At 39.5% G+C, this 66,102-nt stretch overlaps 1 protein-coding gene and 1 pseudogene across 4 annotated transcripts in view; one reads left to right on the top strand and one right to left on the bottom strand.

Moving 5' to 3' along the window:
* Positions 1 to 21,341: 21,341 nt before the first annotated feature.
* On the top strand, positions 21,342 to 49,285 carry LOC136838860 (isopentenyl-diphosphate Delta-isomerase 1-like; annotated as a pseudogene).
* A 10,392-nt stretch (positions 49,286 to 59,677) lies between these two features.
* LOC136838859 (galactosylceramide sulfotransferase-like) overlaps positions 59,678 to 66,102 on the bottom strand; it is a 237,676-nt gene continuing 231,251 nt past the window's right edge. For all 4 annotated transcript variants that reach the window (XM_067104519.1, XM_067104517.1, XM_067104520.1 and 1 more), the window contains exon 6: positions 59,678 to 61,432. In XM_067104519.1, coding sequence (XP_066960620.1) covers positions 60,821 to 61,432 — 612 coding nt within the window. In that variant the 3' untranslated portion in view covers positions 59,678 to 60,820. The remainder of the gene's footprint in view (positions 61,433 to 66,102) is intronic.

Genomic DNA, 66,102 nt, shown 5'->3' with positions numbered 1-66,102 from the left:
CCGTCGCCAATCCTGGTCATCCTTTGTTTCTTTAGTAAATCACGAGTTTTCTAGCTGTAAGGGGTGAATCAAGTGCACCAATATTACCTGTCGAAGCTAGTGTAAAGTTACCTAAATTAGACCGCAAACATTTCGATGGTGATGTATCGAATGGAATTCATTTGGGAACTTTATGAAGTATCGCCAACGTACTAATTTTGAGAAAATACAAAAGTTTTCTTATTTGAAGGGCCTATTGGAAGGTGAGGCTCTGGGTCTGATATCTGGTTTTAAATTATGTGATAAATATTTACAAGCAATGAACTTGTTAAAAGAGACCGATGGCAGAAAAGACGAAATCAAGTTGTGTTTAGTTAACGCAACTCTTCCAAACTGAGACTTCAAGGCAGAGGCAGAATCGCTACAAGGTTTTAGAACGCAATTGAATGCTGCATTAGATAACTGGTGAGTGAACAGCTAGAATTAAGTGAATTGTATACCGTCTTGTTGTACACCAAACTACCTAGCAGTGTAAGTGAAATAATAAAACGAAGGCGTGGAGAAGATTGGCTTAAATTTGACACCTTTAAAAATATCTTGAAGAAGAAATACACAATATGAGGGCTTTTCCACAGACAGAACCAGTCAAAGCTAACACATTAACAAAGGTATCTGCCTTTCTCAGTGGAACAAGTGAGACAAAAAAAAAAATCGGTAAGGTCTAAAGAAAAGACGAACAAAGCCAAGGTAAACCAGGTTAAAGGATGTGCACTTTGCGGAGGCAGTCATATGTGGACACATTGTAAATCCTATGTAATCAGGCATCATAGTGCTATATGCAGTCGAAATCAACCAAATAAATCTAAGGTAAGTAAATACAAGTTGGAACACTCTTTGACGAATACCGGACAGGAAATAAGACTACTAGGAAGTATGTATATGTATATGTATATATATATATATATATAATCATGAAACTACAAAATAAGCTTAATATCGAAATCCACGCTACCTCGGTATATCTCCGTTGGAGAATTGTCGCCGAAGGGGTGATAAATGGTGGAATCGTGGGACACGAACCCGCGACGAAAGCCTATTCAGCGACTCCAGTTGACGTAAACCATTGAGCCATCTTGATGGCTCAATGGTTTACGTCAACTGGAGTCGCTGAATAGGCTTTCGTCGCGGGTTCGTGTCCCACGATTCCCATTCATTTATCACTTATATAAATTCCCCTTCGGCGACAATTCTCCAACGGAGATATACTGAGGTAGCGTGGATTTCGATATTAAGCGACATTTGTAGCTTCATGATTGTATAAAAATCACAGTGTGATAAAAATTTCATATATATATATATATATATATATATATATATATATATATATATATATATACATATACATACTTCCTAGTAGTCTTGAAAGAGAGGGTTGTTGGATACCTGTGCCGTGAGATCATTTATAAAGAAGTCTGCTCTTGAGGGACTCCACTATGAAAGCAAGGGAGTTGCAAATATATCATTGAGAGGTTACTTAACTTCTACACCAGTTAAAGAATATGAAATGGTGAACATCGCTGTACCTCACCGGGGTAGATTAATAAATATGGATTGTATAGTGGTAGACGATCTACCAGAATATACAAAGAAATTCGACATTAAGAAGAACTTAAGATCGTTGTGTAGAACGAAAATCAGCTTGGCTGATAAAGATTTTGATCTACCCGTAGAGAAACAATCACCTATAGAATAATAGGGGTTGACAATGCGTACATCTAACATCCAGGGTATAGGAAATTTGAAAAGTTAGTATTGCTAACAACCATATTTGGTTATGTGGTAACCGGAACGTGTAGTTCTCCTCCCGCCAAGGAGACTCATGTTTCCATTTTAAAACTGGCAGTGGAAACCGACAACATTACTACAACTGAAGGGGCTACTCATTTAAAGGATCCAAGGGAAGATCTTGAAACTCTTGAAACTATGGAGTTTAGATCATTTAGGTATTGACTGCATTGGTGAAATAACGGAACTGGAACAGAAAATACTGGCGAACTTTGAGAGTAGTATAACTTATTCTGAAATTGACAAACAGTATGTTGTGGCATTGCCTTGGAAAGGCAATAAAAGGAGATTAACTTCCAACGTTGGGTTGGCTTTGAATAGATTAAAACAACAGTGTGTCAAGTTGCAGAAGGACACTCAGCATCTAGAACACTACCAGAATATCCTGAAGGATCAGGAGGATAGGAGATTCATATAGAGAGAGGGAATATTTTAAAACAGAGGAAGACTGTCATTTCCTGGGACATCATGGTGTTAAAAAGGACAGTGCAACAACCCCTATGAGGATAGTATTTGACTGTTCGGTCAGACAGGGGAAAAGTGGGAAGTTTGAACGACTGTTTATGGACGGGACCACATATAACAGCTAACCTGCTCAAAGTTCTGCTGCAGTATTAAGGCAAGGGTATAACTGCAGAATCTGTGGAAGCAACAACTGGATTAGGGTGAACAACTCCCAGATCCATTACAGAACTAATGGGCTGAGTTATCCGAAGACTTGGAAAAATGTCTTGATATTTCCTTTCCTAGGAATACTAGTCTAGGAAAGGGGACTCGTACAGTTATTCTGCGATGCCAGTGAGTTAGCATATGGTTGTGTAGCCTATAGAGTCAAGAACGAAAACTTATTTAACGATGGCAAAGGCAAGAATAGCGCCCATTAAAGAATTAACTGTTCCAAAACTTGAGTTAATGGTATTGTTGCTAGCAGCAAGAATGGCCAAATTTATTAAAGAATCCTTTGAGAAGGATGAGTTTGTAGAACTGTTCGTTTGGTTGGACAGTAAAAGTCGCCCTATGTTGGCTAGTATCGAAAAGTGTTCTCCCCGTATTTTGTGAAAAAATAGAGTACAGGAAATAAACTATTTAAACTTGAACAGATAAGGCAATTAACTAAGAGTATATTATATCATTGTGTTATATGCAGGAGAACGCAGGAGAGGCCGTATAGGCCCAATATAGTTCCTCCATTGCCTGAGTTAAGGGTGCAATGTAAGCAACCTTCTAATACCACAGGCGCGGACTACACCGGCGCATTATGGGTTAAGGGGAAAAGGACAGACCCCTTAGAAGGCTTGTATTATCTTATTTACGTGCCCGATAACCAGAGGCATACATGTAGAGCTAGTTGATAACCAGTCCTGCGGGCTCGTTCCTCATGAGCTTTAGAAAGTTCTGCAGCAGAAGAGGTTTCCCAGCACTTGTGATGAGTGTCGACGCCACCACGTTTGTAGCGGCATTAGAATATCTTTAAGACCATGTCGGAGCGACCCAACGAGTAGGAACGATGCATAGCTCTTGGCCCAGGATGGGGGAAGTAGTCCTCATTCATAACGAGGGGCCAAGGAGCAAGTGGAAGTTGGGCCAAGTGATCGAGTTACACATGGGGCGAGACAAGGTCCCAAGAGTGGCTACTCTAAGAACGGCCCATGGCCAGCTCATGAGACCTGTAATTTATGCCCCTTAGAGCTGTGGCAGGAGATAAGGGAAATTAATCCTGCGACAGAACACGTTCAGTCAAGCACCCGCCTGTGCAGAAGGACTGATCAAATTGCTGCAGAAGCCAGAAAGGCATTGATAAGAACAGGACTATTGTAAATAATGTAGGCATAATTTTTTCTTGCGAGTGAGTATGTCGAAACTTCAAGAGAGGTTGTAATTTTCCGCAAGTTGTGGTAGGCTATAGTTTTATGTGTTCGTTCTAAATTTACAAAAAGTGGAAATGCGTATTATGTAGAAGGAGGATATTATGTTTTGTAGTGTTTGTACTTAGTAATGAAAAACGTTGTTTTGGCTGTTTCGTGTATTTAATTGTAAGTATACATGTAATAGCTTAACTATCAGCATCAGTTGTTTGTCCGGTGGTTAGTCTAATGTTTAGTGTTGGCCAAAGACGGCCATGAAACCAGACTCATCACAACCTTGGTGCAGTGTAGTTCCGATTGGTAGGGACGCAAGAAAAGGGAATGCAGCCATAGTTGTCGGCGCCTTCAAATCCACTTAAGTATTCCTTTTCATCTTAGAGTTCATTTGGGGAAATTCCTCTAGGAGATATGCATATCTAAATGTAAGGAGAATTTCTTAGGTGTGCATTGGATGAGGGTTAGGAAGTAGAGATTGTGCTCATGCCACTCACATTCTAATTTAAGCTGGAAATATTGAATGCGTCTTTTTAACTAACAGTAAGTTTATATCGTTCATGTCTTAGTTTAATATACACAACATGATGCATTGTTTTAAGTGCAATTTGGAATGGCATACGAGTGAAGTAACCTGGGTGTTGTAGTATAAGATTTAGGGTACGATTAAGTTAGTACGATTCAAGTCGTTTATGCTATACGATAACAATTACGATTTGAAATGCTCTACTTATTCTGAATGAGTCGGAATAGCATTATAGTAAAACCAAAAACGAGTGGCAGGGTAGATCAATACATTTGTGTTAAATCTAGAAAATTCATAGTTTATAAATTGTGCTGAATAGGGATTTTGAAAGAATTCTTATAGAGATGTGCCGCAGATTTCTTATATTTTTCAACTAAATAGTTGTCCATTCCATTTCCATTACCACAAGATAACAAAAAACTTGCACATGTCGCAAATGTGGCATAGTTTTTAAAAAGCGTTACCAAAATAATGTACAATATAGTGAAGAAGTCTAATCTCATTCAACGACCTTAACCCAACCCTACAAGACAATGGAGTGAACATTTAAAGCATATTTAAGTGCCCCAGCAAAGGAAGTCGCGCACAATGAACCAACTGACATTGTTTGATGAATTAGGAAAGCGTGTCTTACTTTAAGCTGTATTTAACCTTTATGGAAAAAATTAATGCGAAAAATTCGATTTGTCTATCTAATGAACAACCAAACCGATGGATAGTGTATATAAATTGAGGGTAGATCTAAGTAATAGATGCACGGCGGGTATATGCGAGAAATGGCAGTCTTTTACAGTATTTTGGTGGCTTATTTACAATTTAACGTTATTTTTTGGCGGTCGGCTGTAATTAACCTGTAATTAACACCAGAAGTCCATCCAACAAGGGGTTTCCATACGCGATCATCACAAGACAGAGCACGGCTACGTCTGTTTCGAACGGTTCATATCCCGTCCGGCAAGTGCAATAACTTGTTAACGTATGGGTACCGCCCTCCCCCCTCCCCGGGCCAGTACTAAACACGGCGAAGGGACATTCCACTCGGCCGACAACAAACAAATGCACCGCCAGTGTCAGAAGCCCTAAAGTGTAGAAAAAACCAGTTTCCAAGGTATTGCACTTGCCGGACGGGATATGAACCGTTCGAAACAGACGTAGCCGTCCTCTGTCTTGCGAAGATCGCGTATGGAAACCCCTTGTTGGATGGACTTCAGGGGTTAATTACATGTTAATTACAGCCGACCCCCAAAAATAACGTTAAATTGTAAATAAGCAACCAAAATACTATAAGAAACTGCCATTTCTCGCTAAATACCCGCCGTGTATCTATTACTTAGAAATACCAAATTGAGACTCAAACAGGAAAGTATCATAAAAGTGAAAGTCATAGACTTAGGACTTATTTTTAAGGGTTAAGATCATCCTAGAGCAGCCTCAAGGAATATCCTCCTAAATGAAATCTGTATTAATCTGTTTTAGCTCCACCCTGCCGCTGAATTTGGTCCTACAATAGCTGTTAGTGGCCTTGTAGTGGCAGGCTCTGATATAGATTCTAGTCTGTTAATTACCAGGGTTTATGCAAAAAAACCATATGAGGTTAAACTAGAATTTTACATTACATCATTAACCGGTTGATAGTATTGCAATGTAGATTATATAGAGTTTACCCTAAAACAATGATTAAAAAATGTTGAGCATGCAGTAAGACTACTGTATGGCACCGAATGGCATTAGCACTTACCCAACCAGACATACCGTGAAGTACTGTATATGTAGTCTGTTATTGGCTTCTTAATAGAGGTAAGGCATGGCTGTGCTGAATCTATTAATTGCTAGGGTGTTTATGCAAAAACCATTCTGGTCTCCTGGTCACTCCAAGACTCCACCCGTGTAAGGAAAGGGATACCCTACACAGAATGCTGTTTATAAAGCTGGTGTTAAGCCAGCACGAGCTCTCGCTCACAGACCATCTCATAAGGAGTCTGGAACTACACTGGAACCAGGCATGTGGACGGAAATGGGGTGAGTGATGTGTAAGTCATATAACAGCAGGTCGCATGGTTAATGGCTGGTGAATCTGTCGGCCAAACCAGAATTTGGCCGTTAAGCTTTGATGCTTTACAACACCTTGAATGGGTCAGATGAACAGTTCTCCCCCCAACTCTCGATCAATTCACGCAACCTTTAACCTGCATGCATTAAACTACTACAGCTAGTCTGACCTCCTGGGTTGAGTTAATTATTGCACTCTTTTCATAGAAGTAGTTAGTAATATTTTAATCCTCTTGAATCAGTTTAGTAGTCATCCTTTTATATCTTTCATATTTATCTGGGAAACACTCACACACACGAAAGTAATCATCCCTTCCTGGCGAACCTGTAGATTTTTATCTGCATGTTCTATACAGTTTGATTAAATCAGCAACATGCTTTATAGTTGAAGTAATCATGAGTCAGTACGTTGTATGTCTATAATTCATTTTTAAGCCCCTAAGACATCCTAGCTTTCACTTTACCTTGAACCTAATCATCTTAGTAAAATCATGATTTTTTTTTAAATAAATAGTTATGAAAAAATTTGGTACTTGGAAATCGTATAGCTAACGTTTAGCGAGTTGTCACCGAGACATTTCTCAGTCCAACAGAGAATCATTGTTTTCTTAACAGTGGCAAATTGTTCCATTTACTAAAGTTGAAGCGTGGGTGTCAGAGCAATTTTCATACTTAGGTTTACACTTTACATTAAGCTAGATTACTTATTGATGAGGTTCTAGGGTGGTTCTTGTGAGTCACCTTGCTTTGGTAACATCTCGTCCTCAAAGTCTAAACCCCAAACTCGTTCCCATTCGGTCCACACCACTCTTGTGGTATTAACCTTGCTTCGAGTAATACAGCCAACGCATAGAGTCAACACAAGAATAGCCTCGGATGGAATGCAGTTATTCGAGCCAAGATGCAATCTAAATGTAGGCTTTAGACTGAGTTTAGAACTTGCAAATTGCAATACACCACATCAAGATTACCTTATACAAGCTCCCACTCGATATCAGGACTACTGAAAATATCAAGTCGTGCAAGAAAAGATGAAAGACTTTTCTATTCCTCGTGCTATATAATGTAGATTTGACTATTAATATGGAGTACGCCGTACATAATAAACGAAAAAATCTCAGAATGAGTTCTCATTATTGTGAATGTGGTTAACCGAGTTTCGAAATCCCAAGAAAAAAATTCAGTAAACAGTAACCACCCCTTGAACTTAATCTCCCATTTTCGATCTTTTGGGTGAAGGGTATGATATATTCACGTGTTCCCCTTTTTTGAGATTTTATTCTTAATTTTAGAAGACCTAACAAATTCAACACTCATCTTTTAACATTTTCAGTTTGTGTGACTTGAACAGAGTTCAAGCAGTCTCTTTCCCGGGTTGTTTTCCAACATTCTGTCGCTTGCTCTCATCTGCTGAAACCTTTACACACATCCAGTATTCTTGAGATTTCCAGGGAATTCTTTGGTAATTAAACAGACGTGTTTGACAAAATGTATTTGAGGTATCTATTCTTTGGCTCCTTATGGGGATCCCACAGCCTTCCACGAGGGTATCTGCCTACTATTTATCCAGTGCTAATTTTCACTTTTTACCAAAATTGTCTCCAATCGGAATTTGAATATTTCTTATAATTCCTTAACTGGATAATTTTAGTGACAAGTTTCCTCATAAATCTTATGTGTCTGGCTGTCTTGTTGCCATTTTTAATTCTTTGCCTTTTAACTAGGAATTAGCAATTGTAAGATTGTCAACTAGTCTTGAAAGTTTACCTGGGACATTACACACAGTACACAGCCAAGAGGACTTCTATCGCCATTCTGACTCTGTCCCTTAAAGTCTTTTATTAAACAAACTTCCCTTATAGAGCAATATTTTTGAGTTATTTTTTCTAAATGGGAGAAGATCTCCCATGAATTTAATCCTCGCTAACAAACGCCAATTGACAATGTGTGAACATAACTGAAGCATCAGCGGATAAATTGCAAGGAGGACACTGTGACAACTACTATGCTTAAATGCTTTTTGTACCTTTGGGTTTATTTTCAGTTTCCGGAGGAAGTAGGCCAACGATAATCGCTGAACAAGTTCACTTGTATCCGTGACATGTGGGCTGCTGAAAAGCAAGAGCCCGTGTCAGCACAAGGTGAAATTTAAGGGACTTGATCCCTTAGGGGGATAGTGCCGTCAGTGCACCTCATACGGTGCACTGTAGGCATTACTTAAGCTCTTAGCAGCGTCCCTTCGGCCCCTAGCTGCAACCCCTTTCATTCCTTTTACTGTATCTCTGTTAATGTTCTCTTCTTCCATCTTACTTTCCATCCTATCCTACTAATTGTTTCATAATGCAACTGCGAGGTTTTCCTCCTGTTACACCTTTAAATCCTTTCGATTATCAATTTCCCTTTCAGAGCTGAATGACCTCATAGTTCCCAGTGCTTGGTCTTGGGCCAAAATTCTATATTCCAATTTAAGGGACTTGACTATCCCTCTCGACTAGTCGCCTCATGTAATAACAACTTTCTTACCACTTAAAAAGTTTGCTATTCACTTTGCTTTCCGTAGGGGATTAATGCTGTCAGTGCACCTCACGCAGTGCACTGTAGGCATTACTTAAGGGTCTTTGCAGCGTCCCTTCAGCCCCTAGCAGCAGCCTTTTTCTTTCCATTTAATGTACCTCCGTTCATATTCTCCTCCATCTGACTTTCCACCCTCTTCTAACAACTGTTTCACAGTGCAACTTTGAGGTTTGCCCCCTGTTACACCTTTCAAACCTTCTTATTGTTAATTTCCCTTTCAGCGTTGAACGACCTTAAAGGTCGCTGCTCTTGGCGTTCGGCCTAAATTCTATATTCTGTTCCATTCACTGTGCTAACTTCTATAAGCGATAGATTAGCTCGAAACAATGACATTTCTCAAGTTATATATTTAAATTAATATTTACCATAATCGTGATGCACGAAGGTATAAACATAATTTGTCCTCACACAACCGGTAATTTTATGGACGTGGCTATTTTGCCGGCTCCGGCAAAATAGCCTCCTAAGGGCTATTTTGCCGGCTCCGGCAAAATAGCGATTCATATGGCATTTAGCTATTTTGCCGGTTCTAATTACGAGTTTTCATAATTTGGGTGTAACTAGATAAATGATATACATGTAATAAAAAATACTTATACAGATAAATATATTAATATAGTTAAATTTCAAGCAATTTTTAACAAGGGGTTCAAAACAATTGTTTACTGATTTGTACAAACTGAAACTTCGACTGAACCTTTATACACGTACTTATGTAATCTTTGCCTTTGGCCATGGTTGGTCGTCGCAGTTAAACTTACACCGGGAACCTACGAACCTGGATGAACATTGTTCCAAAAATGGAGGAACAAAGTTTCACAACAAACAAACTTGAATTAAACCGTAATTGGACTGCCCAAGAAGCGCGCTCGCAAATCAAAATGTGTTCCGTTCGTCCAAAAACCATCAAAGAAGCGGACATGATAATATTGGAATGGTTTGTGGGGAAAGAAATTGCTAAGTCTGCAGTTTTTTACAATCTCATGGTAGAGGAGCAACATGTAGAAACTTGCCCGGAGATGGTTTCAAGCTCATGTTTAGATAAACTAGTAAACATAAAGTTATATACTGTACAGAGGATGCTTGGAAGTCTATTGAAAACATCTGCACCGTCAAACTTCAAAATACCGTCTATTTATGCATTATTTGTAACGGTGATGCAGACATCTCTAATAGTGATGAAGATGGCAATCAATCACAGAGCATTATGTGCAGTTCGTGTCTGCAGTGGTTGCATCTATCGTGTGCTAGACTTAAAACTTCACCGAAAGCAAAGCACTGGTTTTGTAACACTTGTAAATTGGGTTGAACTTGTTTGTTTTGTTTCTTTAAATCACTTTTAATGGTAATTTTATTTTGATAGTATTAATAATTTCATGACAAGTACGCTTTAATGTTCTTCAGTCTTAAAAGTTATTTTAATAACTGACCATGATTTTTAGTAGCTTTTATGTTTTATCTGTATGTATTTCTAATAAATTGTATAATTGTTTATCTAGTTTATGAACTAAACCAAAATAATGAAAAATCGTAGTTAGAACCGGCAAAATAGCTAAATGCCATATGAATCGCTATTTTGCCGGCTCCGGCAAAATAGCCCCTAGGAGGCTATTTTTGTTACGAAGTGCATTTTCATAATTTCCTCACAAAGAGAACAGAGGAGTTATTAGTGCCCCTGCCAAATTTAGAAGAGGATTGTGTATATATATATATAGTATAATTTTCTGCGCAGCTCAAGTACTCAAAAGGCCATTCAAACGAAGTCGACAAACAACAGTTATTGTTTACGTCGCTATTTCCGTCATATGGTTAACTGAACGTAGCTCTATGGAAATTTCTCACAAGTCACAACACGTCGCTCGATTAACTTTTATTCTGTAACAAAAATATTTTGCTGATTTAGTGTGAAAGTTGAAGGCTGGCAAGGACTTCCAGTTGTCGTAAATATTATTAAAATATTATATTTTGAAAATTGAAGTAAAATGCATATTTAATAATGGTTGTTTGCTGTGGAACTAAACCGAAACCGTGTGAAATAAGTGAGTTGTTAAAGAGCGACTCGCTTCTTCGCCTGTGGTTTGGAAATTTCTCCCTCGTTTTTGTTAAATAAATGCGTCGGTCAGTAATGGTACAGCTGTAACCTGTGTTAGGAGAGAGAGAGAGAGAGATACAGGTAGGCAAATGTTCTTGTAACTGTAATTCATACTTTAGACTGCTATTGCATTCGTTCTACCTTTGGTTACATTTCGTTAGGCCAGTACTTGATAAGACTATCAGTTGTTTAGGTGTTTTAATGTTTCTCTTGTAATTTTCTGTGTAGGTTGTTACTAAGCGGGGTGTACCCGAATTTATGAAATAAAATCTCCAGTATGCATCCTCGCCTAGGCTATGTGTAGCTTAATAGGCAGGAGCCCGTAAACGTAGAACCAAGCTCCAAGCCATAGGTTAGGTCAGGGGTAACCCTGACGAACAATGGTTTTTTGGTCTTTATTCATGTTTTGGTATTTGTAAGTAATAGCTCTGCATGGACTGTATGAAACGGTTCCGTGAATAAGAAAGTCATTAGGGAGCCATATGTTCAAGAAGGGATTCGCTAAGGAAATCTATTATGAAAGGAACCATACTAACCTAATGTACCCTAACCTAACCTAACCTAGTAGACCGTGTTAGACCCCCCATCCCCGGCAAAGGAAGCCACTTGGTAATTCTAAGCCGTAGTTCTGCAATGAGCTAGACTATGGCATTTAACATTTCATATGGTAAAATTGCAGTAAAAGGCAACACGGCCAAATGGCAAGGAAATACACTTTTCTGCGTCATTTTGATGTGTTTTGCACAAATTTCTCATTAAAATTCGGCGGAAATTGATAGTTTCTTAGAAATACCTGGATTATTTTCTCCCATTTAACAGTTTTAGGGGTTCTGATACTGGCGGTGCATGTGTTTTGATGTTGGCCAAATGGAATGTCCCTTCGCTGTGGTTAGTACTGGCCCGGGGGGCGTTGGGTACCCATACATTAACAAATTATTGCACTTGCCAGACGGGATATGAACCTTATTTTTTCATCCTTTGGTCATGCATAAGTAGTCGAGTGACAAGTTTGGGGTTAGGGGCTGTGACCTGGGTACTTCTGTGAGAGGTTAGGTTTGGTTGTGTGGGTTTCACTGATAAGGAAATATGTTATTCTGATTGAATTTGATGTGTAAAAAACAAATTTCACCTTGAATTTCGTCGGAAATTGATGGTTTTTGGTCCACTTATTTACATGGAATTGGCTCCAAAACTGTTAATTTCTGACGAAATTGATGGTGAAATTCGTACTAAACACATCAAAATCAGTCAGAAAAACATATTTCTTTGTCATTATAGCGTGTTGCCTCTTATTGCAATAATACCGTTATTTTACCTGCTCTACAAAAATTTAAAGTGGTGAGCCCCGTCCATAGCTAATACAGCAAAATTGTAACCAGTAAACACCCGTAAAAGTACCTACGTAATGTACCCTGTGGGTGTTTATTGGTTACAATTTTGCCGTATTATCTATGGAGGGGAGTGGGGGACTCGCTGCGGAATGCCGGGTTAGATCTACCCCGTCGTGTAGTCTTCAAAGGTCAATTACAGTTTAGTTACAGCCGGCCAACAAAATATTACTTTAAATTCTTGTAAAGCAAGTAAGATAACATAGGAAAATGTCAATTGCCATAGTCTAGCTCACTGCGGAACTACGGCTTAGAATTACCACATAATCAGTTCTGAGGTTAATTATAGGTTAATTACAGTTGACTGAAAAAAATTAACAATGAATTCTTGATAAACAACCAAAATACTATAGGAAAAGTCAATTTTGAAGGAAATACCAGACAGAGCCAATGCTTAGTTCTACCCATGTATTTTTTGATATGATATCTGTATTGGTGATTGGATTTAAATTCATAGGCATAAATTTTGAATGCTGCAGTGACAAGAATTGCTTGAAACTGCAATGAAAGAGTAGTTTTGCTTTCACATTGTGCACTGCCAGTTTTCACTCCTTGGGGGGGTTTCCCTTCAGGGGGTTAGTGCCATCAGTGTATATCTCGCAGTGCACTGTAGGCATTACATGAGGTTCTTTGCAGCGTCCTTTCGGGCCCTAGCTGTAACCCTGCTCATTCGATGTACTGTTCCTCCATTCATGTTCGCTTTCCTCCATCTTACTTTCTACTCTCTTCCAACAATTCTTTTATGATTTTTTCAGTGCTAAATGACCCCATAGGTCCCAGTGCTTGGCCTTTGGCGTAAATTTTATATTCCACTGGGGGTCCTGGGTGAAGGTTAGGTTAGGATGTATCCCTCTTGAAATATGTCTGATCTGTTTTAAACAGGACCCGCAGAAGTTGGCCTAATGTGCACAGCTCTTGGTAAATGTAAAGGAAATGGCAGCTCAAAGATATTTTTAAGTCACCTATAATTTTTTTGACTCGCCAATAAAGGAAAGGGTTTGTAAAATGCAATACAAGTGAGATAATCTTAGAAATTTGCCAAGCTAATGAGAAATTTGCTGTCTGCTGTTTATACTATAACATCCATCCCTGAGGGCTATACTAAATATAGCAGAAGTTCCATAGGGCACCGCATATGGCACAGCCCCTCAAGGATGAAAGTAAAGATACAAATCAGAGACGGTAAATATCTCACTATCTCTGAAATTTCTCAAATGATCTCAACTGTACTGAATTATAAGCTATGCACCCTTTTGCTGTATTCTTTGGTAAAAATATTCCAGCAGTAAACAACATAGGCTATTCATGCAGCCGTGTCCTTTACATTTACCCAACTCTTCTGCATGTACGGACAAAATTTTACCCTACTTTTTTTTTTTTTTCCCCCCATCTAGCGCACACCAGGCTAGCAAAGTCTTACGTCTAGATCATACTACATATTAAGTCTGTGCAAAATTTTTTTTAGTGTTTGGTATAAGCTTGTATTCTTGTCCAGGTAATTGTATACTGTTTGGGGGCTAAGCTTGGCTTCTGTAGTGTAGGCTGTGTTTAGGCTAGTGGGAGTCCTGGTTCCTGTAACCTAGGCCTATTCTAGTAGTGGCAGGTTAGTCGGGGAGAAAAGTTTGTCTTAATCTTGTATTATTGAGTGAGGAATGATAAGTATGTTGGCTGCAAAGGTAAAGGTAGGATATTATTGAGCTTTTGGTAATGCATTACATTGCTACTTCATAATTATTCTACAAATTGGTAAATTTTTACTTGAAACTATTATTGTAGTCCTGAGTTGAAAATTAGATAGGGGGTGGATAGAGCTGGCGCCTGGCACGCCGTTGGCCCAGCGTTCGACTCTCCTATCTGGCTAGTGAAGAATTAGAGGAATTTATTTCTGGTGATAGAAATTCATTTCTCATCATAATGTGGTTCGGATCCCACAATAAGCTGTAGGTCCCGTTGCTAGGTAACCAGTTGGTTCTTAGCCAGGTAAAATAAATCAAATCCTTCGGGCCAGCCCTAGGAGAGCTGTGAATCAGCTCAATGGTCTGGTTAAACTAAGATATATTTGACTTTTTTTCTATGTTTTCATGAACATTTCTGTTCATTTCATTAGCAATTGAGTAGTTTTAAGATGATAAACCCCCTTATATCCTGCAATTTGGGGAACCACAGTGGGAAAGCCCCTTTAAAGGGGTAGTGCCATCAGGTCACCTCATATGATGCACTGTAGGCATTACTGTACTTGAGGTTCTTTGCAGTGTCCCTATGGGCCCTATCTGCAACCGTTATTCCTTTACTGGACCTTTGTCCATATTCTCATTTCTTCCATCTTACTTTCCACCCTCTCCTAACAATTGTTTAATAGCACTACTGTGAGGTTTTCCTTCTGTTTCACATTTAAAAATTCTCTACCCTTAATTTCCATTTCAGCACTGAATGACTGTGAGAAAGCAGGATTTTGGGTGGGAGAAAACAAAAAACGAGTGAAATACAAGGATGGATATAATCTAACCTGACCTGTAAGGCAGCCTTACCTAACAAGAGGGCTTTGCTTCCCGGACCTCCCATCTAACCTAACCTAGGATGCCATAGCCTCACCCAGCGAAGACATTTGCTTTCCCCCCCCCCACTACTGGACTCCCTACCTAATCTAATTTAGGGGGCCAGGTCCATACCCAGCCGGGGGGCTTTGTCACCCTGAACCTTAACCTAGCTTGTGGGCAACTAACATAATCGAGGTTACCAGGTCCTTATTTCCTTAGTGCAAATATCACTTTAAAAAGGTGTAGTAAACCTTATTTCAGTCTCAATCAAGTATGATGGACATTAAGGTTCTGTCCTCATATTTCTAATCTTAAAATTCCTGGTGTCTTGGCTATGGCCCGCATGACTGTAGGATATAAGAGGGTGCTAGTATCTGTAAACCTAGCCTATTGTAATAATTTTCAACTACAGTAATTAGGTTTCAACATTTCCAATGTACTGTACCCACACTTCTCAGTGTAAATAATAGAAGATATTCCAGGTGTGTAAGCCAGTGTCCACAATACAAATAAAATCCAATCAAGGGATCCACTCCTTTGACAGTGTTAATATAAACAAACAATAGAAAATATCTGAGTACCGTAGGTAACAACATTCATTTGCAAATAACTTGGTAGCAGTACCTTTGTGATATATGTGAGCATGAATTTTATATTAAGCATGTTAAGGACTTAAGATGACAGCATAAGAACTCCAGCATCGAGTATTGGGTTAAAGTAAAGTATAATACCTATAAAAAGTTAAGTATACCTTAGTTTAACCAGACCACTGAGCTGATTAACAGTTCTCCTAGGGCTGGCCCAAAGGATTAGTTATTTTACGTGGCTAAGAACCAATTGGTTACCTAGCAATGGGACCTACTGCTTGTTGTGGAATCCAAACCACATTATACCGAGAAATGAATTTCTGTTACCAGAAGTAAATTCCTCTAATTCTTCATTGGCCGGCCGGAGATTCGAACGAAAATAACACCTATGAACCATATATTTATTAAAGTCTGTATTGTGTTTTATATCTTTCTAACATTTATTATTGGTGGAAATATCTTTTTCCCAAGTGGTACACTGAAGTTTTAAAAAGGCTAAAGCCAAAGCTATTGAATTGCACCAACAGGAATGGTCTAAAATGCATAATTAATTATTTTCGTTCCACTAGCAGCAACCTGGATCAGGACTCCAGATTCTTTTATTGTAAATGAAGTGGTCATACAGTTTGCCGCCACTTCATTCACAATAAAAGAATCTGGGAGTCCTGATCCAGGCTAGTGAACGAAAATAAATGGTGGTGTGATTTTTCCAGCATAGCAGGCAAGATTCCATTTCTGCTCTTCCTATGCCCCACTCCTGCTCATGCTATGTCTTCTTCTTCGTTTAGCGTGCTTTTTCCCATTTTTCTGCGCCTGTACAATTCTGCATATGCTTGTTTATTTTCCTTTACTTGCCTTGTAGGGGCATTACTTATGCCATTACACTGCACTCACAGTGTCATGAATGTACACGTGCACTATTGTGCCCACACAGTGTGCAAATTGATGCAACGTCTGTACTTGTGCTTAGCTGCTGCTTGTGCTTGTCCTTGGGTGTTACCTGTGCAGACATGCACTGTCTGTGCTTGCATGCTGTGAGTGCTATAAAAGTTTCTGTGCTTGTGCCCTATGCTTGCAGGTTCAGGTACTGTGCATGTTCATGGCAGATTGGCTTGATTTATGGGCATTTCCTTGTGTTACCTTAACCTTTATACCACATGTTTTTGTGCATGGTAGGTGCCTCTCCATCATAGAGTACCAGGAACAGCAGTCTGGCTTGGCCACTGAAGTGTGCATACAGGACTGTTTTGGGGGAATGGTTCAGATCATGATTTGTTGAACATCATGTATCTTGGCTCAGTGTATTGCACATTAGGTTTGAGCAATAAGTGTCTGCAATCATGAGATCAGTCGGAATGTCAGCTTCTGTTCCATGAAGGAGTAATGTTCTCACTTGTAGCTTTTGGCTTGGACCTAAGGATCTCTACATTTTTAATCTACCAGCTCTTGTGACTGTATGTGCTCACTATGTTCCATTACAGAATCAGCCAGCATTTTGAGTACCGGGTAGTTTTTGATTAGCTGACAGCACACAAGCAGTAGCTCTATTTATTTTAGGACATGCTTGACCATTTAACGATCCCATTGCAGAGTAAGGCTGCCTCAGACTTGTTCCTATATAAGTGTGTGTTTTTGGATGTGCATAGGTTATTAATTCCTATGGTAAGGTCCTATATAAGGGTGTGTTTTTGGATGTGCATAGGTTATTAATTCCTATGGTAAGGAATCATGGTCTGAGGACTTTTGGATATACCGTGAATGGGCTAGACAAGTATCTCCATAGTAATATCTACACATTTATGTCTCTCTGTGCAAGCTAGAGTGGTTGTTAACTGGTGGTTATGGGGATGACAAGGAATACCCCTCCCTCACATTACAGTTTAGTCACCTTTTCTTCAGCCACCATGAAGAGTGGACATCTTGCTGTGCTCTCCCTTCCTATTATCATCCAGTGCTGATATGTAGTTTGATTAATTTCCTTTACTTTTATTTTGGTATCATTTTTCCTTCGTTGTAGAGAAAAATCATGAACTTTTCCTTTGCCATGGGGATAAACATGAATGCAGCAGTAATATCTTTTTGAGGGGAGTGGGTGTACTTGTGGGCGCTTCATATCTCCTGTAACAGTTCACCCCCAAAGCTACTGTTCGTTATGTAGGGGGAAGGCATGCACCTTGCTTCCCCTACAAGGCATGTGTTGGCTGGGTTTGTCCTGGTATGAAGAGGAAGAAGGACAAAAGTGTTTGTTGGCCTTACCAGGGGAGCTCACCCTGCCTACACTGATGAATCCTTCTAGCTCCTTCTCTACATATTTGCATAGTGGAAAGGTTGTTTGAACTGTCGAATTCTCCAGTACCAGATGCCATTGATGGAAGATGCTCTCCAATACCCGTGGACAATCTGGACATCTACGTCTTCCCATCTTTCAGTTTGATCTGCGTTGTGATCAACTGTGTTCATTACGCCTGGTCTCAGGATGATCCTGGTGGTTCTGCTTTGGCTCAGACCGAGTTGCATCAGATCTGCTGACTCCTAGTTACAGCACTGAGAGTGATTTCCTCATAACCCACTCTCCTGCATCAATCCCATGTTCAAAGGCAGTACACTTCCCTTAGCTTCATGTGTGAAGGTTATCCAGAATATCCATGAACAAGTACCCAAGAAAGTGGGCCTTCATCTGTGGTTGGTGTTGAGACGGGCTCTCTCTTTGGTCGGAGTGTCTGTTCAGCAGTTGGAGATTTCCTCATCCACCTTTGTCAAGACAAACTCCTGTCAGTCTGGCAGTGGAAGAGTGTTGCAAAGCCTTGTCCCAGTTATCCATCTTAGGAGCTGCACCCTCTGGAATGGGATGTATTTCTTGCCACCCATAGCATAACCAAGACTCCGTTCAAATCCCTAGCACAGGCTTCTGGTCGAGGTAATACCTTCAATACTGTTGTTCTCTTAGTCTTGGCCTCTGCAAAAAGGGTGGAGGAGTAACATGGCCTGTCTCATCTTCTCCAGCACTCGAGGGTTGGGTATCCCTGCTGTTCTCTTCCATACCTGAGTTTGTGGTGAAAACTCAGAATCTGTTTGGTCCTGACAAGAGATTCTAGTTTCTCAGTTACTCTCTCTGAGACTTTGTTGGCAGTGACTCAGACAAGGTGCCTTTATACTAATGCAAGCTGTTAGATACTATTTGCAAAGGATCTGCTTTCTGAGACCAGAGAGTCAAGACATTTTTGTTAGTGCAGGCAAATGCAAGAGAGGTGTACAGGAACACCTTTTCTTTCTGGCTCTGTGAGGTGATCAAATGTGTTTAAATTTTTGGAGCAAGGAGTCTTTTTGGCTGCCTCTGCTCAGATTATCAAACCACACACTGTATGCTTTCAACAGGAATCAAGACCCTTAACTTGTAGGATTTGTGGTTAAATCCCTGAGCCTTCGTCTTGCCTTTCAATCTTTGGCTTGGAAAATGGGGGGGGAAGAAGGGAACCTGATGGAGAGAAGGTAACAGAATAGATAGAGCAGGGTGGAGTCCTTATCCAAACCTACTCTTTCCAATATTGATGTTCTCTTGTTTAACCCTGATCTTTTAATGAGGAATTTTGGCCTTTAAATAATTGTGCCTTCATGCTCTACTGATTTTCTTAATCTGAGTGAGATCTAAACTTGATATTGACCTAAAAGAGTAATCTAGGTATGGAGTCCAGAAATGTGCATTTGTGAGCTATTCTTTTAAGACTCCATCACCATACACCTCATTCCCACTTTAAGGGAAACAACCTAGATTGTCAAGAGGCAACTGCAGAGCCACAGCACTGCCATTACTTCTTGCCAACTTGAAGAGTTCTTGTTCCTGCTACCCAGGGGAAGGAAGCTTTCACATGCTTACCAGCTATTCTTATCATAGCCTTACTCTTATTGAAGGTTGCTGGGAACTAGGTTTTCAAGAGGTAGTTATGGGTAATGGTTTCACTTTGGAAAGGAAAGCTTCAGGTTTCTCTCCTCTGCATGAGACTATGAGAAGGTCTATAATTCTCTGCTGAAGAATGGCTATGGTCACTTAACTGGGAATATTTTCTGAATTTTTGTACTGAAAGACAAATAATTGATAAGAATATTGAATGGGCATAGGTGGAAAAGAAGGCTACGATTCATTTATATTGGTGGTGGAAGAAGCATTGTTTGGGATATTGAGCAGTTTTTACCTTAATGATTTGATGTCACTGAGTACTTTATAAGTCATGAAGGGTCAGGGATTGGTGGTGTGTATATTCACTTATGATTCAGTATATATAGTCCATGATAAGGTCATTGTAGTCTTGGCATAACTCTTAAACATTGTGGCAGAAAAGACAAGGTTTAGATTTGAATGTGGATTAGGGGATTATGTTCTTCTATGTTGAATTACAGTGCTACTGTATTATACTGTACCTGAAAAAGGCATCTAGGAAACTTAATTTAGGGAAATGTCTTTTACAGGCTATGCTGTCACAAAAAAGTGTATATTTTTATTATGAATCTTGGTGAGGAGGATTGCAGTGTAGAGGGGTTTGCATTGCTTGGTAAATATCATTTACTATAAGGGAATATTTAGTTACCTCAAGCTACTGACAAATACTTCAAAATAAACATGGCCAAAAACAAAACCTCTTAGTTGTAGGTAGCAATTAAAATATTTTAATTAAGTTTAGGGTGACTATTGCCTTCTGAATAAAATCTGAGTTTGGCTCATGTGTCTTGAACAATTAGTCATGACTCACCTGTTTGCTCAGTAGGCTGCATGTTAATCATTGGCATGTACAGTGAACCCCCCGTATTCGTGGGCGATGCATACCACACCCCCCGCGAATAGCTAAAATCCGCGAATACTTAAAACCCCTCTAAAAACACTTTATTTATGAATGGAAATAGCCAGTACAGATTGTCTTTAGTTGGAATATATTGAAAGGCTGAAAAGAATGCCAACCAGACTATGGGCATGTCAAATAAGATTTGGAAATCAAGTGGATTGAAATTTGATATGAAAGTAAGATTAAACATACTGGTATGCCAAGTGTGATGTGTTACTGTACAAGCATGAATCTTGATACAGTAAGAAAGTGAAAATATTATTAATATTATTCAAAAGATGAACCCTGTGCATATGGAACAAACCCAGAGGGTCCATTGACCTGAAATTCAAGCTTCCAAAGAATATGGTGTTTGTTAGGTAGAAGTAAGAGGTGGTGAAGGGAAAGGAAATACAGAAAGTGGAGATCTCACATACAGTACTAAAAAGAAAAATTTAAATGAATAAATTGATAAAAATATATTAAAATACAAGGAGAATAGTATTATGGTAGTAATACATTGCATCTTTATCTTTTGCTTGAACTTTTGAAGTTCCAATTGCACAACATCCTTAGGGCGACTTTTCCACAGTCCAACGGCGTGGGGGATAGAAGACCTCTGGAACTTAAAGTTCTAAAGTGAGGCATATTTACTGCCTATTGGTGGTGCTGTTCAGCAATCTGGTTGCTCTCGGCAGAAAAAGGATCAGGAATCGATTGTGAATGTGAAAGATCTCTGTTAAAATGCAACTTATGAAAAATTGACAAATGAGACCATCTGTCGATGGCCCAAGTCATAACGGCTAATATCGGGAAACGGAGACCTGCCACCATGAACCACTTTATCTAAGAGATAAAAATCTTTGGCAGAAGCAGACATCTATACCAGGTAGCATTATTCTAGTAAAACAGGTTGCATTGATTTTATCGCTGTTATTTACATATGAGGCCTTTTGTACAATACCTAATTTTCATGCATCATTTGCTAACACTTTCATTATATAGATGTTTCTCAAAAGCAAGAAGTGAGGCAAAAGTTACTCATAGAATAATTAAAGGTTCAGACTCATTCAGCAGTGTCCCATCCACAGGAATGGCTGGCCCTCCTGCATTTCTGCAAGCGTATCAGGTGAGCTTTTGTTGGGTACCTGCTTATGTGGGTGTAGAGGGGAATGAGAGAGCCAATAGGGCAGCTAAAGAATTGATAAGGTTACATAATCAGGCACTCGTAAACCTCCCACACTGATTTTAAGCAAATCGTTCATGTTTATATAAGTAGGAAGTGGCAAATTAGTTGGAATAACATAATTGGGAAGGCCATTGGACCTTCAGTTAGGAGATGGCAGTCGTCAGATCATCCAGATTGGAGGACTAGTATTATTTTAACAAGGCTGCGTATTGGAGACACACATGCAATCATAGATACCTAAAGCAAAGATGAGAAGGAGACAGGCCCCATTCTGCAGTTCCTGTCAAGAAGTTTAACAGAACTAAAGCATTTTTTTAACTGATTGCCCAGTTTTTATATAAGAGAGGAGAGCTACCTCACTAGATGGCAGGTCCATGGATGAGGTACTCGATAATAATTGCAATATCAATAAACTACTGTAATGTTTTTGAAGAAAATTAACTTTTATTTCAGAATTTAATTTTTGTATCAGTTTTTACAGATATTTAATATTAAAGATTATTTATATATTTTTAAACGTTTATAATCTTAGTTTATAGATTTGGGTGAATTTAGCTAAAATTATATTACATTCTAAGCGCTGAATGGCCCTAGTTGCCCCAGTGCTTGGCATATATGCCTAAAATCTTTAAATCAATCAACCATCCACTTGGAGGGAGGATGAGGTGAAAAATCTGTACAAGATCTACTAATCAAGTGTTTCCATTTTACTACATCAGTCAGATGAGAGAATTGTTAGGAATGATATAAAGGAAGTCAAGAATGTTCCAATGATGTAGATTAGGTAATGATGAAAGGGAGGTGGAAATGGCTTGGACATCTCGTTCACACAACCTCTAGTTGAATGGTATGTTTAGTGTCAACTGGGCTCCTGTGGACACCAGAAGAGCTGAAGACCCAGACCTACTTGAATGAGAATTATGAGAAGGGAAACTGAAGATGAGTGGAGATTTAGGGAAGATGAAGCACAGGAAAGACAAAGCTTACCAGAATTTCAGACATGAATTGTGGATGATGAGCAATAGTGCAGTTATGTTCATGAATAGTATATAACATAGCCTAATATACTTATGGGTACTAGGTCCAGTGTGTGTGTTTTTTTTTTTTTTATACTGATGTCAGCATTACATGGATGGAACTAATGCTGAGGCTGCTGAGTAGCAATGCTAGCTTCTTGAAGTACTAATGGACAAGAAATTCTGTGAAGTACTGAAGTAGATGGGGATACTACTGTATAATCATTACATTCCATAGTTTTGTAATGAGAATAAAGGGGAAAATTGTAGTAGAATAAATTTTCATATACAGTTCAATAATGCTGATATGAGGGCAAGTTTTATAAAAGTAATTTTTTTGTTTGACAGAGTTCCAGAACAGTTCCAAAATGAGTTTGCCCAAAGGAATACTACAGTCTGTAAAGAAATTCCCTTATCACAAGCAATCATTACGATGGACAAGTAAAGTAAGTAGCTTGTTTATAGTTCCTGGCTTTGTGTAGATTATGTGTAAAGAATGTATTTATTTAGAAATAAGAACCATTGCTTCACAATATGGTTTTTTTTGCTTATCTTAGTGAGCAAACTACAGTACTGTATATGTATTACTAGATTTCAAGGTTTGTTCATCCAATCACTTATGTGCCACTTCAGCATCATAAGGTTTTGTGAGGTTTTCTTTTTGACATGTTTAGAATATCTGATGAGTTCTCTTCGTTTATGTCAGTCGTTTGCCTCTTTAGGGGGTCAAGTCCCCTCTGTGTGTTGCACATTGTGCACTGTATGCATTACTCAGTGGTGTTTTCAGTGTTCCTTCAAGCCCTAGCTGCACCCACTTTTTAGCCTTTAACTTTACTTCCATTCTTGCTTCTTTTCTTCTTACTGCCCTACTTCTCCTATTAATACTTCTTAGTGCAACTGGTATTTTCTCCTAGTTTCATTTTGAGATCCTTGTACTTGATCACATTTTTTAGATCTCTTTAGCATGCTGTCCAACCAATCGGCTCCTTTCAGTGTCTCAAGTGCTGAAGGGCTTAAAATGCCCAGTGCTTGGCTTTATTGTCTAAACTTCATAATGCACTCATTCATCCATAACTCTTTGATCATTTTCCTTGAATATTCGCCTGGCTTGAGTCCTCATATGTCCCCTCCATCATCTTGTAGGCCTTCCCCTTGTTTCACATCCTGACACTTCATGTGTACTGCTCAAAAGGCTTGAACCTCTCACCTTCTCATTACATGCCTCAACTAAATCAACCTGAAATTGTAGATGGCTTATAGAAACAAAACATAAGGTAGCCTTGATACAGAATATGAAAGGTGTTGATCAAGGTCTTAGCAGGACAGGTATAAGAACCACCATGCTGGTAGGATTGACCATCGCAAGCAAACAGCAATTAGAGAAGTGATGATTTCATTGAAGTCACTGAGAAAAATTATATGTACCTCCCTGCAATGATCTATTTTTTAGTAGGGTGTTGAATATAGTGTAAGTGATTCTGTTATTTAACAGATTTAGTTTCTTGTGTGAGGGCATCTGCATGTCAAGTGGAGGTGGCATTGTATTGAAATGTTCTCATGCTTAGTTGAACCCCATGAGGACTACCAGAAAGCTATCGAAGAACCAGACCTTGATCCTCTTGTTTATGTAACATTTTCACCATACTTTCCCCTTCTCAAAGAATATAATTCTGAAAATATTAAGTGATCATCAAAGAATGCACTTTAATTCTGAAGGAGAATTTCAGCTGTACTAAGTTGTCTGTGATGCAAGAACACAGCTCTTATTTTTCTGTGATACAATTAGGATTAGAATTGAGAATGGAGAAGTCTTGTATGGGAATTGATGTACTGTACTTACTTAATTTTCCGTTACCATGTACCTGGTACCTGAGTGATAGTACCCATAAGCTTCTTGATTTTGCAGTACTAGTAATACTGCATATAGTGAATTATGAAATCTTGTGATAGGGTATGTACACTTCAGTGCAGATAATGAACTTTCATTGTCGTTGGACATTTGTGTTGGAGGCATCTGAGGCAAAATTGGGAAATTGGCAAAAGCTGATAAAACACCATGCTCATTAGATGTACTGGATAGTGACCAGTACACTCTATGCATTGTTATCTTAGATAATTTTTATTGATATCATGATATAAAAAGAAATACAGTGTTCATTAGAATCATAGTGACTAAAGCTTAAAAGTGTGATGTTTGTTGCTTATGTAGTTAAATTATAGAAAGCCCTTGTGGGTAGACATTAATATGAAGAAAAGAATTTGGTTTGTATTGTTACTTTAGGTAATAGTGACCGTTATCAAGAACAGTACTGTAGCTAATAATATCAAAGTTGATTGTATTTATTTTTTATATCTAATTAATAGGAAATTGAACATTCCAAATTGCAAAGTATTGTATTTCAATGCATGTCTGTTACAGCTGTTGAGACTTTTTTTTGTTATAAAAAGACCACAGTAGTTTTTGTCTGGGAGGGGGTTTGTTACTCAGTCACTGAAACCAGTTAAACTTGTATACTTGACCTTCACCTTAGAGATGCATCATTAATTTCTGTGACTTTATTTTCTAGAAAATATCTTTTATGTTGAGAGATAGGATAAGTTATGTAATTGACTTAAAGATCATAAGGTTTTTAATGGAATTTTGCATCCTTTTATTGTCAGTGACCCTTGAAAGAATAGTTAATGTGCAGTGAATATAGAGGTAGTTCACAAATTGGAAACCATGTTAATACTGAAATAAATTTGTTCTAATTGTGAAGATGGAAAAAAAATTGACCCTTCCCAAAAATTTCATTACTGTTCTCAATCTGTGTTGAATTAAGAAAAAAAAAGAAAATATTTTAGTGAGGAGTAAATCATTAGGAAGCTATTGTTTAAGTTTTTATCAATCATTTTATCATTTTTTCTTACAGGCATGGATAGGCATAAGTCACTTAGAGCATAAGTCTGTTACAATTTATTTATCTGATAAAAAAAAAATAACTTTCAGACCATGATTAAGTAGTATACCTTGTAGTTATAATTTGTTTGTTGTTTGTTCATTAAAACAACCACATTTTTTTTTCAGGCTATTAAAGCAGAGAACATAGATCCTCAGCAGTATGCACTTCTAAGTGAGCCATGTATCCTAGTGGATGAAAATGACAATAATATTGGTTCCTCATCAAAACGAGATTGTCATTTGATGCATAATGGATCAAGTTTATTACATCGGGCATTTAGTGTTTTTCTTTTTAATAGTTCAGGGGAATTATTAGTACATCGACGTTCAGAAGCAAAGGTAATGTATACTTCATGTGTTTGAAATTTCCAGATTTTTTGTTTTGGCACAAGTATATGTTGAGAAAAGGAGTGGACATTGTTTACAGTATTATATTAAGGAATTTTATATACGAAAATGTTGAGATATTTAATTGGAACATTTTATATTAGGAGGTTGTTCCCTGAACAAATATGATATAAAGTTTTGAATAGTGCTGAAAAGCTTTCTTATTCCAGTACTTGGCTCATAAGACATGAATTTAGTAATTCAGTCTAGTCCAAGGATGTTAGTGGGAAGGATCACATTCTTGTAATTTTCCCCTAAGGGCATTACTGCATACAGTGTGGCTTGTGCAGCATACTGTGTAGCTATTACAAAAGGATCTTTGACATTCCCCTTTGACCACCAACTTAATTTATTTGTTTCTCTTTTCTCAGGGCTGTCCTTTCTTCAGTTTTTGCTTCCTCTTTTATGATAAATCCTTTGGACAACCCATGGTCTAGAAATGTGATTGTAATGTTTGCATTCCATTTAGGGAAAACTTCACTTCAGTCAGTGAATGTAGAAGATTGGTCAAGGGTTTTGATCAGACAGACCTTGAATATCATTTCGTCAAGTGTTTGATTGTCGTTTGGTCAAGTGTTTGATTGTCATTTGTCAAGTCTTTTGATTAAATGGACCTTGGTTGTCCTGTTGATTCTTCTATCCTTCTCCAAGAATACTTTAGTCTTGTACCTAGTTCGTCTTGATCCTCTATCTAAATAGCGGCAGTCATCCAGCCACTCTTTTAGGTCATCCTCAGAAAAAGTTTTCACTTCCCTTAGTGAGCTGGGCACAAAAGTCGTCAACTTCAAAACCAGAAGCTGATCAGCCTTCTACCTCCTTCAGAATACAGTTCCATGCATCCTTCTGGACATATACAAAGCTGTTAGATGGCAGACTAAAGTAAATACTGTGGAATATTCTCCTGAGTCTGCCTCCAGTGTATCAAGCCTTGCTCTTTCTCCACCTCTTCATCCTCGAACACCACCATCCATCACTTTTTCTGGGAACTTCCAGTATAACTATTTTGTTGTATCATTAATGCCTTGGTCTGTCAGCTATGTGAATGCAGCTGTATTAGGAGGCAAAAACATGACGCTAATGTGACCATCATCAGCCATGTGGGTTGTGTTATGATGTGCAGGTACATTGTCAATGAGAAGCAAAGCCTTCACTTGATGGCGGTGCCAAGGTCCTGTGCATGCTGATGAAAATCTTCTTACAAAAGTGATTATGAAACTAACCAGAGATAATTTTGGCAGTGAACCAAGCCTTTACCAAATGGTACCAAATCACTTAGAGACATCCATCAAGCCATGGAGGGTACTGAGCTACTTTCCATATCCAACTACAACTGGTTTGCGATGATGGCTCCCGGAAGCATTTGCACATAACAAAGTGAACAAGTTTCTTTGAAAGCTTCCGACCAAGTAAATTCTTTTCCTTATCAGCCAAGGTGTTAGTTGACAAGGAGCATTGGAATTAAAACAAGGATTCCTTTTCTTTTAAGTCCTTCAGCATCTGCTGAAATTTCTCTCTCCCAGCCTCAAAAGTATCACTAATCTCCCTCTCCTCACTGAGATAAGAGAGAGATTGATTTTTATGCATGTATCTTTGTTTTGTGCATGATAGTTTTATAGATAAACATGGTTAATTTGTCTTTCATTTTTCATATTTTCCAAGCTATAGTAATACAACTTTTGCTTTTCAATAAAAGCAAACTGGAAAATAAAATGAAAATAATTAGTGAATCATCATATGTAGACTTGAGCTCATTCCAGGGTGGAAGCCCCAGAAGGAGCTTAATAGAGTCAAACCTGTTAAGCTCATTCTGGGGCTCCCACCCTGGAATGAGTTTAACAAGTTTACGTACGATTCGCTAATTATTCTATTAAATTTTGTCAGTGAAGAACTGTTAAAATAGGCAGTTATAACCGTTTTAGTTTTATATAACTAACTTACTAAGTAACTACATAGTTTCGTTTATCAGCAACTTTGAAAATTCGCGGTAGCGTTCCAATATTTCGGTGTAGGTAACTCTCCCCTCTCCCCGCCCACTTTTGGGGAGGGATAGGTACAACACTACTAACGAGCTCAATTCATTTCAGCCGGTTGACAGCTTAACATGGTTGTTGACTTCAGCTTTCATTTGGCTTACTATAAGTCCCTGGTTGGTTTTCATGGGTTTGGTGAAGTATTCCGTGTCTTGGTAGCAATTGCACTAATTGTATCAGCTTATTTAGCTTGGACTTTTGCTTTTCATGAAGATGTCTGACTCTAGTTCTGGTAGCAGTAGGTTTTGCAGCAAAGGCTGTAACACCAAACTCACTTCTATCAAATATGACTCTCATACCATTTGTTGTCAATGTAGAGGACAAACTTGCTCTTCAGTCGTGACTTGTGATGAATGCAAATAGTGGGATCAGGGAAATGGAAAACTTTGACTAGTTACTCAGATAAACTTGAGAAAAACAGATGTAGGAGAGCAGCGGCTAAGCCGAAGCTAAATTCAGTTAGTCAGGGTTCTCATGTTTTGCATGCCCTTCCAACTCCTATATCTGCATTTTCCCCTATCACCAGTCCTCTGACTTTACCTGTAACTCCGTTATCCAACTTCTAACCTTCTGATCCCATGCCATCGCCAGTCTGGAAGCCAGAATGGACCAGAAATTTGGTCTCTCATTTAACACTGTAGCTCAAATAGGGGCTTCAGTGAGGGGCCTTATGGATAAGTTTAGTACCAGTGATTTTGGTGCCTTATGGATAAGCTTTAGTACCAGTGATCAGTGATTTCAGTGCAAGTGTTGTGTCAATCGAGGAGGTGGCCAATCGTCCCCACTGATGCTCCTAGACGAAGGTCCCTGTCAGACTCCCTAAGCCTGGGAAGAGGCAAACCGTAAGTCCCAGGGAGGTTGGTGGGGTTTGCCCACGGGTAGTCGCGCCCTCAGCCAAGCCTATTTTTAGAGATTCTCAGGACTCAGCGGACAGCCACTGGAAAGTGTCCATATTGGAGTTCATGCCCTTTCGGCGAGTGATTCGGATTCGGGATCCAACGACTCCAAGTGCAAAAGCGAGTCAGAAAAGGCTGATATCCATGGCTGAGTCTGATTTTTCAATCCCAGGCAAGCGGAACAGAGATCGGGATCTGAGTCCCAAACCCTTCATGTAGTTTTGGGATGATCCATCTAATGCGTCGCCCATAGTTCTGTGTCAGAGCATCTGTTTTTGTCGCAAGCGGACTTCCAAGAAACATGGAGATTGTGCTTCAGGATCCAAGGGATCTGGGCATCCAGGGGATCCAAGGGATCCAGTTTAGTGGGATCTGGAGGATCCAAGTATCTAATGGGATCGGAAGGATCCAGATATTTAGTGGGATCTGAAGGATCCAGACATCCAGTGGGATCCATTTGTCCAGTGGGATCCATTTGTCCAGTGGGATCCGAGGGATCCATCCATCCAGTGGGATCCGAGGATCCATCCGTTCAGTGGGATCCGGGATCCATCCGTCCAGTGGGATCCGAGGATCCATTCATCCAGTGGGATCCGCGGAATCTAGGTATTTAGTGGGTAGTGGGATCCAAGCACACAGTGGGATCTAGAGGATCCAATGCGCCTGTGGAACCAGATCAGCACGTAGTTTGTTCATGACCATCAGTGTGCAATCACTCCCCTTCCGAGCTGGCACCAAATTCATCCAGGCATCCAGCTTCACACTCCACTTATTGTCCAGTTCAGGATACGGTACTGGAACCGATTAAACAACGCTTAGTATTATGGATTTTTTACGTAAACGGACAGACAGTATTATGGATTTTTTACGTAAACGGACAAAGACTCGTGAGTCCAAGGATTTGACACTCTCACCCACTTCGTATGTAGAAGAGGACGTAGAACAGGATCAGCCTTCTTCAGTCTATGCTTCCCTTTTGAAATGCTTCTCGATTTGTTTCCCAGACTTCTTTTCCCCAGCGACTCCTCTTTGCCGGGTTGTTCTTTTATGATGAGACAGCCTACGGAAGCTTCTAGGCTGCCTAAGGTGGTGCTATTGTCGTCATCAAAGAAATCTTTGTCAAGCATTGAGGGCTGGTAGACAGAAAAGAGGAATACAGTAAACCCCCTGTATTTTCGGGGGACGCGTACTGCACCCCCCCTGCAAATAGCTAAAATCCGTTAATATTTAAAACCCCTCTAAAAATACTTAGAATGCCAATTTTGATAGTTTAAACAAGAAAAACACTCTAAAAATGCTTATACCTGAGTATTTTAATAGTTTTATCACAAAAAGTGCATTTTGTCAGGAAAATATGAAAATACAGTATTTAGTGAATATTTCTCACTGAAAAATACTGCGAATGGGCGAATTCTCTGCGAGTAATGGGTAGATATGCTCCACAGAGAAATCAACGAATATGCGAGTCCGAGAATCACGAGAACGCGAATACAGGGTGTTTACTGTACAGGGAAAGCGGTATTCTGCACTCCTCCTCGCTTATCCAATAGGAGATACTTATGTGACTAGGGAAGTGCCATCGTTGGAAGTTACTGCTTCCTCCCAAGGGGATTTCTCCAGTTTGACTCGTCACAGAGAGCTGCCTTCTCCTCATCCAAGATCTTGTTCACGACTTCAGAACTCGAGCATTTGACTAAGGACGTCTTTTAGGTCTTTGAGACCTTAAGTTTTCTTGACTGGACTGTCGGCGCCTTAGCAAAGAAAATAGAAGATTGCACCTCTCTCCAAGATAACTTCGCTCCAGATTGGCTGAGAATGCTCTCATGCGCGGATAAAGTGATCAGGGATGGATCCCAGGAGCTGGCAGCCTTGTTTGCGGTGGGAATACTTAAGAAGCGATAGCAGTGGTGGTCACTCCCTCCCAGAGATCCACACTTCTTTTTGCACCTTTAAATCAGCATGGTCTCTTTCCCAGTGCTACAGTAGAACATATCGCAATGGAGCTGCAAAAGAAATCCTTGCAAGGCTTGCTGGCCCAGTCCACCAAACTCCCGAAGGAGTCTGGACGTTCCTCATCTTCCGCATAGTTTGTGCCTAGAACGGTTTCCCCTCTACAGCAAGCATTTCGAGGCGGTAGAGGTAGATTCCAGCCCCGTTCCCGAGTGTATTCGAGGTCCTTATGACCAGCCAAGAAGTCAGCAAGCAAACCACCTTCTCGCAAGTGAGGATACTATCCTCCGTGTACCAGTAGGGGGCCAGGCTTCTACATTTTTTGGAGAAGTGGGAGAACAGAAATGTAGAATCTTGGGTTTTAGAGGTGATCAGGGTAGGATATTCCATCCCATTCAGGGAGAAACCTCCTTAGCGTCCCTCCTATCAACTTGGCGGCCTACTCTTTAGACTCAGAGAAGTATGTGGCCCTACCACTGGAAGTATAGTCTCTACTCACCAGAGAGCCATAGAAATAGTCGGGGATGTCAGCATGGCGGGGTTCTACAACCGCCTATTTGTCAAATCCCAAAGTCATTAGGAGGTTGGAGACCTGTCCTGGACATCAGCGCCCTGAATTCCTGTATTCAGACAACGAAATTCAAAATGGAAACAACCCACTCGGTTCTGTCTTCCATCCATCAAGGGGATTGGATGCCAATCATAGACATGCAGGACTCATATTTCCACATTCCGGTCCACCCAGAGGCCAGGAAATATCTACGGTTTGTGTTCCAGGACAATGTCTTCCAATTTCGAGCTCTGTGCTTCGGACTATTAACAGCCCCTCAAGTTTTCACCCGTGTGCTTACCCCATTGGCAAAATGGCTACATCTCATGGGGATCAACATTTGTCTCTATTTAGATGACTGGCTCCTACACTCCCCCTCGGAATCAAGTTACGGAGGACCAAAGAAGACTCTTGTGTTAGCCCAAGAATTGGGCCTACTGATAAACCTAGACAAATCCCAATTAGTACTGAGTCAATCAATTCTTTATTTGGGAATGCAGATCAACTCTCAGGATTTTTCGGGCTTTTCCGTCCAACAAGAGAATAACAGCCTGCATTCGGACAGTTCAGAAATTCCTTTCTCTCCTGTCATGCTCGGCCAACGAATGGATGAGTTCACTAGGAACTCTCTCATCCATAGAAAAGTTCGTTCCATTAGGGAGACTTCACATGAAAGTGCTACAATTCTTTCTAAAAGCCAGTTGGCAGAGGAAGTCTCTTCCAGACTTGTTTGTTTTCCCAATCACCCCTGAGATCAAAGAGGGCCTTCGTTGGTGGCTTGTAACAGGAAGGTTTGCAGAAGGGATATCTCTAAACCTTTGAGCAACCTGACATTGTACTCGGAAGCATCAGATCTGGGTTGGGGGCTGTACTAGAAAACAACGAAGTGTCAGGGACATGGTCACAACCGAGAGAGAACTTCATATCAGCATGAAGGAACTGAAGGCAATACACTTAGCCTTCAACATTTCTCAACAGCGACACAAACCACAGTCATAGTCCACTCAGACAATAAGTCAGCTTGGGCCTACATAATCAGGAGGGACCCACTCCTTCTCACTGCATCAGGCGACCAAAGATCTCCTTATCTGGGTGCAAGGAAATTAAACAAAGATTGTTACCTGCTTTATACAGGGCAAACTCAGTGTCATAGCAGACGAATTAAGTTGTTGCAGACAGGTCCTACCCACAGAATGGACACTGAATCTGCAGGTATGCAACCGACCTGTGGAAACGGTGGGAAAGCCGTCGATAGATCTATTTGCAACGTTGAGGAATCACCGACTTCCTTTGTATTGCTCACCAGCCCTGGACCTCTCATGTGGGCAATGGATGTGATGCTCCGGGACTGGTCGAACCTGGATGTATATGCCTTCCCACCATTCACTATGGTGAGAGACGTAATCAACAAATTTCTCCTACACGACAACGTGTCGATGACTGGCAGCTCCCTTTTAGCCACAGAAAGAGTGGTTTCAGATCTCCTCAGTCTCCTAGTAGACTTCCCAAGATTACTTCCACAGCAACAAAATCTACCGGGCAACTGCACTTTCACTGTTTCCATCTAGGACTATCCTCTCGCTCTGAGAGGCTTCAGACTGTGAGGAAGCTTGTCAGAGTGAAAGGCTTTTTCGAGATCAGCTGCGGAAGCAATTGTGAGATGTAGATGTCAGTCTTCCCTCCGTCTGCCAGAATAAATGGACAATATTCTGCAGCTGGTGCAGAAGAGACAATGTATCATCATCTTCTACCTCTGTAGTATGCAGATTTCTTGCTATTTTAAGGTCTTCCTGAGGATTGGCTACATCCACAATCAAAGACTACAGAGCAATGCTCTGCTCTGTATTCAGACATAGAGGTCTGGATCGATCGACTGATAAAGACATCGTGACCTTATCAAGTTACTAGATACTGTGAAACAGGAGATGTCAGATTCTGTATCTTGGAACCTAGATGTTGTTTTAAAATGGCTCTAGCTACTGCTGTAAGAGAATTAGTGAGTTACAGGCTCTGAGCAAGAAGGTAGGATTCACACACAGGAGATGCAGTCTGTTGGGGTTCTTAGCAAAGAATGAAACGCTGTCCTTTCCCTGGTCCTGTTCATTCACAATCAAAGGTTTAACGGACATTCTAGGTCCTACGGACCAAGAGAGAGCTCTTTGTCCAGTATTATTTAAAGAGAACTAAGAATATCAGAGGTGTGTCCCTAACCTCTAGTGTTCAGTTAAGAATCCAACCTGTCCTTTATCCAAGAACGCATTGGTGTTTTTCTTGAGAGACGTGATTTCCGAGTTGCACGTTAAGATTCAAGAGGAAGACTTGCCAATTTGCAAGGTTAAAGCCCATGAAATTAGGGCAGTAGCGACTTTGATTTCCTTCGAGAGGAATGTATCCCTATCTTCTATTTTGCAGTCCACTTTCTGAGGTGCAAATCAGTGTTTGCAAATTTTGATCTACGTGACATTGAAACTGTTTGTGAGAACTGCAGTACCCTTGGCCCATTATCCGTGGCTGGCATGGTGTTGGGGAGGAAGGGTAGGGAGTACTCTTACACTCCTTTATCTACTCGCCTTGAATTAGGTTGTCGAGTTTTTGGGAAGTTGGGGTTGCTGAGAACCTAGAGCACCCATCATTCATTGCCTCTTGTTATGAATGGGTTACAGTAACTGGTCTGTTATATGGTGCATGTTCAACTTGTGTTTTATGGTCTTGGTTTGGTGCTGTACCCAGGGCAAGGGCTTTTGTGTTTGTATGCTTTGGCAGCCATCGGAGTACCCCTCGGCTGCAAAGCCCCACTGATGTAGAGGCGTCTCTGGCTTCACTGCCATGCCACTAAGGTTGAGATGAGCCGCATCAGAGGCAGTATTTTCCTGCTGGAGCTCTCTCGCCAGGTAGGTTACAACTAACATTTCTCAATGTGGACTACTTACTATTTTAAAATTCATCTCCATTCAGGAGTGTTTTTAAGTAGTACATGCCCATGCCTGTTCAATGTGGGATGCAGCTAAGTAGTTACTTGGTAGGTTACTTATATAAAATGACATTTTTGTAATAAAATAGTTTTATATATACTTACCAAGTAACTACATGATCAAAGCCCTCCCTCCTCCTCTCATGGGCTTAGGCATAAACGAATTGGGCTCGTTAGTAGTGTTGTACCTATCCTTCCCCGAAAGTGGGTGGGCGAGTTACCGCACTAAAAATATTGGAATGCTACCACGAATTTTCAAATTTAAACTGCCGATCAACGAAACGTAATAGCTATGTAGTTACTTGCAAGTACAGGCAATCCTTGGTTATCGGCAGCATCGGTTATCGGTGATCTGGTTTTACGGTGCTTGTCTAGCAGCGACAATAACTGGATTTTCGACACGATTCCGGTTATCATCGCTGATTACCGGTTATCGGCGCTGATTGCCAGTTACCGGCAGCGCTGATCACCTGTTATCGGTGCCGATAACTGATTATCTGTGCCGATTACCAAGAGTGTCAGTGCTATTATCGGCGATTTTCAGTTATCATCACGCTGTCGGGAACAGAACCCCGCCGATAACCGCAAACTGCCTGTATATATAAAACTATTTTATTATAAAAATGTCATGTTAAGGGGGTACAGGGTATTTGGCAGTTATAAGCACTTTAAAGCATTTTCAGAGGGGATTTTGCATTTTGCAATGGGTTGTGGAACCTATCCCCACAAAAAAGTGAGGGAGGACTGTATTTTTGTTTCTACACGATATAAAACCATCGGTCATTGACATTAGGAATTACAGCGAAGCTGGAAATGGCTGTTAAAACTCTAGAACAAGGTGGTTAGGCAGGAGGGGACGTGGCGGAGTCCCTCCTGCCCGGATGTAAACATTCCAATTTGCATTCAGCCGTCATGCTATGCAGATGTGTTTTCTGAGCTCTGCCTGTTTGTCATTAAGCTCTTCTTTCCTGGTGGTATCTTTTGTGTTATTTTTGTGTATATATTATGTGTTTGATATTGTTTAATATACAAACCCACGTTTTGATAGCCTTGTGGTAAGACCGTCTTTCCCCAGCGTGTGTTTCTTGGAGTCGGCAGCCAGGGTTGTAAATTTTTTCGCCCCTGTCATCTGGACCTCACACCCTCCGCTCTCCTTGTTCGGGAGCGTGACTGTAAATTTCTGTCTTGTGTGAGTGTTGCTCTTTGCTGCCTGTGCTGTGGGCGGGCTTTGCTGGGAGGAACTTTATTGGGAGGGTTGCGGGCGTCATTGGAAGGTTATTTGCCTCTGATGATGCCCTTGATGACTGCCCTTCGTTCCCTCTGGTAGCTTCCCTTCTGACGACCTCTTCTCAGGGCCTCCTCTCGCCAGTAAGACAATCCCCCTCGGAGTGAGAGGAGTCTCCCATTACTAATCTTTGCTTTTTTCTCCAGGTTGACAGCAAGTGTTGTAAGGCACAGCTGAAGTTCCCCCTGTGGCAGCAATGCTGCCCTCACATAGTGGATACTTTGACGATGACCACGGTGTGGTAATGGCTAAGATCCCCACGGTGTCAAAACTGTGCCCTGACAAGGGGACCAACCGCTGTTCGTTCTCTGGCACTCCTCTATGCTGTGCCACTGCCTCCTGTCATACCTGTGGTCCCATCTGCTCTAGCTGTGCCTCTTGCCTTTGCTCCTGTTGCCCTGGTGGCCAGTCACCAGGCCGCTCCTGCTGTGCCTCATGCCCCAACTGCCTGGCTGCCCCTGTCGCCGCTGCTGGCATTCCTGAAGCTCTTGCCGGCAGGGCCTCTCCTGTCGTTCCTCCTGCCTCAGCTGCCCTGTTTGCTTTTGTTGCTTCTCCTGGTGTCCTTGTTGCCTGGGCTGCTCCCGTTGCTCTTCCTAATGTAGCTGCCCCAGCGGTTCCTGTGTTTCCTGACCAACTTTGTCTTCGACTTCATCTTCTGCTGCCTTCTCCCCTTCTTCTGAGGGTTGTCGGCTGAAGAAGAGGAAGGCTGCCTCCCCTCCCTAAGAAATCCCGCCATGGGCTTCAAGGGGCTGCTTCCTTTATGGGAGGCAGGTGGGATCTCTTGTCGGCTCTTCCCGGCTTTTGGGCTCAGGAACCAAAATACTTACCCCAGGGTTTTGTTTTTCGGGAGTCATGGCGCGCCAGACTTCGGTTTCTGCTCCTGTTGCCATTCTAGGGTTCTGCTTCTAGACTGGTGCCGTGTCGGGTGCTCGACTTTGCATCCCGAACTAGTGTCGGAGTGACAACTCGCCATCCCGGTTCATGCACAGGGCGAGAAAAAGAATCAAGATACAAGCAGTCCTCGGTTATCGGCGATCCGGTTTTACAGCGCTTGTCAGCGGCGGCGATAATCAGTTTTCGACACCGATTCCCGGTCATCATCGCTGATAACCGGTTATCGGCGCTGATTGCCAGTTATCGACGGCGCTGATCACCGGTTATCAGCGATTTTTGGTTATCGGAGATTTTCGGTTATCATCACGCTGCGGAACAGAACCCTGCCGATAACCGGGGACTGCCTGTATGTAAGTGTCTCAGTTCTTCCAGCCAGTACTGTTTGATTGCTTGATCAGTTCCGAAACAGTACTTGGTCAAATTCCCAACCTGGTGTCACCGGTTCCGAGGGTTGGAGCGCCTGGAGGCAAGGAGGAGGTTCCCTTCAGAGGACCTGTGGGACTTCTGAGGACTACCTCTCTTTGTAGAGGCAGTGCGTTCTCTCATTTGGCTCTTCATGAGGACAGCGCATCGTGTTACGTGATTGGTTCGGATTGGCTCGGCCTGCTCGCCCAGCCCTGATTGTGTTTCAAGACTGGCTCTGCTCACCCGGCCCTGGCGTTTCGTGATCGGCTCAGCACGCCGGCCCCTGGCGTTCGTGATCGGCTCAGCTCGCCCGCCTTGATCACGTTTTACGTGATAGGCAGCTCTTGCAGTTCGGCTTTACGTGCCCAGCCCCTGATTGCATTACATGATCGGACGGCTCGCCCAGTTTGTGAACTGAATGCTGACGAGGGTCTCCTTCCTTCAGGAGACTCGGCTCAAGTGAACTTTCGCTCTTTTTCAGGTTAGCGCCACGCCGTGGCATTAGCGCTCTCCTTCCTCCGTGCTGCCGTCATCACCTCTGGTTGATGATAGCCGGTGGTCAGCTCTCCTTGCTGCCAGGGGATGCGAGTCGGATAGAGAGGACTCTGATGAGTTTTGCCTCCTATCGAAGTTCCGCTGCAAGGATCTACATCTCGGGCTTGGTTCTCGGATCGGCTCGTCACATATCCAGTAGTCAGGGATGGTTTTCAGGGTTCTGCAAGGTTATCCCTCCAAGGAGAAGAGATTGCAGTTTCGTGCCCCAGGAGGACTCGAGGGTCTTTTCTTCGGGATGCATACACCCTCGATTTTCTTTTTGCAGAGATCTTTACACCGATTTGTCAGCACAGTGATCTCTGGGAGAGGACCATAGCATCCCCTGTGAATACTCTCCACTGTTCCTTGCAGGGGTTTTGTTGGGTTGCCACGGTCCTTGCTTGCTATAAGGGCTTTCTCAACCAGATGAGTGCCTTTTCCCTGGACAAGGAGTTCATTTTGGTTGAGCCCACCCAATCAAGCTCCTTCCCCTTCCTCTTCCTCAACAGAAGCGATTTTTCTTGCCTCAGGGTCTTATGCTGACTAGCAGATTGTCCTGGCTCTGGCTCGCCCGGACTCAGATCTCTCACTGTTTCTCTTTGCTGCGAAAGGGTGTTCCTCTCACAACAAGAGATGGCGAACCTGGAGGACACTACTATGGTGTCCCGTCCAGGTGGTCTCCTGATGAATCTGTGATCCTTCACTTTTTCAAGGCTTTGCCTACTCGGATGTGATCGTTCCTGAGGAGGTCTCTGCCTTTAAGAGATGGTTCCAGTCTTGGGGGTGGGTTCGCCTACCCAGCACCAGGCAGCAACCTGTGGGCAATTCTGGCGCTAAGAAGAGGGACACAGTCTTGATTCCGATCTCCAGTCTAGTAATTCCCGAGTTGTCATATTCCTCAGGGACGGACTTTTACTCAGTTCTGCCTCCCTCTTTCGCAGAGTAGGTAGATGCCGCAGTAGTCAAGGAATGTTCCCAGGGCAAGTACCTTGTCCTCCAGACAATGGCAGGCTAGCCCATCCTCAGTCCTAAGAAGTCTCAGACTCCAAGGGCGCTATGGAACATCCAGCCTTCCTCATTCTCTTACTAGAAAGTGCGATCGATATGTCTTTCAACCTCTTTCCTTGGGAAGGGGCAGAGGAGGAGAGGAAGGAGAATACTGAACGGCATTCTCCTCCTGCTGGTGCCTTAACCCTTTAACGCTGAAGCCCTATTTACAAAAACGTCTCCCGTATGCCGGGCAGGCGTTGGTGAGTTAGCGCCGAAGCGGAAAAAGTTTTTAAAAAATCACAGCATGCTTAGTTTTTAAGATTTAAGAGTTCATTTTTGCTCATTTTTTTTTGTCATTGCCTGAAGTTTAGTATGCAACCATCAGAAATGAAAAAAAATATTATCATATATAAATATTGGAATATATGACAGCTAAAAAAACTCGTATATAATTGTATACAAATCGGCGCTGTAAGCAAAACGGTTAAAGCTAATGAGTTAATTTTTTTAGTTGTATTGTACACTAAATTGCGATGATTTTGGTATATAACAAATTTTAAAACGATCAAAGCAACACAGAGAAAATATTATCACAAATGATGCATGAATTGTAACACGCGGACGTAAAAAAATGTTTTTTCAAAAATTCACCATAAATCGAAATATTGTGCTAGAGACTTCCAATTGGTTTGCAAAATGAAGGTAAATGATTGAATATTACTAGATCGTAAGAGTTTTAGCTTAAAATTGCGTTTTTTACCATTTCGGTTGAGTTAAAGTTGACCAAAGTCGAATTTTTCTATTTATCGTGATTTATATGGAAGTATTTCAAAACCGATAAAAGCTAAAACCATGATTTATTTTTTGTTGTATTGTACATGAAATTGCGCATATTTTCATATATAAAACTTTATGTAACGACTAATATAAAGCGGTGCAAATATTACGACAATGAGACGAAAGAATTTCTGAGATGTTCGGCCGAGTTACGGCGCATGAGACGTAAGGAAAATGTTTTTTTAAAATTCACCATAAATCGAAATATTGTGCTAGAGACTTCCAATTTATTGCAAAATGAAGTTAAACGATTGAATATTACTAGAATGTAAGAGTTTTAGCTTACAATTGCTTTTTTTGACCATTTCGGTCGAGTTAAAGTTGACCGAAGGTTGAAATTTTGCAGTTATCGTGATTTATGTGAAAATATTTCATAATTGATAAAAGCTACAACCATGAGCTATTTTCTGTTGTATTCTACATGAAATTGCGCACATTTTCATATATAAAAGTTTATGTAACGACTAATGTAAAACGATGCAAACATTACGACAACATGATGAAAGAATTTCTGAGATGTTCGGCCGAGTTACTGGCAGCGCAGACGTAAGGAAAAATTTTTTTTTCAGAAATTCACCATAAATCGAAATATTGTGCTAGAGAATTCCGGTTTGTTGCAAATGAAGGTACATGATTGAATATTACTAGATCGTAAGAGTTTTAGCTTATAATTGCGTTTTTACCATTTCGGTCGAAAGTTAAAGTTGACCAAGGTTGAAATTTTGGCAGTTATCGTGATTTATATGAAAATATTTCAAAACTGATAAAGCTACAACCATGAGTTATTTTCTGTTGTATTCTACATGAAATTGCGCACATTTTCATATATAAAACTTTATGTAACGACTAATATAAAACAGTGCAAACATTACGACAACGTGGCCAGAAAAGAATTTCTGCGCGGACGTATGAAAAAAGTTTTTTTCAGAAATTCACCATAAATAGAAATATTGTGCTAGAGACTTCCAATTGGTTGCAAAATGAAGGTAAATGATTGAATATTACTAGATCGTAAGAGTTTTAGCTTAAATTGCGTTTTTCGACCATTTCGGTGGTCAAAGTTGACCGAAGGTTGAAATTTTGGCAGTTATCGTTGTTTATATGAAAATATTTCCAAACTGATAAAAGCTACAACCATGGGTTGTATATTTGCTGTATTGTACATGAATTTGCACACATTTTCATATATAAAACTTTATGTAACGGCTAATATAGAACAGTGCAAAAATTACGACAAAATGACGAAAGAATTTATGAAATTTTCGCTGAGTTACCGCCGTGCGTAAGAAAAAGTTTTCTTAAAAATTCACCATAAATCAAATATTGTGCTAGAGACTTCCAATTTGTTGCAAAATGAAGGTACATGATTGAATATTACTAGAATGTAAGAGTTTTTAGCACAATTGCGTTTTTCGACCATTTCGGTCGAGTCAAAAGTTGACCGAAGGTTGAAATTTTTTGTAGTCGACGATGCGTCCACTCGGCACCCAACAGACAATTTTAGTCGACGATGATACGCCCAATAGGCGTTTAGGGTTAATGGAGGAGTGACTGTGAAGTCAGTGGACTATATGACAGCAACATTACCAAGACCTGGCAGTGGATATCCTTCAGGAGAAATATCTATTTTCCTCCGGGTCTCGGCACCTTTCATCAAATTTCTGTTCCGTCTCCTCTCCCGTGTTCCTGATTTTGGGAGCAGCCAGCTAGTCGTCTTCGTGTCCTGTTGTCACTGCAGAAGTTGTCCCTCAGGCAGCTTTGCTTCGTTTCTCGTCATGGAGGGAGATCTGCCCCCAGTTCTTGATCTTTTCCTCTCTTGAAGGATGAGGAAGATTTAGGCTGGTGCTTGATCGACAGGATGTGTCTGCATGTTCTCCTTTTGACATGCTTCTGTCCTCAGATGCACCGACTGGGGAATAGGCGCACGCCAGGAAGACTGTTGTCTGCAAGGTGTGCGACCGAGATGATAAGTGCCTTCTCATCAACGTCCTGGAACTCAAGGCAGTGCCTTCTCATCAACGTCCTGGAACTCAAGGCAGTTTCCTGGCCCTCCGAGGGTTTCAGGATCGGTTTTTTGAGATACTCTGGGGTGTTGTTAGACAACAACACCACAGTAGTGGCATATGTCAACAAACGAGTGGGTCTCATTTCCCTCCTTTTGCTTCGGTTGACTTTGCAGGTGCTCAAGTGAACTGTGGTGCACTCTGTAGAGCTGTCAGCCAGATACATTAAAGGCAATGGATGTATTGGCAGGCAAGCTCAGCCTCTTCTGCATCAGTGACGGGACAGAGAGTTACCTTCACTCAATTCTTCAGAGAGGTTGCTTGACATGAGGGCTCCCTATCATCTTACAGTTTGCCTCCTGGCTCAACAGAAGTCTGCAGGTGTTCTGCTTCATTGTACCAGACCCGAGGACCGCATGCACGATGATGCATGCTGACAAGGTGGGACAACCTCGATGCTGCCTTCTTCCTTCAGTATAGTCTAATTTGCAAGGTGTTCAGCAAAATGTCATTAACCCCAAATTTAGATGAAAGCTGGAAGACTTCACCCTTTGCCTGACCTGCTAGCTCTGCTTCCAAGGTACTGAGAAGAGTTCCTCACTGACTTGACCTCATGAGTCAGCAACATGTGAAGTAGTTTCTCAGGCAGTACAATCCCTGTGTCTGCATCGACTAGAGACTGTCCGGCTTCCCTTGCAAACGTAGACTTCGCCGAGCGGCAATGGAGATAGCTGGATATCTCTACCAGAACTCTGCAGCAGTACCCAGGATTGGAACCATCTTCACTGGTTGGTGTCACTGACGGGACTTTATTTTCTGGTCAGATCCACTCTTCAGCAGGTTGCGGACTTCTTCGTCTTCTTCGCCAAGAGTTGCTTCTCTCAGGTTCAGATGTGAAGACTTAGGTCCACATTCGGCCTAGTCCTTCACCTGAAAGTAGCCCTTTCTCCTCAGTCAAGATTTAGCTACTGATGAGAAGCTTCAATTGGTCTTGCTCTCCCAGGGACCTCAGGTCCCAGGCGGCATGTGACTCTTGTTTAGGGTTCATGTCTCATGCTCCGCACGCACCTTTGCGAGTTGTCAGATAGAGTTCTGACTCTCAGACCATCTCTCATCCCGCTCCAGCATTGGGGGAAGAGGATAGACGATCTTCATGGACCTTTTTGCTCTGAGCATTCAAGGGATGGTGATCAGCAGCTTGACTCCGTCTTGGATGTCGAGCAAACTCCGTACTTGTCAGCTCCTGTTGCCAGGTTCGAGTTCTTCATGGTCCCCCCCCCTTGGACTTTGTAATCGATGATCCAGATCAGTCGCTGCCTTGTCCTATTAAGGTGCTGTAGTGTTTTCCAAAAAGAATCCTCGGCGTCTCTAATGGATGTCGGCAACTTTGCGCTAGTACTAAATTGCCCAATAAAAAAGTGTCCAAGGACACGTCTGTCTTTCTGGCTTCATGAGACGATTGGAATGGTGTACTCTGCAGCTGACATTGATGACACCTGTACACTCTGCAGCTGACATTGATGACACCTGTACACTCCACCCGAGACCTCACGAAGTCAGTGGCTTTTTCCATCCCTCGCCCGGAAGTTTCTGTCGGTCTGATAGCAGAGATGGTCTCATCAGACCACATTTGTCTTTCTTCCTTCAGGTTTATGCCCACGGTCCTTGGAACCCTTTTTCTTGGACCTGTGGTGGCTACTCAACAAGTTGTGTTTTTTTTACTTTGTCCTATAAGAGGACAGGTAGCATCTTGGAAGTGAGAGGATTATGAGAGTGACTGGCCCTCCTCCCTTCCTTCCTTGTCCCCCTGCTTCTCTTCCTTCAGGCAGAGAATGGGACTGCTGGAACTGGCGTGTGATGCGGACAGGTAGCATCTTGCCTAAGGTGTATGGTTCTGGAAGTGAGGAAGGATTTTGAGAGTAACTGGCCTCTCCTCCTCCTCCTCCTTTTCGTCCTGCTTCTCCTCTTGCTTCAGGTAGAGAATGGGACTGCTGGAACTGGCATGTGATGCGGTAAAGCTACACGTCGAGCACCTGTTCTATTTTACTTTCCTAGAATCATACAAGCAATCCTGCTCTTTCCTCTAGCAAGGGGAGGAAGGAGACATTGGCAATAAGACAAACCCTTTCCTAGTTTTTGCCTCACTGCCTCTGGACTCTTTAGATTCTTCCTAGCCTATTTTCGTATGAGTTGATTCTCACTCATTCAAAAAGGTCCATAAGTCTGACAGTTGATCTCACAGTTCCTATCTCGATCAGTATGTCAGAGACATGGTACTCCTTGCTCTTTCAACCAGGAGGAGTAGCCCAAGTGTGCTGAATTCCAGTCAGTTTAGAGACTCGCCCAGATTCCTCCCTCCAAATGCGTCTTCCTAATGTAAAGGACTGATGGTTTATACAGTAATACTGTCTCTCTCTCTCCATAATCATTGATAAATAAGTTCACTCTCTAAGTAAGGACAAACTCTCTCTCTCTCTCTCTCTCTCTCTCTCTCTCTCTCTCTCTCTCTCTCTCTCTCTCTCTCTCTCTCTCTCTCTCTCTCTGCCTCCATAATCATTGATAAATAAGTTCACTCTCTTAAGTAAGGACAATCCTCCTCTCTCTCTCTCTCTCTCTCTCTCTCTCTCTCTCTCTCTCTCTCTCTCTCACACGTAGTTAGCTCAAGTTAGCGCTCACACAATTTTACAACTTATTATTTCTGTGTGCATCTTTACCTTTAAAGTTGATCCAATTTTACCTGTGCCGTAAATTGATCCAATTTTACCTGCAAATCTACAAAGTGTAAATGCGCTAGTGTGGCAAATACGTTCTAAAACATACACATAATAATAACTAAGAGTTGTATTAGGCAAAATAAAAACTTGTTTGTTCATGAAAAGCATTTCAGAACAAAGAGAAGGAGATGCAGAATAAAAAGTTTTTAAAAAGAGATTGAGAAGACTTATAAAAATAGATTGGTCAGAAGGAGAGACAGAAATTCTCTTCCAACTCTACTTTTATGTCAACCATTTATTTCTTTTTGAGGGTAATATATTAGTTAACTTTTAAATGAAATTACAGCTAATTTCATTTAAAAGCTAGCAATAATTTGGGAGTTAAAAGTTAGCTTAATAATTGGGAGTGTGATTAGGGTCATATTTAGTGTTTAAACTTAAGAAATAAGCATTTATTAGCATTTTTAGAGACTGTGCTAAATTTACCCAAAAATTTGCCTCATGTGAGCGTTTCTGGAACCTAACTCGCGTAAGTTCAGGGTATGACTGCATATAGTGTAGGAACAAATCACAATTTTTAAAGTAAATTGTATTTTTCCTAACTATACAAACCTGGGGTCTTTACATTTATGCCCACCTCATGCCACCCTCAATCCGAAACCTGGGCGAGAGGTAAAAATGGACTATTTACATCTGGGGAGGTGGGACTCTAATCTACGGATGGTTACTGCCTAACCACCTTGTTCAAGAGTTTTAACGGTCATTTCCTGCTTCACTGTAAGTAATTCCAAATATAAAGGACCTCAGGTTTGTTTAATTAGGAAAATACAATTTCCTTTAAAATTTGCGATTTGTTTCTACACGATATGCAAACCATCTGTTCATCCTCCAAGGAGTTACTCTCATGGTCCACCCCAGGGCTCCATAAGACAGACCGACTAATTACAAAAGAGTTCTCCTATAGTTGGTCTTGACCAGAATAGTGCTTGTTGGCACAGTGATAGAATATAAAGGACTCAGGACAGGAGGGCTCTACCCCCTGCCCTAGAATGACTACCTATGTCTCAGTTGCACAGATGTGGCAACAAAACTGTACAATATATTAGATTTACAAGATATAATAAATTTTGTATCACAGCCATCACTACTACTTGTGACTTCGTCACACATCCCCGTGCTGGATTCAAACTGCCATACTACTGAAAAATTAGTCAGAAATATAACTTATATTTGATTACTATAATTAGTTGAAACCAAAGTTATGAATACTGTACTCTAATTTGCCTGACACTCATAGTGAAATGTCATCAGTTCACATCTTTCTATGTTCTATTCCAGTAAACAAATGTAAGTGGCATGTATCAGATGGGAAAAATACACCTTATTCATTAGGTAGATGCTGCCTTTCAACTTCGTTTAACCCTTAAACGCTGAGCCTCTGTTTACAAAAACGTCTCCCGTATGCCGGCGGCGTTCGGTGAGTTAGCGCCGAAGCGGAAAAAATTTTTTTTTCAAAAAATCACAGCACGCTTAGTTTTTAAGATTAAGAGTTCATTTTTGGCTCCTTTTTTTGTCATTGCCTGAAGTTTAGTATGCAACCATCAGAAATGAAAAAAATATCATCATATATAAATATTGGAATATATGACAGCGAAAAAAAAAACTCATATAATTGTATACAACGGTTAAAGCTAATGAGTTAATTTTTTTAGTTGTATTGTACACTAAATTGCGATGATTTTTGGTATATAACAATTGTAAAACGATCAAAAGCAACACAGAGAAAATATTATCACAAAATGATGCATGAATTGTAACGCATGGACGTAAAAAAATGTTTTTTAAAAATTCACCATAAATCGAAATGTTGTGCTAGAGACTTACAATTTATTGCAAAATGAAGGTAAACGATTGAATATTACTGGAATGTAAGAGTTTTATCTTACAATTGCATTTTTGACCATTTCGTCGAAAGTTAAAAAGTTGACCGAAGGTTGAAATTTTGGCAGTTATCGTGATTTATGTGAAAATATTTCAAAACTGATAAAAGCTACAACCATGAGCTATATTTTGTTGTATTCTACATGAAATTGCGCACATTTTCATATATAAAAGTTTATGTAACGACTAATGTAAAATGATGCAAACATTACGACAACATGACGAAAGAATTTCAGAGATGTTCGCCGAGTTAGCGTCGAGACGTAAGGAAAAAGTTTTTTCAGAAATTCACCATAAATCGAAATATTGTGCTAGAGACTTCCAGTTTGTTGCAAAATGAAGGTACATGATTGAATATTACTAGAATGTAAGAGTTTTAGCTTATAATTGCGTTTTTGACCATTTCAGTCGAGGTAAAGTTGACGAAGGTTGAAATTTTGCAGTTATCGTGATTTATATGAAAATATTTTAAAACTGATAAAAGCTACAACCATGAGTTATTTTCTGTTGTATTGTACATGAAATTGCACACATTTCCATATATAAAACTTTATGTAACGACTAATATAAAACAGTGCAAACATTACGACAACGTGACAAAAGAATTTCTGGCGGACGTAAGGAAAAAAGTTTTTTCAGAAATTCACCATAAATCGAAATATTGTGCTAGAGACTTCCAATTGGTTGCAAAATGAAGGTAAATGATTGAATATTACTAGAATGTAAGAGTTTTAGCTTAAAATTGCGTTTTTCGACCATTTCCGGTCGAGTCAAAAGTTGACCGAAGGTTGAAATTTTTGTAGTCGACGACGGTGCGTCCACTTGGCACCCAACAGACAATTTTAGTCAACGTATGATACGTCCAGTAGGCGTTTAAGGGTTAATTAGAGACCTCAGTGATAACACTAAAAATATCACAAATACCTGTGATGGTATAAATAAGTGTATCCCAAAATTTCCTGCTAATAACAGCAAGAAGAAAGGCCCATGATTGTCTGAAGAATTATCAGAACTAATTGGTTAAAACAGAGAAATGTCCATAAATTGCATAGTTCAGAGACGTCTTGTTTAACAAGTTATTTAATACCCCAATATTGTGACACCTCTCATAGAAGACAATATTATAAAAAATGCAAATTCTGTAATCTGTCAATAATGAAACCAGTACTGTATACTGTATAGTCAGGTATCAGCCAAATTCAAGTTATTAAAGGAGAAATAATTTCTTGGAATACTTGTCTCAAGAATAACTCCCAACTTAGTACAGGCAGTCCCCCGGTTTACGACAGGGGTTGCCTTCCTACGCCGCTTCGTAAGCTGAAAATCGTTGAAAATCGTCAAAAAGTAGCACACATCCTGGTCAAGACATGATTTAATCAAACATCTAGCCCCTAAGCCAAAAGAAATTTAATTTTTGGTACCAAAGTATCAAAATTCATAACTGGATTTGCAGCTAGGGTATGTTTTAAGTGAAGTTACCAAGCAATGTAAAGGGAATGGAAAATAGGTTTGAAATCTTAAAGGTCGAGATGATTTTGGAATTGGGTGAAATGGGGGAGGTAGTTAGTCAGTAAATTAGTAGACTTTTATTTGAAACAAAGCCAGTGTAATATTGAGAAAATCATGAAGGGCCTAGATAAATACTAGATTTGGATTAAATGAGAATTGACAAAAAAATGCACAAGAAGAAGGAAGGGAACTCTATTACACATTTAAGCCCACAAAGAGGAAATACCTTTTGTCAAGTATTTATATTGTAAATGTTTGTTAGGCTTTGCATGCTGTTTTTTGGTGTCTTAAGTCAAGACTAAACTTGTGTGAATTACTAATGCACATACAGTATTACATGTATAACTGAATCATGGAAAATATGGAACGTGATGAATGTACTGTATAAATAAAAGCAGTGCCACAAAGAAAGAGAAATGACAGAGAGGTGCTAGGCCTTTCAACTAATTGTCCTTTACTTAGCAGACTAAGTAAAGGACAACAAGTTGAAAGGCCTAGCACCACCCCGTTGTTTCTCTTTCCTTCGTGGCATTGCCTTTATTTATACAGTATTACATGTTGGAAATTTACATAATCGGTAGATAACTTGTTTGATAATTCGTGTATTTCTCATCAAACAGGGTTATTATTGAATGAAATACAATACTGTATATGGTCATAGCATTCTTAGTTGTAATGCTACACCCCACATACAGACTTGACTTTTGACAAAAATTAGTTTTATTTTACATGACTAGATTTGTTTTTCCATATATATATATTATATATATATATATATATATATATATGTGTGTGTGGAAATGTGATTTATAACAGATTTGTGTTTATTCCAAGTTTTTCAAAATTCTCTTCAATTATATCGTAATACTTGAATAATGAGAGACCACTAACACTAGAAACATCTGCACTTATATCTTTTCATGTTTTTAATGTTTATTTTTATTTCTATATATTATCCATTTTATTGTGAGGCTGTAAGTAATGGTATATGGGGGTATCTGTTATTTCTAATGGAATACATGTAAGTCAACTTGCTCTTGGTCTTTCTTTCTTTGATAAGGATTTTCTTGAAAGTAGAGACATTCTAGGGGTGAAATTAGAAGTGTAGTACATTTTTATTAATTTAATTCTTCAAAAGTGTAAATTTCTTCCAGATCACCTTTCCTGGATATTACACAAATACTTGCTGTTCCCATCCTCTTCATACTCCTGATGAAATAATAGAGGAAAATGCTCTTGGGGTTAGATTAGCTAGAGAGGCGTCTTGAATTTGAATTGGGAATTCCACGAGCACAAGCCTTACCCCAGGATTTTACTTAATTCACTCGATCCATTATGCCAGTCCTTCAGATGGAATGTGGGGAGAACATGAAATGGACTATATTTTATTTTTAACAAAAGATGTTTCCCTGAAGCCTAATGAAAATGAAGTTCAAGATGTAAGGTATATTAAACGAGAAGATTTTTCTCAGTTTCTGACGAATCTCCACAGAAACAACATTCCTATAACACCATGGTTTGATCTTATTTGCCAGAAGTTTTTACCTCTGTGGTGGGAAAATCTTGATAATATTGATAGATTTATAGACCATACAAATATCCATAGAATGATAAAGTAAATGTGTAGGTAAGTTATGGCTTTGTATACAGTAATTCAGTGCAATTTTATCTTTTATAGACACATCTGTGCATTACTGTTTTGCCATCTTGGTTGTAACTGGACTAAATAGCAATCAGTTAAGGTTCTGAAATTTTTAATTAAGTCACACCATTCAATTGCTTGGTATTTAAAAATAATAATATTGTGTAGTTTTGACTAATATTCTGAATTCTCTGATAACAGAAGTAAAACTTTTAATCTGCCAAGATATGTAACAAAGTCTATCAGAACTGGATATAAAAAGTAATATTTTGGATTTTATCAATCATTGTTTTATTATTTTGAATTATATATGTGCATTCCTTAATTTTTAGGAATGAGGAAATGAAAAGATTAGTTTGTGTAAATATCCTCCAAATCACATTCAAAGAATTTTTCCAAAATTGTCATTTCTGTTTTTGAACAGAACAAGTTTCTAGAGGCCGTTAACAAGTTTTGTAGAGAAAAAATCTCAAAACACATATACCATAGATCTGAAAACTGAAATGACTGCATCTCAAATATGGAAATTACCTTGACAAGTGAGTACAGTATATGGCTGAACTCTCCTGCAGTTCTTGCTTGGCTGGAAAGTGAACTCCTTTCCTCAGTGGTCCATTGGCTTTTATGTTAAGTGATCAAAATGGGCATAATAATGCTTGATGTGTATATCAAGGTTGAGAAATTGGAGGTGGCATGGAATCAGGCTCCTGTTGAGAGCAATTTCCAAAATAACTATAGCACAAACAGTAATATGTATGGTGTTGCCAAATGAAATTGGAAGTAAGAGCTGGAGTCACTTAAAAGTGTCTCAAGAGCCACCAAGTTATGAGAATAGGAGGCCTCATGCTGCCTGTTTATCTAGTTTTAAACCCATAACATTGTGGCCTTTTTGCAATATTTGTAAAATGGTTTTAACTTCTATACAATATTTAACTTGGTGGATCACCAGCCAGTTTTCATTATGTATCGATCATTATCTTTTATATCGAGTCATACCTTGTATATGCCTTTGTTGTCTATTTAAGTAGAGACCAAGCTTTTGAATCCTTATTGAAATGAGGCAGATAATAAGTACAGAAAATATTCCATAATAAGAGATCCTCCACCCATCCCCTGTTCAGCCCCTGTTTTCTTTGTGATATGTATGTGTATAGATCCTCTGCCAATAACTAGTGACAGTGTTTCCTCTTATGACAGTCATTAATGTAATGTCTTAATACGATCAGTGACAGTTCAAGAACTTGATATTCTTTTTACAACCCAAGTAAACCGCATTCCAGTCTCACCATTATCCTGAAAAGAGTGCACCTCTTCCATCTGCCCAATGTCTTGCCTCTGCTTGTGTCTACTGTACATTCATTCCATTATGCAACATTATAGCAACAGCATCTTAGCATCACTTTCCCATATAGACTGTGTGCTTTAGCCTTTGTGCCTTCTTGCTCTTGCTGATTTTTTCCTCACTTTTGCTTTTGATTGTTATTGTGGCTTAGTATTTTTATTTTTTAGTGCTTATTACTCTGTTGAGGGAAACCTCTGGCCATTATTCATATTTTGGCTATAAAGGATTAACAGGGAGGTTCTGAGTTTAGTCAGTTTATTCCATACTGAAGATGGTAAGAAATAAGATGAGAAATTATATGTGGAGAGCAGATCCCATAGAGTGTTTGGTAAGGGTTATCTGGAGGGTTAGTTTTTTGGCAGCACAGGTTTGCTGTAGGATGTTTTCTAGGGATGTCAGTGTTTCTGTCTTGACAGAGATCCTTAGGATGAGTATAGCAGTTCTGATGGAAAGGGAGCTCTATAGCCCATGTAAAAAGAAGTCCAGTTTAGCAGGTGAGACCAGTGCTGAATTCTTATAGGCTGTCAGGTTCAGGGAATCTGAGCAAAGCATTCTCCCAGATGTCTATGGTTATGCTTGCTCCCACGGGGGAGTGGGGAGCTCCTGGGAGAGTCGGTGTTAGTAGATGGTGGTTCCTGATTGTTCCACTCATTCTGCTTAGGAATGCTGGAGGTAGCACCTTACATGCCACAGTCAGGAGGAGGAGTGTCTCCTGAATGGAATTGAGAATAATACATCATGAGGCTTCCTCATGATGTATTAGGATATCCTTTGGAAAAGTGCACAGTGGTCACTCCAGCATAATCCCCGGCGCCTCCTTAAATATGGCATCTGTAGCAATAGACCACATTGGGAGGGGGCTGGGTTGTGTTTTATGACCAGGCTGCTATTTTTTCTGTTTTTGTGGTAAAAGATGAGCTTCAGTTCCTTTCCCAAGTCTGTGAGGTTGATATCCCTTTTGGCAGTGGTATAAAGGGTGTGATCATCATCATTGTATTTTCAGTGGAGTGTACCATTACAAAACAGTGTGATATCCACGTCTTTTGAGGTGGCAGGATGGGGTTCCTGGTAGTGCCAGTTTTCTATGGCTTGTCTGATACTTCTTATGACTTCTTGGTTAGTGTGCCTGTTGTTAGGAAGGACCTGGGAAACATGACATAAGGGCTGATGGTGGTGCACTTAGACTTTGTGGCATTTGCTCTTCCCATTCAGGCACATGCCGAGGTTCATCAGTTTGGTGTACACCCAGATGATAAAGTGTTGCTCTTTTGTTCTACATGGATGTTGAGGAGCGGGAAGCGATGGTCACAGCTGTATTCGGTGGGGAAACTGGTGCAGGTGTGGACTTGGAAGCTGTATCAGAGGTGGTTTTATATCCTCCACAATGGCCCAAGAGGTGTCAGTGCATCACCATTGGCTCCTTTGTCAGGAGAGTCTCTTGATTTATTCTTCTTGGGCAGACCCCACACTGAGTTGGGTTGTGCTTCCCAGATCCTAACAATAACAGACTCACTAACCAAGAAGTCTTGAGTATCGGATGAGCCATGGAAAACTGATGACATCAGGAATCTAATCTTACTCCCCAGAAGATGTGGATATCACTCTTTTAACCCTTCTGCTGTGAGTCTGTTATTGTCACTAGTGATGAGATCAGTGTCCTGTTAATTGTATGACTTAAGTTTCTCCCTTTTATATTTGTACTTGGGTCAAATTTATTTTCATGATTTTTATAGTACAGTATTATATTGTACTAGTAAGTTATGATGTGTTATTATATTAGAATACCAAAATATACAAATATATAGATAATTATTAAAATGCTGAGATATGTAGCTTTTATTACTGTACTGATTTATTTCATTGTTGTACTTCTTAAAACATGGCGTCAGGTAGTGCTATTTCCATTCATCGGTTTGAAAATCTTTATTACAAAGCTTAATGCTTGCTCTCAGCCAAAAATTTCATCTGGAAAAAACTTACAAAAGAAATCAGACACAGATTTGGCATTATGTTGGAAATATTAATTTATCTAATAAAAGTTTTGGAACACTGATTTTTACCAACTGAATCTTCAATGGCTTTCACTAAAAAATTGTCATATTTTCTTTGTTTACTTACACCACGTGTTGCTTTACAAATCTGCTTCTTTCTCTGTCATATCCTCTTATTCATAGATCATCTCCAATCAAACCTGGAGTAAAAAAATTATCTAAGCCAGTATTGTCTATATCTACATTACAATAAGCATCACCATATTCACTACTGTCACTGGGAGAACTGTCTGGTAGTTAGGTCCACTGCTATTGATGCCATTTCCAAATAAGAGTCTTTGTACTTCATCATCAGTGGAAACTTCCTATGATAATTTGATGGTTACTGAAAGTCTACCCTCATCCTGAAATTATGTTGTAAGATAGGAATTGAATGTTGCCATTTTGTTGTGACCAAGGAAACCATCTCTTTTATGAGCTACCTGACTAGAACCAAAAGAATTATGACGGAGGAAAGTTCCTTGTCATGGATGAGACCTTTTGATGAATGAGATCAGTCGTGTGCTCTGAAAGGGTTAAGGTATATTAAATGGAAAATACTGCCCCTTGGACATGTGAAAGAAACTGAAACTTGTCATCCATAAAAACAAAAAATTTGCCCCTCTCCTTATGTAGATCCCTTGAAGAGAACCAACATGGTCTGTTTGTTGCTACAGATGCCCTGTCCAAGGATACCCTAATGCTTATGTCGATATGACCACTATACTTGTCTCCAAGAGGACATCCTGCAAAGTTCAAGAGGGTGCTATTTACAGCCAAAGCAGAGCTGCCCAAAATACCAGAATTCAGTGAAGTGATATAATTTCAGTTGTTGAAATTTTTATTGCATGATAGACTATTGCTGCCTCTGTTGCTTAAAAGCCATACACATTGGGAAAGATAAACTCAGCCTTGACACCACACAGGACACACTCCTCCTCCTAACTGGTTTGTAGGATGCTGCCTGCCAGCACTCCAGAGCAGTGAGTGAACCAATCAGGAGCTGCTGTCCATCACCATATTTTCCAGGACCCCCCATCTCAAATGCCTCATGCAGAGACAAGCACAACCATCGACATCCGGGAGGAAGGCTTTGCTCAGACTCCCTAATCCCCTGACAGCCATTAAGAATTCAGCACTGGTTTCACCTTCTCTGGAGCCCCCTTTCCATCAGGACTGCTCGAATTGTTCCGAGGATATTTCTTGATGTGTGAAATGTTGATGCCTTAGGAAGTGCCCTAAAGCAAACTTCTGCTGCCCAGAAGTGACCCCCAAAATACATTTACCAGATACCCCTTACTGGAGACTTGACAGAATTTACTCTCTTCATTGAACTTCCCATTTTAACTACCGTGTATATTCATTACCGCCTTCAGTATGGAATAAATTGACAAAACTCAGGACTCTGTTATTCATTTGTAGCCAAAATGTACACATTGGTCAGATTTTATCAAGTGACAGCATCAGAGAGAAAAGAATTACTGTAAGAGTTGACAAGATGTATAAAATAAATTCATCGGAAGCAGAAGCAGCTGTTCTTCTAAACAGAAAATGTGTGATTACTGTTTATGTGAGAAGGAAAGGGAATGATGATACCAAGCAGACACAGCTACTTCCAGTCTGACAAGATGAGTATATTATAGCTGGTTGTAAGTATGCTTTGCAGTGCTTTCATCTGCTTGGGAAATATGAAATATAAAAACTTTTGGGTTATGCAGTTCATTTCAAAAGGAACACAACACTCTGGTACTCTCCATGTTATCAGAGGGGTCATGCTTTTGACCAACTTAGATACTGGTGGTAAATAAGCCCCATTATCTAGTCTCCAAGTAAAGAGAAAGCAATTCATTATTGATTTAAAAGATTTTTCCCTTTTAATTTCTGTGAACATTGAATGACACGAATTGTTACTTTCATTTTCAATTAATTTCAAGCACTTTTTATAATAGACAGGATGTAATGTTCGTAAAGCATATATGTCCATATTCAATTTGGCAGTCTTTCATTTTGAGAATGCACCAATAATCGGTGCATCAAGGTGATTTCTATGAAGACCGTTGTAATGAGTTTGATACTTGAAAATGGTCATCACTATGGTCAGATTTTCAGCAAGAGTCCAGAAAAGGTGAGTAAAATGGAATTTGTATAAATTGAACTACTCCATCCAGGGGCAATTCAAAGTTTTTTGAGAGCCTGGTTGATAGGCAATTGGTTATACATCAACAGATTTTAAATGAATTGTCCTGGAAACTACTTTGATCAAAACAGCATTGCCTTGTCTCAAGACTCTCCCAAATTTTTAATCAGCAACTCCTCTCCCTTGCTTTTATAGGATGGTCTTAATTATGATGAAATGGGCTAGAAGTGAAGTTGTGGCCTTGGTAGCATTTTCGTGTTCAGTTTCATTATTTTTCAAGAAAAGAAACGATGTCCATTTCATCTTTTGTGTTGTGGATCACTATAATGGGGTAAAAGTCATTGGTGAGTATCTATTACATTGTGTTTTTTAAATAAGAGATTTGCTGTGGCGGCTTATTCAGACAGTTGTTTTTGTTAAGATTTTAGAGTTAAGCCTACAATGCTAGAGTTTGCCTTTCAGAATAAGTATTGGTTAGCTTATAGTTTTTGATATGTAGTGCTGATTGGTTTTGAGTATTTATTTATATTAAAATGGTTTTAACTTGGCTAGATTGGGAAAGTAGAAATTCTTTTCATTGGTTAAGGCCAAGGAGAGAGAGAGAGAGAGAGAGAGAGAGAGAGAGAGAGAGAGAGAGAGAGAGAGAGAGAGAGAGAGAGAGAGAGAGAGAGAGAGAGAGAGAGAGAGAGACTATTTGCATTCATGTTTTGATACTGAAATGAGTTTCTGTTCTGCTTTCAGTGTTGTTTTGTATTTTTGGAGCATCATTGTTATGACTGAAGATTTTGAATGATTTTACATTGCCTTCACACATTTTACAACTACTGAGAAATTCTGTGGCTAGTAGTTGCACTTATGATTTTTTTTTTTTAAGAATCAAGTAGCACATCAAGCAGTAAACCTTATAAACATAAAATTGCTTTTCTTAGCTTCAATTTCAGAATTTCAACTAGTTTCACTGGTGATGGTTAACCATTGAAGAAATCCTTTTCACTCACTCATGACTTGCGTTCATTTTTGAAGACACTGTCGATCATTTTGTTAATCCTAATAAAATGATGAGCATTGCAAATTCTTTGTTTTGTTCTCTCTCTCTCTCTCTCTCTCTCTCTCTTTCTCTCCAGAAAAGGAAGCTAAATCTGCTGTTCGTATGGCATGTCTCTCTACCCATAAACTCCTAGCACTTTGCAATTGGGTGAGGGGTTTCAGAGGGCAGCACCCTATATTCCAATCATAACTCCCTCCTAAGTACTTTACCTCAGAATGAAGAAGGTAGACCTTTTCACCTTTTTTGTGCTAACATTCTTCCTTGTTCTTTTTCGATGGTGTAATCTTCATTGGCAACAAAAGTACATATTTGAATGTATGTAGTCTGTATTACCTTTAGAATGTGAAGGCTTGAGTTGGGGGAACTATGTTAACCAGCTGTTGAACTAGAGTACCTGACATGGCTGAGTAAGGGGAAACTTGTATCAAACCTTTTCATCTCTAAGGTTGACAAGCCTGTAGGCATTTAAGTTGGGGTATAAATTCAGGACGTACCCATAGGGAAAGGAAAAAAACTTAACATTTCTACAGAAATTGTGGGTATGGGGATAACCTGATTAAAACTTTTTGCTGATGTCCTATTAATAAAACTTGTATTAAAATAGATTCTAGCATACATGATATTGCCCACAGGAGGCAAGAGCTCTGGCTCGTCCTTTCTCAGTAGTTTCTCCATAAGAATTCTGGAACCATGTTATTTCTCTAATGCTATACTTCAACCAGGAGGACTAAGTTGTAGCATGGTGGTGCAACAAGTTAATAAGAATATAAAGTAAAGCTACAAGTGTTTAAAAGTGCTCATGTGAAGTTCCTGGTGGTACAAATGGAGAATGGAATGTTGGTGCTAGATTTATATTTGTTTGATATCTGTAGAGAGGTAGCTTTGAGCACAGATGAGCTGAAATAGCCTTATTAAGTGATTGTGCTGTGTTGGTGGAAGTTTGATCGCAGAAGGAAAACTCAAAAGTTTCAGTATCCAACATCGACCTCTGACAATGATGCGGATTGTGCGCCTTAAGATCCATAAGCATACTGAGGTACTCAGAAAGGCTTCAGAAATAATAAAGGCTTGAGGAATAGAGGCAGACAAAGTAAACTGTTAAGTGGAACAGTATCACCATTTTTTGCTTATATACTGACCTTCATCTCCTGGGATTGTCAGATATGGTGTATTTATCTTGGCCATGACTAAAAGTACAACCACCTTCACCTTCATACTGTGATGCTTTGACCGCCAGAGGTTTGGACATGTTAATGGCTCATCTGGATGGAAATTAGCATGTAAGTAACCTTTAGTACAAATCTAGTAATTGTAAATAGCCTTTGACCGGGCAGAATGTATCCAGGAGTATGAAGCTAAAGTTTCAAATAAAAGATCCCATTGCACATACCTAGCCAACTCCCTGGTCCATGAAGTGACAGTTTTTAATTCTAACTCTACAAAGAAAACTAATGTACTACCATTCTCTCCAGGAATACTTATACGTTTCTGCCATTTTTCATGTTTTGCCAGTGGCAGAATTCCTATTTCGAGTGCATTGTCATATAATAATTTTTTCATTTTGAAGTTTATAAGGTTTTGTATTGTTACCTTTCAGCTGGCAACTGAAGCATTATGACATTGTTACATGGAGTAACTTCTCTTTTGCAGTTTTTACATTTTAGTCATGTCATTTCAGCAGCAGATTAGTTATCAGAAGTTTAATTTTTCCCAATTGCTATTTTCTTATGTATTATGTGTAAACAATTTTAGTTTGGGGTTACTGGTTTTGCCAAGTGTAATGGGCTGTTAACTTTTACCACTGCATTAATCTCGTCAGGGTTTCTGGTTTACATAGTGATATTTGTTGGGTGGTGTTTACTTTCTTTGCACTTGCCATATTAGTTACCTGCATTTCTCATTCTGTCTGTGAATTATGTGATTTTATTCCTGTGATTTGATAAGTGCCATGTTTTTTTTTGTTTTTTTTTTTGCTACTTATATGTATTGTGCAGAGTGCCTCAATGTACATGAGTAAGTAGGAATAGCAAGTACAGTAAACACTTTGCCAACACTTTGCCATCCATGAGGACAGCCACCATTTGCAGTTCCCTTTATTTAGAAATGTGCTCCCCCAACTTTACTTGTGAGGTTTGCAAGTATTGGTTTGTAAATCAATGATTTAGGTTTGGTATCAGCATGCGTACTAGCTAAGTAATGCTTCCTCCATTGGCAAGGTGTTGATTTGTCTTGTGCCTGACCATGATTGTGTTTAGACTTCCACTTCCTCATTGTCATCCCCACCTTGATGTAGGACCACCTACCTGTTGTGAGGGGCCACTTTCAAAAACACCTTGAATTATTTTGTGTTTAAGTCGGGAGTCTTACCCTTTAAATTTTTTTTTTTTTTTCATTAAAATTTTCTATCTTGATGAATAGCAAAAGGTATCAAGGCTGGGATATCCTGTTAGTAGTTGAAACTGTAATTGGAGTATGTTGTGTGCAGAACTATCTGGAGGGTCTGCCCATGGATTCCAGGGTACGTTGATGTTTTGGGGTAGGGCTCTTGTCAGTTTGTCCACCAACATAATATGGGTGGATGTTTGTAGAAAGCCTTGGGAATTGAGCACAGTATTTTTGTTAACTGGCTTTTTTTTCGAATTTTTTCATGATGGTGATAATTGGTTCTGTGAGGTTTACATTATTTTTGTAATTGACGTGAAATTCTATTGATTGTTGCTAAGAGATAGTTTCTATCATCGCATTATGACATTTATTATAGGATTTGTCTAAATTAAATAACTTCGAATAGATACTTTAGTAAATACATAATTTTCTAAGTTTCAGGTGTGATATTCTTTTGTCTGGTTTAGTCACTTGAGAACCTTGACCAGTTTTGGGTCCCAAAGGGAAGCAAACGTGAGTCAAGAATCAAGGGTCGAGGTTGGGGCTGTCTTATTTTTCTTTGGTTCCTTTTCATATTTTGATAAGGTTATAAAGTCTCGTGTAAGAGTGAGTTACTTTGGAGGGGGTATTTTGTACTAACTCCTGTATTAGCACCATGGGTCATCAACAGTCATGGGAGGTATAGGCTTGCATGGAATCGATTCCTTCATGATATCAGTGGAAGCAGACTTCCAAATGTCCCCTTACCCTACCCCAAAGTGATGGCACTTCCTTAACCAAACCTTCTTGGTGGGATTGAAAGCATTACATGAGTATTCCCTACTCTGATTATCTTCTGGCAAACCAGTCTCCTATCCTTTGAAACCAGTCCACCCCTGAAATCTATGGTCCTCTTCTAATAGATAGACCTACTCCTGAGATATCAGTATGCATAGTATATATTGATGCCTCCCAAGTCCAACCAATAACAGGTGGTTGAAGTTTTCCTCTTGTTTGTTAAACATGGTTCTCTCTTTTATAGCTTGTATTTTGACTGAATTTCTGCGTTGTAGGTAACAGCACCAACCACAATGAGCATGTCAGTTTTCTGTCTTGTTGCTGTCTCATGGCAAGTAAAACACTGTTGAAGATTTTATAATTCTTTTTGTTGGGGATGGAAAGCATTAAAGAAAAAGATACTTATTTTAGTATTTTCAGCTGTGTAGGAGATGGATGGACATAAAATACATACCTACAAAAATGAAATTTCAGATGCCTCATTTGGCAGTTAATAATTAGAAGAGAATGCTATATTTTTATATATTTAGATTCTGGTGATATTTTATATTTTTGGTTATGTTGACATAAATCAGGAAAGTTTTGGTAATGTTCACATAAATCAGGAAAATTTTGTTCCTACAGATTTTTCCCCGCTTCAAGTAATAGTTTTTCCTGCAATTATGTTGTTGCCAAAACATTATCTTTAGAGTTTCTCTCTTGTATGCTAGTGACAGATGAACACTTGGTAATGTACATTTGGCATTTTGCTGTAATCCTCTTTCAGTAAATGGTAGTGGCTGCTGTTTCTTTGTTGCACTATGTTTTTGTTAATGTTTTGGCTTAATAGAACATACTTTTCTTTTACTCCTCTGTGTAGTCTGGTAAATACATAAATGCCTTCTTGTACGTGTAATGTGCTGCCTCACTCCCTTTAGCCCCCCCTCTCTGTGAGAAATGCCTGTAAATCAGTAGTGGAAATTAAGTAGAATATTTTTATTATATAATAAAAAAATTCAATACTTAAGGTAAAATAAATTTGAAATAAGGATTATTAAAAATGTATTGCAACAACTGAATACTGGTGTACAAGTCTCAAAAATCCAACAACTAAAATAACAATATATTTCATACCCTATACCCTACACTATTTAAAGACATACTACCTTCAACCTTATGTAACCTAAATATACAAGCAGTGTTAACACTTACTTGCTTAGGAAATGATCTTGTTGGGTTTTTCCATCTGTGTTGGACATTTTTTAAGTTGTATGAAATTTATGACATCTCTGTAAAATCAGAATCTTTCCCCATATTATATTTTGCATCAAGATTTTTGCCAGTATATCTTTAAAAATATGCAATAACAAAACCACAGAATAAAATATCTTAATTCACATTTGTACTGTTACAAAATTTCTAACAATTCTTAGCCTGTAGGAGAGAGTAAGTTATTTTTTATTGTCATTTATGAATTAGTTTATAATAAAAATTGTTAATTCATAATTAGAAACAATTATTTGAAACATAATTAGAAGTGCAACAACAACAGAATAGATGTTGATTTTAGCTGTGTGGTCTAATTGTTGAGGTATTTTCTCCTGTGAAGGAATCACTTCTGTAATACATCAAATATATATATTATATATATAAAAGCCTCCACAGATTCAGATAATATTTATGCAGTATGTAAAATTAAGTACATTTGTGAACTATTTCATTGTATGTATGCATCATTCACCAATTAACAAAACCATACAATACAAATTGTTGATAATAGGTTTGCTTATGAACTGATAGCAGATATACTGTATTAAAAAACACCATCATATTTCAAGTAATAATGTATCATGGTTTGCTTTTACATTTTTGTGAAAAATATAACCACCTAAAATGAGTAAAATAAGTCTGTAACAATCCAGTGTATAGCAACAAGAGGCACTTTGGTTTTTTATTTTTTGTAAAAAAGCTACTGCATATCCATCATTATTATTACTAGGTAATTTGTCACGTATTACAAAAATAGACAATGTGATATGTATTAATGGAAGCCATGTGCATGAAGAATCATGAAAGAGCTCTTTATAGATTCACACCATGAATGAGAGCACAAATATCAAGTGCTGGGTAGTTTATGTTCACAGTTACAGTAATGGAATGAACAGCTATTTTCAATTTTCACAATATGCTAGGATGCTTTGTCATGAAGCATAACTAATTGATGATTTCTTATTGTATCTATGAGTGGCAGCTCTGGTAAGGACAGCATCACACAATTTTCATCTGAATTGTTAGCTGTTATGTAAGCACTAACAAGACCTGAATACTCCTTAAACTGGAGTGAAGAATCTCTTCCTTTCACTTCACGGGCCCCACAGTCTTCATAATACTCTTCTCGAAGACTACGCAAAGCTGCTACTTCATCTGCCATTCTTTTAATGCCAAATTCCAGAACTGCCCGATGATGTCGAGCTAAAAAATGGTCATATAGCAAAACATCAGCACTGTTTAGTTCTCGTAATGTTTGTACTGTTTTGGGATCAAGAGTTGGTTTGACCTCTTGTCGTCTTGCATTTTTTGTAAACACCACAACATCGTTCAAACTCCAACACAACAAATGTCTTAGAAGAATCAGTGATTCATCCATCAGTTCTGTAATCATTACCAAATCGAAAAGATTATCAAGTTCATCAATTGCTCCAAGTAGCTGGGATACTGATATGTTATCTTCATATCCAAAGTCAAAGAGCATCTGGTTCTTCCCAAATTTTCCTCCATATCTTGGTAGTGCCATCAACTTCTGTAAACAAGAGAGAGAATAATTAATATTTCATTAATAATGTTCTTGTTGAAAAAAATAATGGGGAACCTCTCCTTCCTAATAGTCAACTAACAGTGTAAAGCAATGTTTTATGCTTGAAAAGAAAAATCCTCAATGCATTCACAGAGAGTACTAAAGATTTCTTCTGTTGTACCAAAGAAAAATCCTCAATGCATTCACAGAGAGTACTAAAGATTTCTTCTATTGTACCATCTAAAACATTATATTACTCCTGATATGTTCATATAAAATTTTCTTTGCTTTTTAAAAGGAATTGCTTATATGAATTTCTGACCTACAATACTTGCATCTTGTAAAAGGTGAAGTTGTAAGCATGTGTAGAACTTCATTTCAGCACATTTACTGCTATCTTAACCATCATGACATTTGCTTTCTTTAATTTCTTTTAACTTTATAAACATTTGAGTGTTTATATTAATATAGAGTTGTGCGCCTCTTCACATGTACAGGAGTCTTTGACTTGGTGTTCTGATTAAATCAACACTGTCTACTTCATTGGATGTAAAGAACTACAAAATACAGGCCTTTCTTGTGGTGCTGTATAAATTCTACAGTCACAGATAAAAACCTCGGTATAGTACTTGCTATTTTTGCCAAACAGATTGGCTACATGGGCAGGAATCACCACTACTTGTTATCTGTGCAGAGTAAGGAGCAAGCAACCAAAAATGGTTAGCTGGTAACCCATGGCTCTTTCATTTGCTAGTTGATAGGGCTATACAGTATTTTGGAGTGCTATGTTTTTACAGTTTGTATTTAGTGAAAACACCAACCTTTGTATAAGTTCTTTCCAGGACCTATAGGCAGTGTCTAGCAAGGTTTTCTATTTTTCTTACGGTCTTTAGCCGTGTAACAGCAAGGGCCTGCCGTGCTGGCTTTCCACCTAAATCTGCACACACGTCAATATGGTGTGCTTTTGAGAATGCATTCATACAGAAATAAGTGAAAGACGAGAATGATATACAGTAAACCCCCCATATTTACGTTCTCATGATTCGCCGACTCGCGCATTTGCGGGTTTCTCTTTGGAACATATCTAGCCATTATTCGTGGAAAAATTTGCCCATTTGCGGTATTTTTCACAGAAATATTCACTAATTACTGTATTTTCATATAATTTTCATGAATAAATGCACTTTTTGTGATAAAACTATTAAAATACTCGGGTATATGCATTTTTACAGGGTTTTTCTGTTTAAACTATCAAAATGGGCAGTTCTAAGTGTTTTTAGAGGGTTTTAAGTATTCATGATTTTAGCTATTTGCGGGGGTGTGGGACGCATCCCCGCGAATATGGGGTTCACTGTATGCTTTTTAGGATGCATTCACACTCAATGAGGTGGTGGAACAAGAAGAGGCAAGAACAGCAGCTTTGCTGTTTTCATTTGTTCTCAAGTATTAGGGTAAAATATTTTATTTATGCATTTCCATTTCAAGTATAACAAATAGTGTAGAGATGGTAATTCTTTTAAGAGAAACAGGTCACATCATTCTCCCCAAGTATTGCACTGCCCTAGATTGATTGACCGACTGATTATAAAATTTAGGTCTTGAAGACCAAGCGCCAGAACCCATCAGGAAAAAATTATGTCTGAAAGAAAATTGTTCCTATGACTGTCCCTACATCTTTAAATTCTTGGTTATACTGCTTTTAGCACTCCATTTCTTTGTTCAGCTTTAGTGCATAGCAGTTGTATAATTCTGGAGATCATATTGCCAATCAGGCAGTAAGACGAATGAGGCAGGGAATTTACTAAATTAACTGCTATTATTGAAAAGGTATATGTTACACAATAAAGGGCATGTGTCCTTACAGTAACAAATTTTATGTATTTTGTTAAACACTTCTGTTTTAGTGCTATCATGGGGAGATACTGAAGTACTGTATTTGGTTTGTCAAACTTTCTATGTATCCTCATCACTTTGTTCAATTGTAATGATTGTTCAACTGTAATGATTTCCAGTTGGGACCAAGCCGATCTACATCACCAGCTAGGTCCACTTTCCTCATTTTGTGTTCAAACCATCAAGGTCCTGAACACCTCATCTTTTAGTTACTTGTGCATGTGCCAAGATTCTCCGTGCACTCCAGCCATGAGCCTGATGGCAATCCTTGGTACAGCTCAGGGCTTCCATTGACTTGGATTTATTCCCTTGCTTCCCGGTGTAAAGGAAATGCTCTTAGTCTCTTAGGTACCAAAGTCAGGAGGCATGATGAAGTGGAGACAGTTTTAACTAGTACTGTAAAAATAAGGTACAGTACTAAGAAGATAACACCAGTGTTGTCAGCATAAACTTAGAAATTGTCATCCAATGATCCATTATAGGTATTTTAAAATGCCCTATTTGCTTATGAGCATATGGATCTTAACATCATTCTCTAGAAAGCAATCAGATGGCTGAGTAAGTTGGTGCATGCACTTACAGCTTCTTAGGTCTCTGGTAGTAAACTAATTTCTTTGAGTCTGCAGATGGTTGTCATTTCCCAGAGACTGCCAGAATTTTGGAACCATGCAGGATTATTGTGCATTATTTCCAAGTAGCTTTTTTTTACTAGCAACAATGATAAAGTAATTTACACCAAGATACTCAGCATAGGTTTATGTGTAGCCACTGGTAATTTAATTCACCAAAGTTTCAGAAATTCCTGTAAGTAGCTTTGTAATATAGTAATCAATTTCATTTTAAGATTTTCATGAAAAGATTAACATATGTTTTATTCACATTTGTATTTTATGGCCCTTATATTGTTAATTTTACTACATCTGAATTGCCTTAACTATTATTACTTTATTGTTTTAAAGATTTTTTTACATTTCCATAACCTTATCTGAATCCAAATTGACACGGCACAATAGTGACACTGCACTTCTGCGTACGCAATCTCCACTGTGCTGACTCTTGGCCCTCCTTGATTCTGCAGGTTACCAATGGCAGCAGTGTTTTCAGAAGTGACCCTGACACACTGACTAGACACAGGCTATGGATAGATGGTCCACAGCCCCAATAACTTGATGTGCTTCCACCAATCCTCTCACATCAGTTCCCCCTTAATGAGAGACTGCCGTGGCGTAGTCGCATGGCTCCACCATGGAATATTCTTTCTCATGCTGTAGATTTGACGGGCAGGGGGCTCTCGAACGAGGGGAAAGCATTCCCCGTTTGAATCTAAATGTCTCTCTCTGTCCTCTTTTTCTTCTACTCCTTTTTACTTCTTCCTCCAGCTTATTTTTCAATTCTCTTCCATCTTCCTATCCACCCGCTATGACTACCGCTTCTATATATGTATATGTATGTGTGTGTATGTATGTGTATATGTGTATGTATATGTATATATGTGTATATATATGTACTGTATATATATGTATATTTTCTAACTCTTTGGTTTACATAGTGTGGATATTTCCACCTTCATTAAATTTCCTGTCTGTGTGAAAGGAAAGGGCATCATACCTTGGATTGGGGTTCATGTTCGAAGCTAAATGTGGGAACTGTGATTGGGAGCGTCACCCAATCCGATGATGTTTGGACCAGAAGGGTGTTAGTATGATGTCATATTGACACCCTGAAGGCGGAACTATCCCTGAGATCAGCCCGTGGATTCCAGGGGTGGGCTGTTATTAGGTAGGACTCCTGGCATATTTTTCGGTATGCCCACCAACATAGTCAGAGTGGGGATGATTGTATTCTAGTAATAGTCTCGGTCCCAACAAGCGGGTTAGGCTTACACTTGTGCCTCTCTGGTATGTTGGTGCTATCCCTTTTTGGGTAGGGTAAGGGGTGGACATCTGGGAGTCAGTTCCTACTGGTGTCGTTAGCTGAAAATAGGGCCCCATGAAAAGTCAATGGTGCCTCTTCAGTGTTCACCAGCAGTGTTTTTTTTTTTTTTTTTTTTTTTTTTACCAATTTTTTCATGGAAGGTCCCCATGTTGAAATTAGTACCCCTGGGCCAAGTGACAATCTGACACGGTTGACGACCCAATGCCAGGCAAGAAGGAATACAGCCAGGAATCCCCAACAAAAAGCATCTGGTTCCAGTATTGTCACTCTGGAACCATTTGCAATAAAGAAAAGCAAAGAAGTATGAAATAGTTCCTGGGGTCTTTGTACCCAACTCATACGAAAAATATTTAAATTTGAAGCTCAATGGTGACAATATTGATATTTTTGAGGTAAACAGGAAATTGTAAAATGTTGTGGCAGACAACCGAAAATATCCCCTCAGAACAGTAATATGCTCCTGGTAGAGAGTATCTCCCCAGAGGAAAGCATGAAGCTGATGAGTTTGTCGGCCCTTGCGGAGTAATGGTGGAGTGCACTCCCCACTCCAGCTTGAACTGCAGCAAGGGTTTGATTTATGCCCCTCAGCTAATGGGTTTCTCTGAGGAGAAACTTTCAAATGAATTGAAAGATCAGGGTGTAATTAAGGTGAACAGGATCACAAAGAAGGTGGATAGAGATCGGATACCTCAACCTACTTTGATATTGACATTCAATACGTTAAGACTCCCAGAGTATGTCTCTGCAGCCTGGCATAGATACAAAATAAAACAGTACATCCCGAGGCCCAGAAGATGTTTCCACTGCCAACGTTTTGGACACACCCTTCAGACGTGCGGTCCGAAAAT

Source organism: Macrobrachium rosenbergii, chromosome 5 (genome assembly GCF_040412425.1).
Source record: "Macrobrachium rosenbergii isolate ZJJX-2024 chromosome 5, ASM4041242v1, whole genome shotgun sequence".
NCBI classification, from domain to species: domain Eukaryota; kingdom Metazoa; phylum Arthropoda; class Malacostraca; order Decapoda; family Palaemonidae; genus Macrobrachium; species Macrobrachium rosenbergii.
Note: the sequence above shows the minus strand (reverse complement) of the source record. Positions and strands in the feature narration are given on the sequence as shown.